Raw genomic sequence first — 72089 nt, 5'->3', positions numbered from 1 at the left:
GCCATGGCTTAATAGTAACTCACTTAGACTATAGCATGCAGGGATGGGGGGTTGGAACCTGGGAGTGCAGATTATTTTGTTAATGGGCATGACGAGATCTGTTGGCAATAGAGTGCCTAAGGCACTGTAGAACAAGTGTAGCCAGATATGCACTGGTTTGCATGAGTCTAAGCATTGCTGACCTCTGGTTATGGCGTCTTACACTGAGTTGGCCTCTACATTGATTAACCTGTGTGGGCATTGCTTACCACCACCCAAACAGGCTTATACCCACTTGCTCCCGCATGCCCCAGTGCTGCTTCATGTATTTAGTTCATATTTGTTGACCAGGACAATCCAACTGGATGCTTCTTCATTGTCAGTGGTGGCCTGGGGATTGGAGCTCCACAGTAAACCCCAGCTACAGATTGCAAGTAATACTGAGGTGTACGCATTCATAGAGAGTAACAGACTTAACATAGCTACATACCACATTCTTTATGCTTAGTTTACGTTAACATGTCAGTATTATACATACTTAGGTCAGGTTTACATGTCAGGTATGACTGTTGACAAAGGTCAGTTTAAGGTGAAGTTAGATTCCAATTTAACAGTTCTGGATAGGTTACATTCAGGCATTCGGGTTAGGTTTAGTTATGCCACACCTGTGTGGTAGAGTAGAAGGGAATAGTGAAGGAGTAGGTAGCTAGGTAGAGGGTGGACATTGTAACTGTATAGTAGGCTGTTGGAATGATTGGTAGGGGAGCAATAGGGAAGGTTAGAAGGATGTTGGGATTTGTATGCAAGGCAGGACAGGAGGTGTCAGTTTCACTAATTGATGTAGGGGTATAGAGTGTAAGTTGGGGGAGTGGATTCACCAGGTGGTGAGCATGTTCTGATCTAAGTGTGCTTGAGGTGTTCCTTCATGTGTTATTTACATGTGTCGTGTGAGACAGCTGAGGTAATACACGTGGGTAGGGACTTCCAGATTCTGCCATTGTAGTTGAGGAAGAGGGTGTCACCTACTTGTAACTGTGAACATTAATAGTAAAGAAAAATGGGTTGATAGGTAAGTGGTATTAATTGGGCACACAGAGGGACAGATAGTAGGGGAAATATCCAGGGATGTGCAGGAAGGCTGATGGGAAGGTCCAGAGCTGGCCATTTCTTCTACACCAACAGCTGTGTATATACACTGCATTTGGAGGTAGGTTTGGACACTCACACCCCTGCATGGGGGTGAGGACAACAATAATACCTTGTGATGCCAATTAGATAGGCACATGCCTACAGTGGGGTGTTGCGACCATGTGTCCTTTGGTGTTATTTAGTGGGATTTGCAACAGCACATCTGATTATACCATACTTTGCCATGTAAAATAGACTGTGCTGTAGTGGGACTCGTACCAGGAGTGGCTGCTCATTAGGAGGCAGCTCTGCCCAATGCACACTATTGCTTACATCCCCGGGGCGGTCCATATAGAACTGCTCCAGCCAACACCTGCACACCTCGACCCATAGTTCCCATCCACACCTCCTCTACAGCACTCATCCTTATTCTGGGTGCAGGTCAGGTCTAAACACACCACTATTGCTTACATCCCCGGGGCGGTCCATATAGAACTGCTCTAGCCAACACCTGCACACCTCGACCCATAGTTCCCCCCCCCCGCACCTCCTCTACAGCACTCATCCTTATTCTGGGTGCAGGTCAGGTCTAAACACACCACTACACACTGCCCACTCTCCACTTCTCGAGACCCATCTCGTACGTTGTCTCGACCCATGGGTCATCAGGCTTTCCCACCCTTGTAGTCCGAGTACATACACGCCCTGCCTTGAAAAGTCATTGCACAGATGGGCCTCCAATCACAAGACAATTGTTGTGGTGTCCCGCAAGGGACACTCCTGTCTCTGTTTCAAGATTAGACTTAGCGGGTCCACAGTGTTCCCCCCCTCTGGTATGTATCCTGCCTGTGGTCTGAGGAGCAGTGGATTGTTTACATTGTTTGTGTGTTTGTCTGTATGGTTACCCTGTCTGGCTAGGGGGGGTAATGGTGTGTGTTACACGTATGTTGACTGGGCCCTCACTCCCATTGGCGTAGCCTGTGATCATATGTCATTCTTATGTGCTGTATCATATCATAGATATATATATATATATATATATATCTGTGTATACACACACACACACACACACACACACATATATATATATATATATATATATATATATATATATGTATATCTATGTAGCTACATATATATATGTTTTATCCGATTAGATAGTAATATATTTACACACACACACACACACACACACACACACACACACACACACACACACACACACACGTACATGTAGATGTCGGTATGCATTCTCTGTACTGTTGGATGACTGGGCTGGGGTTATATTTCTGACAACATACAAATTATGCATATCTGGCATGGCTTAGTTGTAAATCATTTCATGTATGGTGTGCATGGGCCTGGGTTCGAGTCTTGAAGAGGCTGTTTATTTTGTTGCTGGCCAGAACACCGGCCATTGGATACAGAGTGATTAAGGCACTTTAAAGCGGTTGTAAATGGGTTTGCATGGAGGTAAGCACTGCTAACTTCCCGTCACAGTTTCTTACACCCAGTTAGTTTCTCCTTTGCTTAATCTGTGTCGGCAGTGCTTACCCCCATGCAAACGCACTTGCGCATGCTTACTAGTGCTTACATATGCTTACTACTGCTTATCTGTGCTTACACCTGCATACTGCTGCCTTTTTCATTATGATACTGACTCTTCACATGTGCATTTCTTGCAGTACTTCATTTCATAGAAATGTGTGTTATTTAGTGGGTTTTGCAATACAAATATTGCTTATACCATGCTTTGGCATGTAAAATAGACTGTGCTGTACTCGGACTCAAATTGGTAATGCCTGCTCGTTAGGCGAACGCTCTGCCCACTACACTATTGCTGAGATGCTTCATTTGCATATATCATCCTTGTTATCCTCTTCAGCCTTTTAGGCTGCTTTAACCGTAGCTAGGCAATGAGCACACCTGCATACCTACGGTTAGCTGTACTCGGAGTTTTAGACAACAGTACAGGGGTTTCTTCTTTTGATTTTTATGCCCTGTTGCTGTTGTACACACGGGGGACTGTTGGTGGGGATATGTGGACACCTATGAGCAATCTCACTCATTTATTTCCACTTTCTGCTGTTCAACATTGCAGGGGCATGTTTATTCTGAGAGCTCTGCTCTCAGACATGCCCCCTGCAGTTGTACACGCTCTGTGTAAGCTTGGGAGCTTGGGCAGCATGCCTTCATTACTATGCATGGCACACTGCCATCCTACTCGTAAGTGGCTGCTTCCGTGCAGGACTAGACTAGTCCTGCACAGACGATTAGTAAATATGGGGGGTAATGTGGAAAAGAAGATTAGTAAAGCAACAGTTAAAAAAATAGAAGTTGAAGTTATGAAGTGCCTGCGAAGTGAAGGATTTAATGTAGAAGGTCTAACACAGACTACATCACAGCATGATGGAGTGAGTCCCCAGAATAAGGAAAAGAAAGAAGATCAAGAGACATGTGAAGAAGAAATATGGACACGGGACAAGAAAAGCAATTTAATATGGTGTAATATCTATGCAAAGGAGAAAGCAAAACTAACCAATACAAAAAGAGCAGCACCAAAGATATTTGAAGAGAAATACAGGCAAAGAAATCCGGATATGGAAAACTTTACAATGCAAAAAAATAAGAAGACTAAGAGGAAAAGTAAAAAATGAGATTAGTATTGGAGAAGTCAAAGAAATAGAAATTGAGGTTATGGAGCAGCTGCAAAGAGAAGGATTCAGTGTCGAACATCAAATGCAGAAAGCACCACAACAAGATAGAGCAACAGGTATCCAAATTAAGGGGAAACCAGTGGAAGAGGAAGCAATTGGTCAGGTTTCATATCAAGATATTTTGGAGCCTTCCACAGGAAACTAGTATAAACTTTCACTTGAAGCCAGACAGCAAGGAAAGGAACAGGAAATTGTAGAAACTCTGATGCAGTCAATGCTGAGGAGTGATAGGACAGTTAGTTTCCATATGACAGAGCAAGAGATGACACAGGATGAAATTAAAGAGAATTTGCCACAGGAAGATGCTATAGAACTTTCTACAGAATGCCCACAGAAAACAGAAAAACAAGGGATATGGTCTCGGTTTGGAAGAAAATGAGCTAAGAGAAGAGTTGTTTGATTTAATTGACATGGTTAGCTATATTAAGATCAATGAGAGGGAAAAGTCTGCAGAAGGTCAATGACACCCATAAAGTAGGAAGTCTGATAAAACAAATGAATGCAGTAATTAGAACTGTCCATAGAGATCCATGTGATATAACAGAAGTAAACAGGATATACTACTGTGCTGCTAAATTAATAACTGAAAAAGTTCTACCAAAAGATCAGAGGGTAGTGAGGGAAAGGAAAGGGAGAAATCAAATACCATCATGGAAGTATCGAACAGAGAAAGCTATAAAGAAATTAAGACAAGAAGTGTCACTGTTAGAAGATTATAGAAGAGGGAATAGATCGGTAAAAAATAATAAGAAAGATAGATGTGATTAAAGCAATGCACAATATTAGAACAAACTAGGATCTATCATGCACTATCGCAAATAACAAACTAAAAATTTCAGCACAGGTGGAAAAACTTAGAAGATACACAGATAACTATAAGGGGAAGTACAAAATAAGCAATTTACTGATGACCCAAAAAAGTTTTATACTGAATTGGGAAATAAGGTAAAAGGAATTGAAAGATCGCCAAAAAAAGAGGAAGTAGATACATTTTGGAGAAGTATCTATGAAGATCCTGTGGAACATAACAAAGATGCTAAATGGATAGAAGAAGTAAAAGAAAGAATAAGAAGTTTAAAGGTACAAGATATGAAATAGGTTGAAGTATCAGCCAGAGAAACTGAAACAAAGTTGATAAAAGCCTCTAACTGGAAAACCCCAGGACCAGATGCAGTACCTAACCTTTGGTAAAAAGTATTAACATCTTTGCATGAGGATTTAGCCATGAGTAAGAACTATTTATATACACACCCCGAGCAGACACCACACTGGCTAACAACATGCAAAATGATGCTCTTACTTAAGAGTGAACCTGTAAGCTACTTTAAAAATTATTGACCAATAATTTGCCTTCCGACGGCGTATAAACTATACACAGGAATTAATGTTGACAGAGTTTATATTCATTTAGAAGAAAACTCAATTATAGCAGTAGAAGGAAAGGGCAATAAAAGAATGTCATATGGAACAAAGGGTCATTTGTTATTAAATAAAGTTACAATGGAGAACTGTAAAAGGGGGAAGAATCTAAGTATGGTATGGATTGACTACAAAAAAGCATTTGATAGTATTCCACATTCATGGATAAAAGAGTGCTTAATAATGTATAAGATACACCCTACACTGATTGATTACATTACAGTAACCATGAAACAATAGTAGACCACATTGCAATTAAGCCATGATAAAGGACAGATTATTATCCCAGGGATAAAAATTCAAGGGGGATATTCCACGGTGACTCTCTGTCACCTTTGCTATTATGCCTTGCCATTGATCTATTAAGCTGTTTACTTAACAGCTTAGGCCATGGTTACAATTTGGCTCCTAGAATACAACAAAGTCTAATGACTTCTCATCTTCTCTTTGTCGATGATTTAAAACTGTATAGCTCATCAGATGAGGAACTGAAAGCACAGATGCAGGTTGTCAAAACTTTTTCATATGATATTAGAGTGTCATTTGGTCTTGATAAATGTGCAAAAGCAACCTTTAAAGCAGGAAAACTGTAGCACTAGGATAACATCAGTTTGGGACAAGAATGTGATATAAAAGAACTTGAGCAAGAGGGAGTGTATAAATACTTGGAAATTGAAGAAGGATCAGCAATAAAACATGAACAAATGCAAATAAAAATCAGTAAGGAATACATTAGAAGATTTAAATTAATCCTGAGAAAAGCACTGACAAATAGGAACAAGATGCAAACTATAAATCAATTTGCTTTTCCTGTCCTAATGTACAGTTGTGGAGTGATTGACTGGTCCCAAAAAGTGTTGGATAGATTAGATATTAAAACAAGAAGGATGCTTCATGCTCACCAAATGATTTATAAAAAGCAGTGAATACCAAGGTTATATATTGCCCGTTCTGAAGGAGGGATGGGCCTTGTTGAAATTGATTACATGCATACATCTGCAATCGTGGGACTCCACATATATCTACTGACCTCACAAGATCCAAATGTAGTGAAAGTTTTGAAACATGAGGAGAATAAATCAAAGATGACTTCTCTGCTTAATTTAGCAGAAGCATTTTAACTGAATGTGCCGAAAAACAAAAGAAAGTATATAAGGTGAAGGACCAGATGAGAAGGCAAGAAATGTGGAAAAAACATAAATATAGTTGCAAGTATAGAAAACTTCTGGAAGAGCCTCATGTTGATCAAGAATGAAAGCAGGTATGGTTAAGGAGAGGCAAATTCAAACCATGAAATGAAAGGTTAATGTTGGCAGCCTAAGATAGTGAGCTACGTACATGATGGATTACAAAGTCCATTGAACTTGTGGGAGAAAAGACAAATGTAGGTTTTGTAAAACTAAATTGGAAACAGTCACACACCTTGCTGCTGGTTACAACACACTAATGGCAGAAGGACTGTATACTGAAAGGCATAATAATGTGGTGAGACTGTTGCACTTGGGATTGTTCAAACATTATGATATCGAAGTGGCTGAAAAACACTGGAAACATGAGCCACAAAGCATCATAGAAAATGATGAAGTTTATATCACATGGGATCACCCATTACCAACAGTTCAAAAAGATAGATGCTAGAAAACTGGATATAGTGGTCCAAGAAAAGAAGATAAAAGTAGCATATTGATCATTGAAATCGCCACACCCAGTAACTATTTTGTCTTGTGTACAGACAGACACAAAATAATAAAATACCAGGATCTGTAGGTATAAATGAGAGCAATGTGGAAGAAAGATGCCCAGACAGTTCCAATAGTAGTAGGAGCAATAGGTCTTATAAAAAGAATTTACAATCGTATTTGGCTTAAATAGTCATGGAGTACCTGCAACTTGATTTTGACATTTTTTCGTTTGGGGACATAGCAGGTACCTTACCCTGAGAGATCTCTGTTTATTTATCAGTTACATTTGTATGGACAAGCCTCACGAAAGGGTGTGTCTTTGGGATAGAGACATTCCTTGGGACCCAGTCTTGGTTTGTGAGGTTCAACATCTCCAGAAGGGTAAAAGTAATAGGTCACGATGGAATCCTACTCTTTACATTTTGTGGTATTTCAGGACATATCCAGCATTGTTTAGCATTCAAAGTTTCTTGAGTACATGTGCAATGATTTGGTAAAAGTATTGAAGTACACCTTTCCTTGTGTGGAGGAATAAAAACTAGTCAGGATCACAATTAATAGAATTTCATGATTCAATATTTTTCTTGAAATGACCTATAAGAGAAAATAATCATGTTCTTATTAGTTTTATCTGTTATTCTTTCCCTTAATATTAGTTATTACATTCATAACATATTCAATTTTCTCCCCTCCATTTTAATCTTTTAACATGATCTTTATGAATTCAACCATTTTGATGGCTGATTTATATATGGCTGGACTTGTGCAGCCACTAACCTTACTTTGGTAACAATGCATGTTCCTATCCATTTTGAATCTCATTTCCTTGTATTTCCATACTGGTGGACCATGACAAGATCTCTTTGTTCCAATTGTATCTCCCTTGATTCCCAAATCTAATTTTGCTTACAAAGTAATAGTTTATGGGCTTGTCCAGCTTCCCAGACTCTCCCTTTTGCCCAACTGATTTGGTCTTGGAGCTGATCCCACAATTTTGTTTTTTATAATGGTATCCCATAAGGGATTTCTCCTGCTTGTAAATTCATAGGTCGACCCATCATTAATTCATGTGGAGTGAACCCATATCCTTGAGGAGAATTATGCATCTTAATCAAAATGTTGGGTAAATGTTTTATCCAATTATTCCCATACTCAGAAATCATTTTCTTTAATGCTTCCTTCAGGGTTCTGTTAGCTCTTTCTACTTTTCCAGTACTCTGAGGATGATAAGGAGTATGAAACCTTTGCTTGATTCCCCAAGTTTTATACATTTGTTTTGTCACCTTTTCAGTAAAGTGAGTCCCTTGATCACTATGCATTTCTCAGGGTACTCACCATGTTGGAATGATCATTTCACTTTTTATTCTAACTACTGAGTTGGCATCTCCCTTTTTTGTTGAATGAGCTTCTACCCATCCAGTATATTCATCCATTAGGGTAAGCAGGAAACAGAACCCTCCTGGTGCTGTTGGAAAAGGTCCTACAAAGTCCATTTGTACCCTTTCCCAGGGTCCCAATGCTTGTAGGAGTCTATATTGTTTTCTCCTATTTCATTTTCCTACATTGTGCATTTCACATGTAACACATCTATCTATATGATTTTGGATGTCTGTTGTCATTCCTTCCCATTTAAACCTAGAACTAACAATTTGTTTTAGTCTTTCTCTTCCTGGATGACCTAGGAAATTATGATAATAAGTTCAGAACATTTTTCCTTTTTCAGGCTCAATTGTTTGTACTCTATGTAAAGGTCCCTTTTTAATTCTCCTAGTAACGGCTAAAGTTGTGGAAACATAACCCATTTCCATTCACTTCCTTGTATTATTTCAAATTCCTCTATTTTCTTTTTGTTGATGATGTTCAGCTATCTTCTCAAAATGTTTAATAAGCTACCTAACTGCTGACTATCATTTGTTTTTGCATTTAAGGTCATATGAGCACCTTGTTCAATTTCAGGACCCCATAACGGCTTCATCTCATCTGTTCAAATAACTGTTAATCCACATACAGTAAGTGTCTTAACTCGCTTTCCATTCTATGTTCATACTCTCTACACTGGTCTTTACAGAGGTAAGCTGTACAATGTAAAGGATTTAGAAGTAAGTCCATTTGTATTTGGCACTTATTCAAAATATTTTGTACCATTTTCCTTACTTGTTTTTCTTCCATGTTATTTACATTCCATGCCCTGTACTGAGGAACATTTTGTATTGGATAAATTTGTTTGGAGTCAAGGGCTCCTTCTTTTGCTAGCTGGTCTACTATTTTATTAGCCTCACTGTGCACCTCATTTTTGGTGTGAGCTTTGACCTTATTTATACTCAATGTAGAAGGATCATCATCTTTTATCAAACTCCAAATTTCTGCTAGCACTTCCTAATGACTGATTGGTTTACCATCAGCTGTAAGCAAACATCTCATTGCCCAAATGGGAAGAGATGATGTTAAGACTCAGACTACATATTCACTGTCTGTATAAATATTTACAAGTCTGGGCAATAACAAAGCTTGTCTAACTGCTTCTAGTTCCACTATTTGTGCTGAGCATCCCCCTGGGAGACTTTTCTTTTTTTTGTCTCAGCATTGCATACTGCCCATCCTATTGCAAAACACCCTGTTTCAGAGCTCCAGTATCTTGATCCATCCATATGCAATTCTGGCATTCCTTCAATAGTTCGGGTGCCCACCCTTAAGTGTTCCTTCTCATATTCCAAGTCAGGACATTCATGAGATTCCCCTGGGAAATTAAACAGTTCTGTAAGAACTTAATCCAAGGGATTTCCACTCTGATTCCTCCTTCCTGACTTGCAAAACTTGCAGTGATTCTACCAAATCAAGCATTATTCATGCCCTTTGGATTTCCTTCTAAAATGTATTTCACAGGGGTATGTTTAGGCTGTAGCACAATTGTAGAGCCCTGAATCATAAGGTGTGTCACTTCAGTAGACCATTCTGCTATGATAGCTTGCTTTTCACATTCTCTCATTCCTTTCTCAACTGGACCCATAGTTCTGGAATAATAATCCAAAACATGATACTGAGATCTTTTTTGCAACACTATGGCCATCATAGTTAGACCATTGTGTCCAAACTGTATGATGAACTCTTTATTTCTTTCTGAGACATCAAAAGCAGGCACAAAAATTAGTTCTTCTTTGACCTTAGAGAAAGCTGCTAGTGACTCTTCATTCCAATTGAGAGGCTTGTCACCCTTTTTGTTTCCTTTAAGCATATCAGTCGAGTTTTGTTTTTCCTGTATAATCTGGTATCCATTCCCTTGAGAATCTGAAGATTCCCAGGGCTTGCCTTAACCCTGTGACAGTAATTGGAATTGGTAACTAACTGATCAGTTGCTTTTTGCCTTCACTAATGCTTCTTTCTCTTGCTAATACTGTGACACCCAAGAAGGTAACAGAATCCTTTATAAACTGACTTTTTTAGGGTTGAATTTTATTCCTGCTTGTCTTATTGCTTGGAAATTTGCTGCCAGTACATTTAAATGCTGCTTTTCAGCTCTGTTCCTACAAGTATGTCATCTACATATTGAATAACAGAAGGTCTGTATTCTAGTGGTTTCAGTATTTCCTGCATTACATGATGAAAAACTGTTTGGGCATTATGAAAGCCTTGAGGTATTCTTGTTCAAGTATATTGTCGACCTTCTACAGTAAAAGCAATTTTCCATTGTGAGTCTTTATCCAGAGTAATACTCCAGAAACCATTATTCAGATCTGATGTGGAGAAAACTTTTATTTTTTCCTGAATCTGATCAATAAGATCAGGCATGCTTTCTACTATTGGTAAAGAGCAAGGTATCACCTTATTAAGTTCTCGGAAATCAACAGTAAGATGATAACTTCCATCTGGTTTCTGTGCAGGCCAATATGGACTGTTAGCTGAAGAACTGATTTTTTTCCACCACCCCTTGAGCTTCTAAAGCTTTTACAATATTTAGTATTGCCTGTTTTGCCTTTCTTTACTGGATATTGTTTTATAGGTTTCTTGGGACTGTCTCTTACGTTAAGAATAAAGTTAGGGGCTTCTCCACAATTATTCCTATATTTGGCAAAAATATCCTGATAGCAATAGATTAGCTGAGCCAACTCTTGCTTTAGTGTTTTTAAAAACTCAATTAAATCATACTGTCCTGGACCTTTAATACTGTTTTTGCATAAAGCTTCAGTAATGACTAATACTACATTTAATGCTCCCTTAATCAATTCTGTTACACAGATCTATAATGTAACCTCTTTGTTTCAAGATGTCATTACCAATGATGTTGTGTAGATGAGGACCTGATACTCCTGTATTCTGGAAAGTAGCTCCCCCTATCTTTGCTTCTACAGGGAGACTTACTTAAGCTTGAGAGATTTCTCATCCCAATGCTTGCAAGTTTATAGTTCTTGTTTCTGGGAATGTTCTTGTAGTAATGCTAACTGTGGCTTCTGTGTATATTAAATACATATCGAGGTGGTCTCCTACCCAAATCTGAGCATGTTAACTCGGTGTTATTTTTCTTTAATTTCATTATGTGAAGCTTTTAGTTAATCTGCTGTCTCTTTTACCTGTCTGTCTTATTCTTCTACACTTTCCTGTAAGTGGGAACATCTTTTTGACAAAGCTTCTATAGTCTTGTGTTGTTCTAATGTACACAAACAACCTGTTGTTAGAGAAGTGGAATAAATGTTTTCTTAACAAAATCTCTTTTATTCTGATTTGGTTTTCTGCACTCTGTAAATTCATAAATCAAAGAAGGCAGTTTATGAATAGGACTTCTCTTTTTCCATCCTTCAGGTATCTCTTTTTCCCTTAACCTTTGTTGCTTCTGACTGACCCACACATGAATAATATCTAATAAAAATTGTGAATCCCCTCTCTTTGAATTATTACCACCTTCACTATCTGCTTGGTTTATAACTTCTTTAAATCTGAGAAAATTAGGAGATAAAATTAACCTTGATGTCTTAGCTTTATCTGGGGTATTCTTTTTAAAATTTGACATCTCTATTCCTTCAGAGAATGGAAAAAACTTTAGATTTTTCTTGAGAACTTTCCTTTTGAGATAATTCAGTAACACTTTTAGATTTCTCTTGAGACTTTTTCTTGAAATGGTTTAGCAAATCTTAATAAATATCTATTTCTAGATCTGGTTGTAGGTACTTTTTTTGGTATAATATCTTGGTTTAAGTCTCCAATACTGTTACTTTTATAATTTAGCTTCTCAGGTCTAGTTTCTGGTTGCAATAACTGTGGTGCCCTGCTTCCCCACATTTAAAAATCTTATTACTATGCAAATTCCTTTAACTGCATGCCTCATAAATTACAGATTACACAGTTAACTGTATGAGAACAAAGTCTTTTGTGCTTTCTACATTAACAAGCAAAAGGTATGACCTCACCCTATCATCAGTGTGGAAGACCCTTCTTGGGAATTCACTGAACAGCCTTTTCTTCCACCTCCCTTTCTATGGATGGGTCCCATGGAGGAAATCTGATCCAGCCACTGGATTCTTGTTTCCTTCACTCAACCTTTCCAGTATATTTCAACTTTTTCAACTTTTCAACTGATGCACTTTCTGCTTTGTTTATTCTTGGATTTTGGCACCAAAAACTGTAAAAGTATCTACAAGTACTGCATCTATGAGGAAAAATACAGGCAGTTAGAAGAACAAGAAAAATTAATGATAAGCAAAGCAAGGCATCTCATGATCAGTACAGTTAATTTCTTATGTATCTGATAAATATTGCAAGAGAGTACAGCACTTTATTTACTGTTTTGACAGATGCAGTCCTGCCTCCTAAGACATACATTGTGTTCTAAATTGGGCATGCAGTTATTTTAAAAGTGCTTCTATGACAGGTTTTTTTTTTTTGTAACAAGTACAGACACAAGCATTTCTTGCTTCAGCTTTAACATCATATGTTCTTACTTATTGATTATTTCACCTTTCTAATGTTGTTGTTGTTGTGTCGTTGTTGTGTCTTTCGGCTTTTACTGGTTAGGGGTCGCCACAGCGGAACTCCGGTCCGCTAATGATTGGCAGTTGATTTTTACATGCTGAGTTGCCAGCCCTAACGCACAACCTTCAATGAAGGTACACCCATTCACGTATGTCTCCACGCAGAAGACGCTCTAGCTGAGAGTCGAACTGGTCAGCGTCTTACTGTGAGGTGACAACACTACCGCAGCCACACCACTGCGGATTATTTCACCTTTCTAATAAGAAAGACTATTTATTGTTGTTACAGCTGCAGTTAATATTTATATTATTATTACTGTTGAATAATTTAGAATTAATGAAAGTTTTCAACTTACAAAGTAATATAAAAGCTTAATAAAAACTTCATATAAACTCTCCATCATGTATATGCAAGGCACAACTGCTCATGTCATTCATTCTATAGACAATGTATGAAATAGAATAATATATATTTTCTGATTCTTTGATGTTTATAGCATGTATGTACATTTTACAAATCATGTATTTTACATTCTTTTTATTCTTTGCACATATGGTTTAAGAATGTTTTGAGAGAAATAGAAAATTATTGATTAATACTCGTTTTATACAACTTCTAATAGAAGAGCCATTCCCTGCTGTTACAATACATCAGTGTGCATGAGTGTGTGATCCTTGTTCCAGACTGCTGCAACCTTTTCATTCTATTTTTTTCTCTAACAGCAAGCTGAGCTGACAATTCTAAAAAAAGCACTGCAAAGTCTTATAGCTGGTTTACATCTGTCATCTGACATCTGAATATTAGAGGAATTATTTTCAACATATTTATTTATATTGATAATTATGCCTTGATAAAGAGAGGAATTATTTATAAAGACTATCTTATTTTGGCTGATGCCCTTTAGACAGGAATTGTATTTCCACGCAGCTTTGTATTCATGCTTTCAGTAATTGGCATTCACATAAAAGATTGTTCACATATTTTGCTCAAGGAAGATTTTGTAATGTTGGTGTTTCAAGAATGTTTGAGATCCCAGTGCTATAACACTATCAGTTTCTTTAATTTTAAAATGCTGAACTAATATGCAAGAGCTTAATGTATAAAACTTTTAAAGACAAGTACATTAATAGTAGTTAGATAATGAGCATACCTCACATGGAAAAAAAATAAATACAAAAATAAGACAATGAGTACTTGAGTGGTAAGGATAATAATATGAAGGATGCACACAGTGATTTTGCTATACTTCTTTATTTTAGGAAATTTAGTGAGAAATTGACTGCTGTCAAAATTTGGTTCATGGTACACAGTAAAAAAAAACTAACTATACTACTTTTTTAGAATTGTCTCTAAAACCTTTATGGGTTGGATTCATGAGTGGCTCCACTGAGTGCAGCTATTGTGTACATCTCGCAGTGCACCACATACACAATAGCCAACAATTTGGTATTCATTAAACAACTCTACACTTAGTGCAGAGCTGCAAAATAATGGTAAATGGCAGAATATGCTAATCAGAGTATAAGTAGATGAATTGCATGCTAATTAGCCAATCCAACATGGCGGAGACATTCAGGAACCTATAAAGCAATTGTGCACAGTTAGTGTAGCCATTTACCATGAAATCCAACACTATTTGGATTACTGTCATAATTATTCTTTGGAAAAAATGTTTGGAGTTGTTTGTTGCCATCACTAACCTTTATATACAACAGCCTTTAAATCAAGGTGCTGCTTCTGCAAGACCTCTGCCAAGAAGAAAAATTGTTTTTGTACTCCTTTTGACTTTGTATAGACTGCATGATAAAAGTATTGTAAAGCAAAACTGGGAAGACAGAGAAACAGTATAGGAAATATGTGACCTCTTCCACCTTCAGCTTAGACCCAAGTTAAGTGTGGATCCTGTTTAAAAAAAAAGGTAGATAACTGCTTAGTCCAATTGTAAAGTAATGTCAGTAATACTGTATGACTGATGTCTGCAATATACAGCCATGGACTTTGCACAATAATGCGCATAAAGCATTTCACTTTCACACACATATATGCAATTGCAAGAAAATGAAAAATGTGCAAAGGACAGGATACAGTCATCAGCATTGGCACAGGGTGGTTGGGGGGGTATAAATGGATGGTGCAGTGGTGCAGTGGTAACATTGTTGCATCACAATAAGAGGTTCTCCGGTTTGATTCTTGGCTGGGGTGCCTTCTATGTAAAGTCTGCGTGTCTTCCCTGCATTTGTGTGGGTTTCCTCTGGGTTCTCCAGTTTCCTCCCATGTTCAAAGACATGCATCTGGAATGTTTCACCCTAGGCTTACACTGAAAATTGGCTTTGTTCCAAGTCAGACTTTCCCAGCTAACAAATGTTAAATAAATGAGGGCAAGCCTAACACCAAAGAAGTGAGTATGAATTCTATTGTGTAATTGAAAGTTATGCATTATGCCCACTGATGTTGTCCTCCATATCAGAACCAACCTTAATAATTCTGTACAACCCCTCTGCAGAGTTGTAAGGGATCTTTGAGAATGGACAAGAACTCCTCAGTTTCAGTCACTGCTGGTTTGTTTGCAACCCCCCCAGCAGCTATAGTCCCAGCCAGTTTCACATGCCCTAAATATCGTGTACGTCATTATGTCACTGGTCCTGTGTCAGATTTTTTGATAAGTATGGCCATGGCCTCCTACAACATTTACATTGTTGGCCATCTGCCCCCAGATATGGTTATGGGAGTACTTGTCACCTCTGCCTCTTTCTAAGTGGATGGAGCTGTGTCATTTTAGTGCCAGATGATATCCTTGTTTTCTGTATCACTGTATGGTGTGTACAGTGTGCAGCCATCTTGGACACCATAGCCCCCCTTTATGAGTAGAAACACAAAAGAAATGTGTAACACACAATTAAAATACAAGCAAGTATTAGGAAAACAAATATGCATGTATGAATGAATGAATGCATCTGTCATGTATAAAATCATTTAAAAATTAAAGCTGCATATTAGTACAGACATGTAAATACAGAACTTCACCCCCACACACACACACACACACACACACACACACACACATATACAAAAAAAAAAACAAAGTAAAGGAAATGAAAAGCAGATGTACAACTTTATATGGAGGACAACATGTGTACAACTCTGTAGTAAATTGTAGCATTAACCAAAACAATGTACAATTTTACAGTGCAATTGGCTAAAACTATTCTTGGATGTCGACTTGTGTGGACAGCATCCAGTCATATATCACAGGCTTAACACATTTTGTGAGCTACAAACATCAAATCCCTGACCTTACTATTAAGTGATACAACAGTTTTCTGCAATAACTGATCAGATGGGTATATAAAACTTTCCATAATTTCATGTTACATTCTTTACAACATTTGTAATGGAAAAAATAACTAGTACATGTGCATATGTCACCAGCAAAAGACAAACTATGCAGTCAGTAAACCTATGGGTGTATTATAAAATGCATTCCATCATATGGTTAAAATATAGCATGTTGTGAAAAACAACAATATATCTTTGCATCGTCAGTTGTGAAACTAGAAACAGATTTCACAAGCAAATAGCAGCATGGAGCTCTCTGGATCCAAACAGTCTCCCCTGCCATGATACAATTTCTTTACTTACATGTTTATCTTCATGTACTGCAGATTCAGGCCGCTGAGCTCTGTGGATATGCAAATGAAGTGTGAGTTCATTAGCATTGATGAATTCCAAAATCTCCATCAAGTGCAGGGAATGTAGACATGTATTTATTTATTTATTTATTTATTTATTTGACATTTGTTAACCAGGTTAGTGTGACTGGGCAGATGCCCTTTTTCAGCAGAAACCCGAGGGAAAAGCTCCAGTAAAAATGTTAAAATACAGTAAGTATTAGACATATTAACATAGGCAAAACGGACTGTCTTATATATAGTTAAAACAAAAAACATTATACAAACTTTTATTGAAATGCATTGAAGAGAGTTATGTCACACAAAATCTGGTTATAAATCAGAACAATATTAAAGGGGCAATCCCAGTGTTTAAAATCAGGGTCCAAGTTAAGCTGACAGAAGTCACGCCCATTTCAACACGTTGCTTTCATTCCCACCCACAGTGTCATTTTACTTTTAAGTATCTTGTAAATCCACAATTCCAGTCTTGTTTCAGCTCCCAGGATAAACTAATCTTTGGATTTGTGTTTCTCTCCAACTTACATTGGATTGGGGAACTATGGCCCCAGCTCCTGGCTTATATTTAAAATAAAGAAAGCTGTGCCAGGGGAAAAGGGACATCATTGCATACTAATTTTTAAATTTTGCATCACCCATACTTCTACAGATATACAATCAGCCTGCTCATAAAAAATGGTGTATTTATCTAGTAGTATTCAGAAATCAGCACATATCAAACTAGAAGATGAAAAGAAGAGTGTGTCTACTAATGCTCAAACCATCTGTCACACACTTGCTTTCTATGGAAAGCAGGTCAGAAAGTCACTACACCAGGGTAGTATTAAAAATCTGAATACAGTAAAACATGAAAGAAAGAGAAATATGGTTTCCATTACTGTTTGCCTGACTCAGATGTTTTATATAGGTAGAAGCCATGCCATAAAATTGTTGTAGATGGCCAGGATTCACAATCAGCACATAATAAAATATGAAATGAAATGAAAGAAACAAAAAACTTTGTTTACTAATGTTTTAAAAGCCTTGCATTACTGATGTGCTTTCAAGAGTAGCAGCAGCAGACAGGTCATAAAATGCCTGAAAGGATGCATTTCTCAATGGGTAAAATGCACAGATCAAACTAATGAATGACTCACAGGGAGAGCTATTGTCAGTACAACTGCAATTTGACATGGAATTTGGCCAACACCTTTGAAACTTACTCATTTATTGTTTATTTATTTATTTATTGCATTTGTTTACTAGGAAAGTCCACTGGGCCTAAAAGAGCCCATTTTTGGTGGAGACCCAGGAAGAAAAGCTCCGACAAGAACATAGATGCAGAAAAAAATTAAACATTGATTGATACAGAAGTAGAAACAATGTTACACATAGTGGTTACAATAAAATATATAGAATATATACATAAGTCAGGAATTTAGTTGGTTTGAATGCAGTAACATATACAGAATATATACATAAAAGCAGGAATTTAGTTGGTTGCCAGATGAATTCAGAGTGGTAAAAATGGAGATAAATTAATCTGCATTTTTGTACCAGTATCAACAAGTGATGAAAGAAAAAAATAAATAAATATGGAGAAATTATCATCAGTCACTAATAGTAAAAAGTATAGGAATTTAGTTATAATATAAGGAGAAGGAAGAGGTTAGGATATAGAGCAGGTACGTAACCAAGAAGAGTTGACATGATTTTTCAGTATTTGTTTGAAGATGGTGGTGTTGCCTGTGTTTCTTATAGAAGGAGGAAGTGAGTTCCATAGTCTGGCGACGGTGAAGGAGTAGAGCAGTTGACCAACCGGTAAGGTGGGCTTTTCTACTTTTAGAAGTCGATGATTTTCAGATCTTTATTGCCTGCTGGGTTGGTATTTGGAAAATAGAGTTGAGAGAGTAGGACAGTCTGTGGGTCTGTAGATTATTTTGTGTGCTGTAGTTAGCTGGGTGGGTAACTTCCTTCAGGCACTCTTCCCCCACCCCCATCAGCCAAAGGTGAGCGTGGTGTGAAACAGGGGTGTAGCCAGGATTTTCAGATTTGTACTCACAGCTCCTAGACTGCTGCCCCCAACAAGCCACACCCACAAGCCATGCCCACACACCACACCCACATCTACACATTGCTGTCTGTACACTTCCTTAAACTGCTGACCAGGCCACGTCCCTTTAACAATGCTGCTCCCTGAATGATCATTGTGAGCCATATGCCAGGATGGTAATTACTTGCATGATGAAGCAGCTTGAGCATTTCATATCTTCATGGGTCAAAAAACAAAATACCTTCTGATTTAAAATTTTGCAGAGGTTAGTAGTGGAAAAGGGCAAAAGTCAAGTGGGATAAACTGATCCTTTGAAAAGGACAGGGTGGTTTAGGATTACCCGATTTGAAGAGATACTTTAGAGCTACACGGTTAAGGCTCATATACTTAATGTAAGCAGAAAGCTATAATTCAAAGTGGAAAGGGATGATGAAGCAGGGGGAAATTCAAGAAATAAAGAGACTGGGATTTTGAATCCAAATTCTTATGGAAAATCACCACCACACAGAATATTATATTCATGAAGTAGGAGAAAATATTGTAAGAACTAAGCCAACATGAAAATGGTGAAAGATTTTGCAGGCAGGGATCACTGCAATTAGGGCTATAGATAATAGGCAAGAGGTTGCTGGGATTTACTGGAGAAAACTGACAAATGAACCAAGTTATTAGGAACAAACAACAAGAGAGGGAAAGGTAACAGAGAGGAAAGAGGCCAAGAAGACATTTGGACTACATGCTAAAGACTGCCTTCTCTATTAGGAATTCATACAGAGTACAGGCAAACAAAGGGATAAAGACATCTTAAGTGAAAGACCTGTTCTGACAGAGTTTTGAGTTGAATCTAGAACACAAGCTGCTGCTAAAAAAATAAAAGTGATAATTAGTAGAGCATATAAAATATTTGCACGACGACAGGTCCCCCTCCATGTCCCTGGAGACTCATACTGCCTATCTGTATGCACTACAGTCCCTCACCATTCAATCCAATACAATATTCATGGGGGATTTCAACTATCCTTCTATAGACTGGGAATCCTACACCACTTCTAATACACAAACCCAGTGATTCCTTAACGTTGTTAATACTAACATCCTGAGCAGCTGGTCCATTCTCTTACCAGGGTACAAAAATCCTTGACCTTGTACTCATGAACATGGGGGGGTTGGCAATGTTCCTCACCCAATATAATGTCTTCATTCATCAGATCTGATCATAAGGCAGTATTACTTGAAATAAAAATTAAATCTGGGGATCCAGCATAAGTAAAAACCTTTAGGAACTATTCCAAGGCTAACCTCTCTCTACTAAGCAATACCTTGGCTAAATTGTACCCCCAAACTCAGTAAACATCATAGCATATGCTGAGCTAGTTACGAAATCTCTGTACAGTCATACTGACAGCTGTATAGAGTGAGTTCTGCCCAATCGTATTAAAAATAAGAAACTCAAAATGCAAGCCACCCTGGTGGAATCATAGTACCAACTGGTTACACAACAAAAGAAAAAAAATCTTGGCCAAGCATAGGAGGAACAAAGCCATACATACTAAAAGACCCCGACCAATCTAAACAAGCAGCTAAGAGGGTTAATTAATACTTCAAAGGCTAAATTTGAAGAAAAATAGCTTCTCAGAAAAGGACAACTACAAGGCCTTCTACAGCTATGTCCATAACCTCAGGGAAATATATAACAATATGCAGAACTTACAGTAAATGTCATCATTCCAAATGAACCAAGGGCTATTGCCAACCTTTTGGCAGACAGTTAAAGCTCAAATTTCTGCCCCAAGTAGTCCCGGCCACTGACAGCACAGAAGAAATTCCACATACCACAATCCCCCCAACCATTACTAGGGAACAGGTCATCAATGCAATTTTCAAGGACAAAAACAAAGCATCAATAGGCCCGATAACATCCCAGGGTGTTTAATAAATAGCATGAAGCAGGATCTTTCTGATCCACTTGAAACACTTTTCAACTGGAACCTTCAGTCAGGTTTTGTGCCCAAAGAATGGAAGACTGCTACAATCATTCTCCTTGCAAAAACTGGGTCCAACTACTGATCCATGTAACTACAGGCCAGAAGTCTTACCAGCCTCATATGAAAGACCATGGAAAGAATCATCATGGACATGATAAAGGAAAACATAGGTAATCTGCAAATGATGGACCCATCTCAGTTTGGGTTTGTTAAGGGAAGGTCATGCCTATTAAATCTGGTGGGCTTTATAAAGTCACCAAAGCATTATGACAGTAAGACTGTCCACACAACTTACCTTGACCTGCCCAAGGCATCTGCTACAATACCCCACTCAGGCATTAAAGACAAGCTCACTAATTTTGGTATAAACCCTTTTAACTGCCCACTGGTTAGCAAACTGGGTTGCTGATAGGACTCAGAAGGTCAAAATAGTTGAAGCCACCTCCATCAAGAGGCCAGTCACTAGCGGAGTCCCCAGGGCATCTATTTTTCTGAAATAGAAGCAAATGCTAAAGGTTTATGTCTGACTAAGTTAACAGATGACTGCAAGCTGGGGGTTATCAATGACTCCCCCTGCAGACAATAGTATTCTTCAAGAAGGTCCATCTCTGACTAACAAATGATGCCAAAGCCATGGTCTTAAACTCAATGCTAAGAAATGCATAATTGTACCCTATGGGAAAGTTAGCCATTCCAGTTAATTACTATGATAATACACCCCAAGAGTCGACCCAGTGGTCAGAGACACGGGTACATAAGTAGACAATAGCCTCAACTTTGACCACTACATGGCTACAGTGATGAATAAATCCTTTTAGGTTGTGCAACTTATCAGTTAGGTTATGGAATCAAGGCCAAAAAAGGTAATCACCACACTGTACTCTGCCCTATTAAGACCAATCAGAGTACATTGCTCCCTTTGGTATGTACCAGACCAGGAATATGCAGCAACTACAGCCACCTCAGAGATTCCGTACAAAAAGAATACAAGGTGAAACAAACCCACCTTATGCAGAGCACCTTAAAACAGTTTCACTCTACTTAGTATCTTACAGATTGCTGAGGGGTGATTTAGTAACTTGGGTAGAGAGTCACAGGATGGAAGTAAGAAGATAGTCACTCAATGAATTTAGTAAGGTAGTTGGACTGTGGCAAAGGCTAGAAGAGTTTGTGAGGATCCAGTTAATGGCAGAGATGGAAGAAGAGCTATTGTGCATGCGGATGGGGATCCCTGAAGGTTGATACTAAGTTGGAGAGTCAGTAGAAAGTTTGGTCCAATCGATGTTAACATCACCTAGGATGAGGGTTTCATAAGGTATACTCTGTGAGAACCAGGCTAGGACAGATTCCAGGATTGGAATATTCTTTCCAGGAGAGATGTATATGGAGGCAATGGCAAATTTCTTGTGAGGGTTTAGATTACAATTTAGAATGATATGTTCAGCTGGGTGGAAGTCTGGAGTATGGATAGTGATAGTTGATAGGGTAAAGCTATCAGAATAGAGGACGGCAACACCACCACCCTTTTTTGAATTTCTATCAGAGCAGTAGATGTTATAACCAGGTGGAAGTACTTCTTTGTTTATGTGGGGTTCTAGCCAAATTTCGGATAAGGTTAGGATGTGAGGGGTGGTTTGGGCAATCCAGGAATGCAGCTCAGTGAATTTTGTTAGTGAGGCTTTGTACATTTAACGAGTAGATAGAGAAATGTTTGTGTAGTGAGGTTTGGTAAGAGGGAGGATGAGTAGGGTGTGACAGGTGGTTGGATGGGGTGGAGGAGGGAATGCAGGTGTAGGGTTATGAGAAGGGGAGGCCAGGATTGGGGTGGATGTCACCAACAAGAAGTATGTTACTAGGAAGTGAAGTAAAATTGGCTAGTAGCAAGAGATGGTGGTGTAGTTTTGGTTTGGATTTATAGGAGTGAGGGTAGTGCTCTAATATAACAAGTTTATGAAGGCAGTTAATGGAGAAGTTGGAGAGATGGTGAGATTAGGAAGGACTGAGATGGAGGAGAAGATTTGGGGATACATGTGGTAGAGTGTATAAAAGGCTGGGAAAGGTTGGTATGATAGGAGGTTAGAACACAGAGCAATGTTAGAATTGGCAAGGCAAAGTCTGAAAGTAGCATGTTAGGTTATGAGGGGACTAAAGGTGAGAGATGTGTGAATGAACACTTAGAGAATAGGAGGTGATGTGGTAAATAGTGATGGATTATGGGTTGGGCGCTAACAGGCTGGAAGTGGAGTATGAGTGGTTGAAGGGGAGGGAGTGGATAGGATAAAATTATTTGATGTGGGTATGGGGGTAGGGTAGGGGAACGGACCTGGTTAGCACAAGACGCAGAATGCTGAGAAAAAGGATGCTGAGAGAAAAAAAAAATTTTTCCAAGAATGAGTAACACTGCTTGGACAGCGCCTGCAAGCAGGTAATGTGAGAATAGGTTAGAGCAGACAATGGAGGGAGATTACAAAAAGAAATGACAGGAAAGCAACTGTATCAGTTTGTGAGAAAAATTTTGGTAGCTATGACTTTGTGGGGTATAAAGACAGAGAAAACAAACAGTAGGGCTATGCACCAGGAAGGGATATGATAAAATGGCAAGGAACCCAGATGGGGTGCCGTAAGACTGAAGGAGTTTTAAATAAAATAAAGCTGTTTCGTTTGGGGGGCTATATGGTGCAGCTGTTGATCCTGATAACGTGCTCCCTTACAACCAGAAATTAAGCTACTGGAGCATATAACAAACAAATATGATTAAAACATACTTTGTGCAAATACAAGTCAGTGGGAAATTGTAGTACATCAGCCAGATAGCCGTTCTTTGCAGGGGCCTTGAACTTCAGTGCTGTAGGAAACAGGGTTTCATCTAGAAAGTAATGATTTGGTAGCACTATGGGAAAAAAGAAAGAGGTAGGAGAAAAGTTAGGAGAGTAGTAGGAACAAAAAACAAGTCTGGAAAAGATCAGTTTGTAGAAAAAATAAACCAGCAAGTATTGAAAATGTAAGGAAGAAACAGTAAGATAAATCAGGTGACAACTTCCCAATACAATGGCATTTCTGCTGAAACAAGTGCGAGCACAGCAAATTCACTGTGTGTGACTTATACAGTGCACTTGTTCTTCTAGTAAAACCTCTACACATTGTGCTCTGTTACATTTTCTGTAAATGTGACTAAAAGTTTAGCATTGAAAAATACAAAGTCACTTGCAGTATTAGGTAGATATTAGTTTGTTTTGCTTTTTGCGCCAACACAGGGGAGCAATTTACAACAGTAAATACAATAAAGTGCGAAAAATGAAATGGATGAGAGCATTACACAAAACCTTAATGTATAAACTACAAATCTCAGCACATTTAGAGAAACCAACAACAATATAATGCGACACAGCCCTAGAATCACATGTCCCTGTACTCAAGAAATACTACTTCACCAAAAAAAAAAAAAGAGAAATACTACTAGAAAAAAATGCAATGTGCATGTGCTAGAAATAAACACCACCCTGACTCTATGCTGACAGAGGAAAAACATATAAACCACATGTTAATACTTAGTTACACCACAAGCAGTCACAGGGCGAAATAAAATACTCTTAATTTTGCAGCTACAGATAAAAACAGCAGCGGTAACAGAAAAAGTATTGCATTTTGTAGGGATGGCAGTGCAAAAAAAAAAAAAAGACTTACATGAGGAGCATGCTACACCAGCGGAGGAGGCACTGATAAGGTGTGTAGAGTGGACAGTAGGGGGGGGCCTCAAAAAGCCAGGGATAATTAATTAATTAATTAATTAATTAATTAATTAATTAATTAATTAACCTAAGGACAGTGTAAGCAAAGGTTAGCATTACTGCACAAATATTCCATAATACTGCCCTGCAAATTTACAGTACTTTGCTAAATTTCATAACTACATTAACGCACATCTGGAATTATTTACCACAATGCATTACCTCCCTTACCATTCATTGCACACCTGGGCAGTACTTCATTTGAGTGGGTTTTAAAGTTTGCAAAGCTTTGTATTAGTTTTACTGCATCCCTCAGCGATGTCAGCAAAAGGATAGTATGAAATGTGCCCCTGAAATATCCCAACCCAAGAATACTTTTATGTTCCATTAAAGTCTGTGTGTGCACCCCAATGTTAATGCTACACTGATTTATTTCACAAAGGGTAGGGTTCACTGACATATGTGTAAGGAAACACAATTTTTATGAAGAATTTTAAACAAAAGGAAGCTATTTACATCAATCAATAAAGGAGCCAATGCATTCTACATCAGTACAGCTACCATAAGCCACGAAGCAAAAAGGTTTGAAATAAATTTTGGCAAAAGACATAGGAAATAGCCTTTCACATGCAGCAGCAGCTATTGTACTACCGAGAGTTCCACTCCTGTGTAGCTATGGTCAGTTTTTTTTCAGTAAGTCAACTGAATCACCTAACTTTAAAATAAAGTACACAAGTCATGTTCAAACAAAGCAGGATGGATGTTTCTAAATTGTACTCATCCAAAACCTTTACCCAAAATTAAGTCCAAGTCTAGCACAGTAGTAACCAATAAGACTCATTCGACACACCATGGATAATTCTTTAGACCACTCTTTTTCTGTAGTGGTCATCAAGAACTAGAAATCTAACATAGATGAAAATTGTACAGTACTTTCTTATCAAAGTGAAAGCACCATGACAATGAATAGACATGACAAAACAGATATTCATTACACAAAGCCTCCCCCAACAACTTAAAAAAATGATGTAAAAAATAAAGTGTCAACCTTTCCATTCTCACTACAATTTAACTGTGATGCCCTTGCGCCTCTTAGACTGCTGTGTTTCCACTGAAAGCAGCTGAAAGGGCAAGCCTAAATATTCTTAACACATGTCTTATACATCCTAAAAAATCTGTATCACCTATTCCTGGCTAATCTTCCTACATCAGAAGGGAATACAATTTGACAATGCTGCTACAGTGGGTGATGTATGGATCTTGCATCTGGACCCATCTTGTCACAGGAAGCTATACTGATATCTCCTACCACATACCCATAGCCAACCTTAGGCATAGGCCAACTAGGCAGCTGCCTAGGTCACCGCTCTAGTAGGGGCACTTTACAGTGTTTATTTGGTGTAAGTAGACCAGGATGGGGGCACCAGGTGGTGTGGTGGGGGGCACCATGGAGCCCTTTTGCCTAGGGCACCAGTTGACCTAAGGCCGCTCCTGCACATACCCTCCTCTAGGTTACAGCCTCAGTACTTTGTGTCCCCATACTTTACTTAGCTAGTTTATGTCTTAAGTAAATCTGCCCTAACACCGCAAGTGCTTCCAGCATAACCAAACTACATCCTCTTCCTGTTTAGAGTCACACTCCCAGTAGTCCTCTCGTACATCAATAGAGAATAATCCCTTCCTTGACTACACACGGTGTACTCCTGAGGGATAATTCAGGTGAACTGCCTCAAGGATCATAACTTTAATAAAAGATGACCAGGAAGGTGACAGAAAGCCTCTACAACATCCATTAAGCTAAGAAAAGTAAAGTTAATCACAACAACCAACAGGTACTATGATGGAAATGTCACTATATGGCAGTCTGACAAGGTTTCCTAACAACTCTCTTGACACAGCCTCACCAGTACAATGAGCTTTTAAGGCTGTATGTCTGTTTTAGTGGTTCTGCTTATGACATCTGAAATACATTTTACAAGGCCGTCCTCTTCACAGTAAGCCACGGGAACTACCAAAACTGTTTTTGTAAGCTTAAATTCAAAAAGATGCACGTGAGCGGTGGCACTCGAGTCTACTATCTTCTTGAAAACATAAGCAGATGTTTCCTACCTTAATTGTATTACACTATTCACATCGTTATTTTTTTAGCTTTAATATCTTAACTAAACAGTCACAATGTGTCCACGTAGTATTTTTATGTAACCTGCAGCGTTGAAAATTGTTAAAAAATTCAATTCTTTCTTCGCCCATTCACATTTCATTCAAGATTGTACTATATTGATGCAAACCAGACCTTGGGCTGAGGGATCTTCTCTTGTCCAGTAAGGACAGCTACAAATTCATCTCAACTGCACGTCATTAAGCTCCACTCGCAAATACACATCTTTGTGTCTCTGAGCCCAATAAACGCAAGGTGTCAGGGTCACAGACTGCATCTTTTCATTGGAGTAGATAACAACAAATGAATGAATGAAAAGTGAGATACCGGAAGAAGGAAGGAAGGAGTTACATTAAATTCGGACCACTTTGTACTGTAGACAGTTGTGTAGCAGTGCTCACATACTTAATAATTTTATACTGTAACCAGGAAAAGCCGAAAGACACAACAACAACTGAAATTAACTGAATAATGAATACTAGCAGCACAGCTGCAATAGCATAATGCATGCCATCATTGCCATGTGGCTTTGTGGCATGTAATCTAAAAAAAAAAAAAAAAAAAACCAAAAAAAACAAATGCTCTTTTTTTGCGAGGAGTCCGGAGGAAAGTGAATTTAAGTAACAGCTGCTGGGTCCTACAGCCAGCCAGATTCTATCCCCCACTCCAGATAAACTGTACTGAAATGCGTACAGTCAGTATGCCTCCCGACGTCCCTGGTGTGAAAGGCAAATCTGAAATGTAAACAAAGACTGAATCAAAACAAAAAACGCTGGGACTGTCCCTTTAAGGTAACAAACTTAGTAATAATAAAACAAGAGACATATTTACTTAAGGAGTGAACTAAGATAATAGATGTAAATAATTTACAATTGAAAGGAGGTCTATTAGTGATATAGGAAAAGTCTGAGAAGTAGATTGTAGAGACAGAAATGAAAAATAAAAAAGCAGTGAGAAGAACCTATGATGGTTCTGCACTGAAGCTAGATGCTTTAATATATTACATATAGCTCAGATATATGATCAGTGAAAAACTAAGGACAGAGGAGAACAGAGGCAGAGGGGGTAGAATTTAAGTAAGATCATTATAGAAGCAGGTCCAGGTGTTTAGCAGATATTCTTTTAATGCTAGTTTGAAACTGTTTAAGTTATTAACTGATAGGATATGGAGAGGAAGTTTGTTCTAAGCAGAGGTGACTGAGTGACTATAAAGTAGTTTGCCAATGGATTTATTGGGTTTGTAAATTTGAAGGATGTGTTGTTAGAGCTACATAGTTCATGGTTAAGAACATAAGGGGAGATGAGAGTTGCAAGAGTACACCAGGCTAGGGGTTGGTAAGGATAGAGTGAGTAAGTTGAAGCTGAGGCAGGAGGAGTTGATGATTCTAGCCAATGCAGTCTTTTAAAAGAAAGGCAGTGGTGTGAACGATATGGGCGATTACTGGCAAATCTTGCTATTTTATTCTAAGTTCAAGTTTACCTGACAGATTCTTTTGGAGGTTAATTAGGATTGGGGTGGTATATAATAGGGTAGGGAGTAGGTAGGCATGAGTTAAGGGCAATTTAGATTCTTGAGTTAGGAATTTTTTGTTTCTGTAAAGTAGTCCAAGTTTTTGGTGTGTCTTTTTAATGCAATTATTGATGTGGATGCCAACTTTAAGTTCATGATCTATGAAAACCCCGAGAAGTTTAGTGTGAGATTCAACTTTAATAGTAATGTTATTTACTGAGGAAACATATAAGGTGGATTTCAGATGTTAGAGACACTTGGGGAGGAAGAAAAGGAATTTAGTTTTATTAGGGTTAAATAGAAGTTGGTTTGTTGCGATCCATTTTTTCAACAGACTGTAGAGATTCTTGGGTGAGGGTGAGTATGTGAGGTAGATTGTCAGAAGTAGAGATGATAGTGGAGTTGTCAGTATATTGGATCAGTGTGGAGTGTAGGCAGAGTTGGTAGAGATTATTAGTAAAGATACTGAATAACAGGAACCCCAGGATGGAGTCTTGAGGGACCTCGGTTTGAACGGAGAGGAGTGGGGAAGTTGAAGAGAGCCAATTAACAGATTGCAGTCTATTAGATAGGCACCTAGAAAACCAGCTGAGATTAGAGTTAGAAAGATTAAGGTAAGCTAGTTTGGAGAGAAGGAGACTGTGGGACACAGTGTCAAAGGCTTTAGAGAGGTTTAGGAACAGGCATGAGACTATTTTGTTATTGTCAAGAGATGTAGAGATAGAATGAGTGAAAGATAATTCAGTAGTTGTGCTGTGATGAGGATGGAAACCATGTTGTGTGGGGGTGAGGAGGTTTTCTTGAATGAGATGTGTAATGAGCTGTTTATGTATGCACTTTTCAAGAATTTTAGAAGGGGAGATAAAGTAGCAATAGGCCTGAAATTAGAGTGGTCAGTGGAGTTTTCTCCTTTGTGTAGGGGAATAACATAGAATTTCTTCCAGATGTTAGGGACAAGATTTTCCTGAATTGGCCAATTGATTAATGTGCAGATTGGATAAGCAATGGAGGAAACTGCTAGCTTGAGGTAGAGTGGTGGAAAGTTATCGTCAGAAGGGGAGCAGGGTTTAAGCTTATTGAGGAGTGATCTGATATAAGAAGTGGGGCTAAGCTTAATGAAGAAAGAAGTTGAATATGAGGGTGGGGGTGTGTGTCAGGGTATGTGTCTGTGCTTGATTTTGTTAAGTTCTTTATGGAGTCTATGAAAAAGGAGCTCAGAAGAGTGGCAGTTTCAATAGAAGAGGTGTTAGGGGAGGGATTAAGAGGAGATGGGTTCCTTGGGTGTTAGAGCTTGTTGATAGTACTCCTGAACTTTTTGGGTTAGAATAGTTTTTTTTCTGTGGACTAAGGTACATTTTTTTATTGCTAGGTTGATTTGTTTTTTAGTTAAATTTTGAAGTTCCCTATAGAGCTGGAGATTGAAGGAGTTTTGAATTTACATCAGGTTTTCCAAACACTGTCTCTCCTCTGCATGAGAGAGTGTCTTTACTTATCAAGAGGACAAAGATTTTTTTAACTCTTATTTTCCTGATGGGGGCCAAAGAGTTAACAGTGTTAAGGAAGATGCTGTTAAATTTTAGAATAGCTTCTTCAAGAGAGAGAGGTCAAATAGAAAAGACCAGTTGATGATAGAGAGAATTTGATTAAATACATCAGAGTTGAAGTTAGATAGGTTGTGATAGTCTCTATATATTTAGATGTTTAGAAGGAGTGGCACTGGATGTAAGCAGAGAGATGATCACTAAGTAAGTCAGAGAGAATAGAGGGGTTATGATAGCGGTCAGAGTGGGAGGTGAGAATCCAGTCAAGGGTAGTATTGGTATTGGATTGCTGATTAATATGAGTAGGGGAAGTGAAGAGTTGGGGAAAAGCCATATAGGTTAATGCCAGCATTGGGGGAGTTAGAGGACAGAGTATTCCAGTCAGTGTTAACATCACCTAATATGATGGTTTCATTAGAGATGGTTTGAGAGATCCATGTGAGAAAGAGTTCAAGGATAGGGATGTTGCTGCCAGGAGGAATATAAATGGTAGCAAAGGCAATTTTGTTTTGATTGTTTAAATTACAGTTGACTATGAGTATTTCAGCTGGGTGAAAACTAAGAAGGGTGTAAGGTAGTGGATGGAGGGAGAGATGTTCTAAGTATAGTATAGCTACCCCTCCACCATTTTTCAGGTCTGACTTGACAGAAAATATTATAGCCAGGGGTAAGATTTCATAATCAAATATGTGGGAGTTTAGCCATGTTTCAGAGATGGAGAAACTATCTGGAGTGTGAAGTGATACCCAGGAATGTAACTTGGTGACTTTGTTTAGAGTACTATGGATACTGAGAGTTAGGATTTTGAAGTTTCTGGTAATTGTGGTAGTGTATGATTGGTATCTGATCTGTGGAGAAGAAGACCTGACAGGATTGGCGAGATGAGTAGAGTTGGTGATAGGGCCTGGATTGGGGTGTATATCCCCCGAGAGAAGCAAGTTAAATATTAAGGTTGTGGAGTAGAGAGAAGAGAGTTGAGATAAAAAGATTTGGCTTTAAGTTCAGAGGGGAAAATGTGCTTCAGAGAGAATTCAATTTTGTGAAGATAGGTAATGTGATGAGAGAAAAGAGAAGGTGTAATGGGGAATGAGTAGAATATTTTGGGTATGGCAATGTGAGTATGGAAGGGTAGGTCTCTGGTAAAGGTCAGGTAGGCAATGATGGTAGGATGTGGAAACTGAGAGCAGAGTATACAATGTTATGGATAAAAGTAGATGTAGCATTTTGTCAAGAAGGATGTAAGTTTGTGGAGAGGTTAGCTAGTGTGTAGAATACAAAGGATGGGCTTTATAAAGTACAAAGTTAAGTAGAGTAGTAGTTAGATTTGTAATCTATAAAGGTAGGTAGGGTACTACGATTTAAGGAAGGTAGTAGTTGGTAAAGCAGTGAGGTAGTGGGTAGGATTAGGAGGATACAGTGTAGGTAAAGGTGAATGGAGGAATTGCAGGGAGTGTGGGTGGGGTAAGGGGGAATGGCTTTAATGGTAGAATATAACTGTAATTGATTTGGGGTGTGTGGAATTGGGGGTAGGGTAGAGGAGTGGAGTGAGCCCAAGCATGACAAGGGTGAATGGAGCAGGGTTACACCAGAAGGAATCCAGTGGAGAGTAAGCAAAGAAGAACAATCAGTAAGTTCTGTGTTTTGTATTGCAGCAAGTCAAATCTATAGTGGCTACTTTTCAGCAACTCTCTGTGGAGAAGTTGTTTTTACTTAAATTACTTTTGGTTGAATCTTATACTTTTTCAGAAGTTTTTTACTTTATTTTTAGGCTTACAGTTACATGAATGCAATGCACTTACTAAACATGTGATAGGGTGGAGAGTGGAGAGATGAATGTGGGTAGAGAGGGAGGAGGGACCATTGGGAGTTATAGACAATTTAGAGGGACAGCTCAAAGCTAAATTAGTGATATCAAGCTGAACTGCTAGAGAGACTGCTTTTGCAAGAGATAAAAGAGGGACAAGGGAGTGTTATGGTGATGTGCTACAGCCAAACCCGGTCTTAATAACTGGCAAGCTAAACAGAATTAAAAGGTCATAAACACATACAAATAATGATGCTTTAGATAACCGGGACTGTCCGCTGCCAGAGCAATCACTTGAGAGATGTATATTTTTCCAGGTGGGTGAGTGACAGTACATCCATGTGTTTAAGAAGGGGACCTAGATAAAGGAAGAAAAAGAGGACAAAGCTTGATTGCAGGAAATATCAGGAGAGGGTCTAAGTAGAGTAGAAAAGAGGATAGGTAGGAAGAGAAAGGTGGTAGGGGAAGCAAGTATAAGGTCAGGTGGAAATAATTAGTAAAGAGAGAGGGAAGGAGGAGAAGTCAATGGTAATGAAATGTGAGTATGTAGGATGAATAAAAGAAAAAAGCAGTCAAGAGAAAGACTATCAGAGAGAGATGAGAACATGGGGTGCTAACAAAAAAGGCAGTTAGTATAGCAGCAGTATGAATGCAGAGTTCAGAACATTGCAGTTTTCTAAGATTAAGCAGAAAAGCTAATCAAACTCAGTACAAAAACATCAGCAAAGAAAATATTGGCTAAATTAAGTTCTATAAGCAAAAGGTACAATGTAAGATAATTTATATAAATCTAGGGGTCTAGGTTAGAAGATCGACAGCCAACATCACCGACAACGCATTAGCGGGCGTCAGATGATCGACATTCAGAAGACCGACGCTACGGATGAAAACGCCGACGCCAGGGATAGTGACTTGGAAAGAAGGCTGTGTGAGTATGCGGTGGTGACGGACGTTAGGGTGCGAGTAAGGTAAGTGTGGATAGTGACAGTCTGTGGGGATAGGGGTGGGTTAAGTGAGTTAGGGTTAGGGCGCGGGTTAGGTAAGTGTGCGGTAGTGGTATGTTTTGGGTTAGGGGTGGGTTAAGTGAGTTAGGGTTAGGGCACGGGTTAGGTAAGTGTGCGGTAGTACTATTTTTTGGGTTAGGGGCAGGTTAAGTGAGTTAGGGTTAGGGCGCAGGTTAGCTGAGTGTGCGATAGTGACGGACCTTAGGGTAAGGGTTTGGGTTAGGGTTGTACATAGTTGTGTGTGTGAGGTTTAGTGTGGGTTTGTGAGGATTTTGGTGTGCTTGTGTTCTGTGTGTGGTTTTTGGATAGGGGATGTGTTTTGTTAGTTGATTGTTGTTATTGTGGTGTGTGCAGTGTATGGGGTTTCGTGTTTGTGGACTGTCGGTTACTTGTTTGTCGGGCATGTGAGGTGTCGTGGGTATGGTTTGTCGATTATGTGGTGTCGATGTTTCTGTTGTCAGTGAAAGTAGCTGTCAATGTTATAACCTAGAACCAAATCTAGCCATAAACAGGATCTCAATCCCACCAAATATGGGCTAAAAAGAAGCTCTACACTCAAGTAGTACAATGCGAGACAGGTTTAATAAATAAAGCAGTAATCATGATCTAAATCTAAACAAACACCAATGGGAAATCAACAGAATAAAGTCAATTAAACAAAGTAGTTGGAGTAGGACATAAATATTATATGGTGTTTAGGGTCATAGATAATTGTATGGCAGACAGAGTTTCATTAGAGTATACAGAATTACTATATTATTATCGCTAAGAACCTCTGTAGTCATACAAAAGGTATTTGCAGTGTCACGCAATCCCCACTATGGTATCAAACATGTGAAACACTAAAATGTAGACAGTACAAAAAAACAAGATGTAAGTATATATGTATAATAACACAGACAGCAGAAGAACAAAGACATGAAAGCAGAAATATAACTAAAAATGTAACACTGAAAATGTCACCCAGGTGCTGATACAGTCTAAAAATTATAAACCTCCAGATCTGTATATATGCATAGAGGTGGGTTACAGGTAATTCCTGACTAAAAGAAACATTACAGAAAAATTAGAAAAGACAACAAATATCAACAGCATTTATTACCTGGTCAGCCTGCACACATCACCGAAGCGAGGGGATAGAAGATGGCACAAAACACCAAACAGTGAGTTTAAATGGCTGCAAGGCATCATTGGAGGTGGGAGTCAGTCTAAAACATATAACCTATGCATAGAAAACCTAAGTGCAAGTTAACAGTGTTTCACCGGCAGGGATCCAGTGGAGAGTAAGCAAAGAAAAACAATCAGTAAGTTCTGTGTTTTGTATTGCAGCCAGTCAAATCTATAGCAGCTACTCTTTGGCAGCTCTCTGTGGAGAAGTAGTTTTACTTAAATTGCATTTGGTTGAGTCTTATACTTTTTCAGAAGTTATTTACTTTGTTTATAGGCTTACAGTTGCATGAATGCAGTGCAGATAGTTAACATACGATAGGGTAGGGAGTGTAGAGAATAATAGGTTCATAGGTTCATAGGTTCATACTAGGCTATCTGCCCTAGGGCATTTATAAGCCTAGCCAGAGTGTGTTTGGCTTTCGCCACCCATTTTAAATTAATTTTGCTATGCCTTTTTTTGAGGTTAGTATACTGTGCCTCTGTCTAACAGTGACACAGAAGTTATAGCTGGGGTAAACCTATGATCTCCCATCCACTCATCAAGATTCCTCTTGAAGAGAGTCAATGTGGGACTCTGCCTAACCTGGACTGGGATTCTATTCCAGAGTGAAGGGAGCCTCTGGGTTATGAATCTGTCCCTCCAGCATGTCCTATTTATTTCAGTGCTGAGGTTCAAGTCTCTCGAGCGCATAGCTCGATGGGATTTGGATTTTCTGAGGTGCAGCATGTCCATTAATTCTGGGTTGGACATGGCTTTATACATCAGGCACAGATCGCCTCTGAGCAGACGGTATGCCACTGAGTAAAGCTGGAGTTTCTTTAACCGGGCAGCATATGGCATCTGTTTGAGCCCTTTGATCCTCTTAGTGAGGTACTTTTGGGGTCTTTCCAGTTGCTGCAGGTGTCTGGTAAGGTACATCCCAAAAGGGGCATTGTACTCAATTATGGGCCTGATGAGGGATGAGTAAAGAGGCACGATGACCTCCCCTGATCTAGATGTGAATCCCTTCATGATTATGTGGGCTATATAAAATGTTTTTCTAACCACTTTGGCCACGTGGTTGTCAAATGAGAGATTGCTATCAACTTGGGTCCCCAGGTCCCTAATGACTTCTTCTGTACTTAATGGATTACCACCTATGAGGTAATTTGTGGGCACTTCGTTTTTGCCAAAGGGGATCACTATACACTTTTTGGCGTTTAGCTTGAGGCCATGGCTCTGGCACCAGTTGTCTGTTTCTATGAGGCCCTTTTGGTGGATGCTTGTGTCGGCTGAAGAGTTGATTATGGCACCCAGTTTGCAGTCATCTGCGAACTTGGTCAGCCACAGTCCTTCCGTGTTGGCCAGTACCGCCAAGAAATATATACCGAACAAGTGAGGTCCCAGGACTGAGCCTTGTGGGACGCCACTTGTAACTGGTTTGGAGTCTGACATGGCTCCAGCAATTCTAACCATGTGGGTTCTGTCCTTGAGCCAGTTTGCAACCCATCTAGTGACATAGGGGTTTATATTTAAGCTGGTGAGCTTATCTATAATGCCCGAGTGGGGTATTGTATCGAAGGCTTTTGTGAGGTCCAGGTAGGCTGTGTGGACCACCTTCCCCTCGTCAATGGCCTTGGTGACTGTTTCAAAGAAATCGACCAGGTTTAAGAGGCAGGATCTGCCCTTAACAAAGCCAAACTGGGTAGGATCCAGTGTCTGTAGGTCTCCAATATCTTTATTTATGAGGTCCATGATGATCCTTTCCATAGCTTTGCAGACCAAGCTAGTCAGGCTTATCCATTGCCCCTATTTTAAAAATGAGAGCTGCAAAACTATAAAATAAGTATATATATTGTTTTGCAAGTTCCTTTTGTTGGTTTTTGATTCAAGTTTATTTATCTGTCCAACACATTGTGATGGTTTTAGTATTTATATATTTATTTTAAAGTTCTTTTAAAAAATGTGCATGTTTTTATCTACTTTCATCTGTATTTGTGGCAAGTTGGTAGGTTGTCACAAATATTTTAGTTACAGGATTTTATTGGTGTCAATTAAACAATTGTTTTAATTACTAATTAGATTGGGAGGGGTATATAAGCAGGCACAGCCTTCATTCTTTCATTTTACATCTGAGGAAGTCTGGTGGATGAAAACGCTTTGTATTGTGTGGCGTTTATGTGATTAAACCTGCTGCTGCTTACACCTACAGGCTCGTGTTTTTTTATTATTACCTTCTGCCTCTTTGGGTGCCTGTTGTGGTTTTACATTAACAAAGGTTCAGAGATTAAAAATTAATTACAATCAAGTAGCCTACAAGAAATTAACAATAATTAACATTCAAGACTGAGGAAGAACATAGTATGCAAAGACCAGATGTATGTAGTAGTAACTCATAGTTACGAGTAAGCAGAGAAAATAGTTTAAATTGGAGCAGGGAAAGGGCTCGATCACGATATAATCAGGTGGTCTTTTAGAAGTTTTTTGAAGCTGTAAGTGTTAGAGATTGTTCTTAAGCCCAGGGGAAGTCTATTCCAAACATTGGCAACTAAGTAGTTGTATAGAAGTTTACCTATGTTTTTATTAGGTTTGTGAATTTCTAAGTGGTGTTGATCAGTGCTACAGAGAACACATTTTTATGTGTGCAGGAAGAGATGAGGTTAGGGAGAACAGGACAGAAATAGGATTTGTTTAAGAGAGAGTGAGTGAGTGAGGTGGAGCTGAGGAAAGAGGAGTTTTGCTGGAATTCAAGCAACTGCAAGTTCTTTAATGCCAAACAGTGGTGGGAGCAGTAGGTGAGATTGGCAGCCAGTCTAGCAATTTTATTATAAGTGGTTTCAAGTTTAGCTGATAGATTGGATTGTATGTTAGTTAGGATAGGTGCTGCGTACACTAGGGTGGGAAGTAGAAATGCCTGAGCTAGAGAATGCTTAGCTTAATTAATGAGGTATTTTTGTGCCTACATAACATCCCTAGTTTTTGGTGGGTCTTTTTGACAGCCTGTTGAATGTGAATATCAAATTTTAGTTGTTCATCAATAATTATGCCACCAGTTTAGTATGCTGTTCGACAGAGATAATTGTGTTATTAAGGGAAGTGTCAGTGAAGGTGTTTTTGTGCTGTTGTAGAGATTTTAGGAGGAAGAGGAGAAGTCTGGCTTTCTTCAAGTTGAGTAGGAGTTATTACTGGTTAGCCATTTTTCCACTGAGCGGAATGGTTCTTTGGTAAGGGTAAGAAGGTGGGAGAGATTGTCAGAACAGGATAGAATTGTAGAGTCATGGGTATATTGAATTAAAGAGGTGTGAGGACAGGATGTGTACAGGTTATGAGTGAAATGTTAAAAAGCAAGAGTCCAAAAATGGAACCATGTGGAACCCCAGTTTGAAACAGGAGGAAAGGGGAGGAGGCAGAGAGACATCTGACAGATTGGAATCTATTGGAAAGGCAGCTGGAGAATCACTGAAGTGTGAAGTTGGACTGATTAAGGTTACTAAGTTTAGATAGAGGAAGTTGGGAGGCAGTATCAAAGGCTTTAGAGAGGTCACAGAAAAGACAAGAGACTAGCTTTTTATTGTTGTGAGAGTTTACAATGGTCTGTGTGAAAGAAATGAGTGCAATAGATGTTCTGTGATGGGGACAAAAACCATGTTTGGCAGAGGTTAAGAGTTTTTCCTGTATAATATGATTGAGTAGCTGCTTATAAATGCTTATAAATGCATGTTTCCCATATTTTTGATAGGGGGTTAGTATTGCAATAGGTCTGAAATTAGCAGGGTCAGAAGAGTTACTGCCTTTGTGAAGGGGTATGACATAGAATTTTTTCCAGATTGCAGGAACTGTGCATTCTTGGCTAGATCCATTGATTAAAATGGAGATGGGATAAGCAATAGATTTAGCAGCACGTTTAAGGAAAAGTAGTTGTAAGTTGTCAGCAGAAGGTGAACATGGCTGAGAAGTGATCTAATATATGCTGTAGGGGAGGGTTTAATAAAGATAACGCGAATGTGGGTAGAATAAGTGGGATCTATAGAGGGGTGAGTGGTATTGTATGTTTTAGTTAGATTTTGTATAGCGTCAATGAAGAAGAAATTTAGAATGGTGGCTGTTTCCAGGGCAGAGCTATTGGGACAGGAGTTAGGAGTAGAAGGATTGCCTGGATGTAGGAGCTTGCTGATATTATACCACAATTGGGCAGGGGGGGGGGTTGGAGTGGGACTGGATAGTGTTTTTTGATAGAAACGTTTTTTATCAAGGTCAACCTGCTTCTTGGTAAGATTTTGGAGTTCCCTATATATTTGGAGATGTGTAAGAGATTTAGTTTTTTTTTCCAGTTTTTCCAGGCATTGTTTCTCTTGAACATTAAGATATGAGTGGATTGTGTTAACCAAAGTGCAAAGTTAGATTTAATTCTGATTTTTATGGTGAGGGCCAGGGAGTTTAGAGTTTTAAGGAAGCTGTTGTTAAAGCTGCTGACAGCCTCTTCAAGTGGGACAGCATGGAGGAAGAACCAATTTATCGCGGAGAGAAGATTATCAAAGTATTTCGGTTAATGTTATTAAGTTTGCAACAGTCTTTGTATTGGTGGGCTTTATTAAAGTGGGGGAAGCGTCTTTGAACATAGGTGAGACGAAGGTCACTAAGGATATCAGACAGAGTGGTAGCATTGTGATATAGGTTTGGTCCGAGGTGAGGATCCAATCAAGTGAGGTCCAGTATTTGCGTATTTATTTAGATGTGTGGAGGAAGAGATTAGTTGGGAGAAGCCATAGAGGTTAATGCTAGAATTTGGAGAGTAAGAAGTTAAAGCATCCCAATCTATGTTAATGTCACCAAGGATAACAGTCTCATAAGTGATAGTTTCTAAGATCCAGGAGATAATGTGTTCACGAGTAGGGATGTTGTCACCAGGTGGAATGTAGATGGCTGTGATGGCCAGGTTTTGGTGTTTATTCAGTTTACAGTTAACAATGAGGATTTCTGCTGGGTGGAAATTATGAGGAGTAGTATGTAAAGGGTAGAGGGGAAGTTGTTCAGACTATAAAATAACACTTCCTCCCTTTTTTATTATATCTGTTATGGCAGATAATATTGTAGCTGGGGGGCAAGGATTTCAGACTCAGTTATATGAGGTTGTAGCCAGGTTTCAGAGAGGGTGAACATGCCAGGAATTTGGAGAGAGAGATCAAAGAATGAAAAGAAGTGACATTACTCTTAATACTGTGTATATTCAGTGAGAGTAGTGGTAGGTTTTGGAAGAAGTGTTGAAGAAAGTTTGTGTGGGGTTTGCAGGGAAGGAGATGGGAGTTTGTTTAGGGATAACCAAAGAGATGTGGGAGGGATTGACATGGTTATGGTGGAAGAACTTGGCAATGGACCTGGGTTGGGATGAATTTCACCAAAGCAGAGTAAGTTTACTAGGGATGGTCTATTCATCTTAGTAGGGGGACAGGGGAGTTGCAGTATTTACATTTCTGGAGGGTAGTCTCATGGAAATTGAAAATTGGACTTGCAATGATGAAGTTCACTGAGATTTGTTCATCAGTATGAGTGTAGGAAAGTGTTAGTGAAAGGTAAATGTTAGCTAAGAGGTACTGATAGGAAGTGGTGATGGTGAGAATAAGAAGGAAGATGGTGTTTTAGAGGAGAAATAGCATGACGTATTGTCAATGCAGAAGAAGGAATTGTTAGGGTGGAAAATAAGGTTAGAAAAAGTGTAATTATTTAAGGAAGGGAAGAGAGAGACAGAAGTTGTAGGAAGGTGTGAAAGTGCTAAAGAGATAGGTGGAATGAGTGATTATAATCAAAAAGAAAGTGGAGAAGTAGGGAGAGTGGGTTAGGTTGAGCGGAAGGGGTGGAAAGAAATAGAGGAAGTGAGCTAAGATTGGTGGCAAGGAAGAAGGTGGGACCTGGGGGGGTGTGGTAAGTTAGGCTAGACAGACATTTAAGGAAAGTGGGGGGTGGGTGAGAATGGGGATAGGTTTGGGGAGTTGAGTGAGTCCGAGTGAAGCAAGGGCAAATGGAGCGGTTTGAGCCACAAAGCAGATTAGTCAAGTGAAATTGTACTGCACTGCATTATCCAGACAGTATGCACACCACAAATGCTAGTACAACTCAACAAACTGTTTAAATAGAAAAATGAAAACTGTCAGTGCCTGAATGCAGTATAGTACGCTTGGGATTAACTCTAACCTGTGGAACTTGTTTAACTTGCTTACTTATGTAATCACTGTAAATAGTCTGTTTGTAATATGTAATGCTGGTATTATGTAATGCTGTATCTTCTTGCCCTTGGAGCTTTTCTCCCCGGGCCTCCACTGAAAATGGACATGCATCCAGTCAGACTATCCCAGTCAACAAATGTAAAATAAAATAAAATAAAATTGTAGTTGAGACATATATTCAGTCATGAGACAAGGATCTTTCAATTTCCAATGTTAGTGAACTCTTTTAACTGTACTGAGTAGTGATCCTGCATGGCAAATAAGAGTGGTGCAGAGGGAGGACCATCCAGGAACAGCCAGGATGATGGGATGAAATAAAAGCTCACTCAGGGCACTGGGGCTGTAAAATAAAGAAAAACACATATAAATGGGATATAAAAGAGGGGAAAATGCTATTAAAGGTACATTATACATTCAAAAGAGAAACAGAAGTAGAAGGAATGTAAGTGGAGGCCAGGAGATGAAAAGTGTGAATTTCACAAGTAGAAAGTTATATAAAAAAGTAAATACAGTAATAGGAGGAAGTTGGAATACTATGGGTGACAAAAGAAAGGGTATTGGGTAACAAGCAAGTGAATTAAAGAGTAGGAAATATTAAAAAAAAAACATTTAAGTGTCAATCTTAATGCAGTTAATACCAACTGTTTAAGAAGATACAGAAAGAAAGTACATAGCTGAGAAAAACTACAGTTGCTGTGCAAAAATGGTTACAGAATGGAAACCATGTGCTGCAGAAATTGCTTGTCTAATAACTAGATGTCCCTAGGCACAAAGAACTTAAAGTTTACAGCATTTGGAAGTAAAGGCACATATAACAAGTCAGAGTTAATGACATCTCAATTACACTGGCAGGTAACAAAAAAATAAAGAATAAGGAGCTTAAACACATCTAGTGTGACAAATCGTAAACTCCGATCTCATACTGGGGTGACAGTCAAGATAATAACTAGATAGAATAAGAAATAATTAGGTAGGTACGATTAAGTAAAAGAGAACTATTTCATTTAGCACAGGATAGACTGAGCATTTTAAACAGATAATGCAAGTAGTACCCTAACAGTCATTAAGTGGCTAATCCAATATCTCCTCTAATTGGTCAATTGCAACAGCTCAGATGGGCAAAGAAGGCATAGCTGATGCACCTTAAAAGTTTTTTACAAATTTACAACCTGTGTTGCTAACAGTGTATGCAGAGTAATAAAACTTACTTAACATGCACACTATAGCTGGGGACCCAATGTACAAATCAGCCCTGTGAAATATGGAAAAGAAATGGTGCCCAAATTTAGATAGGAATTAGTAACCTTGGTTTGGATGCTAAGACAGTCCTGATTAGCAGAACTGCAAGGTGAATTAGCCAGGTGAAACTGCAATGCAGAGGTGATCAGCCACTATGAGAAGCACAGCTCGGTAAAAACTGTAAGCTAAGTTATTAAAGCTGAGGAGAGAAACACCATAGCATTTGAGTAATAATTATTGTTTAATATTTGGATTAAGCAGCAGTTTAAATAAAAGCATAAGGCACTAGTGGGGAAACAAAAAAACCCGACTGTTGAGGCGTGGAAGAGGGGACCCTAAAAGGTCATCACCCAGACAGTATGCATGCCACAAACCTCAGTATAACTCAACAAACTTTTAGAACCATATGAGAGTCTTTTTCCCATGTTGTTTTAATTTCTGCTTCTATTGACTGATATTGTATGACTTTGTGTCCCTCAGCATATAAGGTACTTTAATTGCTAGGTGCAGCTATTTTAATGATTAATGTTACCTTTGCCCTTTTTTTCTTTGACTACTCTATCTGGTTTTCTTGATTCTACTTTCTTAACTGTTGGTGTTGGATGAACTCATGTGATCACAACATGTTCATTTTCAGCAATTATTTGTGGTTCATGTAAAAATGCATGTTTTAGTGTTTACATGATCCCTAGTGCCACAGCCTTGCCACATTGTTGTGCTCTTCAGTATACATACCATCAGCCATGAATATATCACATGCAGCAACAAGATATACAACTTTTCAAGGTCTTTTTTATAACACCAGCATTTCCATTAGTTCTCTCTTTTTCTATAAACTATGTAAACCAAAGTGTATGTAGTCTTTAGTCATGAGCTATCATTACTTCATTTGTGTGCTGTTATTTCACTGGTTTGCTGGTTCAAATCCAGACAGGCTGCTGTTAATGTGAATGCACTGATGTTTAAGTACCATGTGTTCATGTTAAAAGATAAAGTGGAGGTAACATCAGAAATGTTTCATAATGTTTCCTTTACTTTTTACATATTTTTTGCATCCTTTATGTGTAGTTTGGCCTCATGCATTCTTGACTGGCATTGTTCCCTATCATGAGAAACAGTTCACTTCCTAAGGTAAAAATGGAAAATTTTAATTTGGAATGCTATAGTAGCACAATTGAGACTGGTGCTGGTGCACTTATGTCATCACTGTACAGAACTGACTGAATAAATTTCACCTGCCCACTAACCATGTTTATGCCAAAAGGTGTAAGTGAAGTGAGCTGAGATAAAGTGCCCCCATAATTCAGGGTTCAAATCAAGTTAATGATATTAATGATATGCTCATCACTGGATTAAAAATAAATATTGACAATGTTGTATATGAAATGAATAGGTTAAATTATGGGATAAATGATAAAACTCTTACTTATAGTCCCCATGAATCGATGTTACAAATGTGTTATTGATGTTGTAAGCTCACCTCTTCATATTATTAATAACAATATGTGCTATGGATGCTGTGGCATATGACATCTTACAGAGTGTGCTAACACAAAACCAGTAACATGAGTTATGTGAGCATATACATCATATTTGCTGGATAACTTATTCATATCTCACATGTATTCATCATGACAGTTATGCAACACATTATAAACTTTGACATATTCAGTAATTGCATGTACTGGGGCAAGAATGACCTCCTGTCATTTTCTGTGTGTCCACTTTCAGATCAATTACCGTTACATGAAATCCTGATGATATGTAACCTAAATACTATCTGTAATGTTACAAGTAGATGTGAAAAGTGTAACTGTTATGGTAATGCTACAACACACTTTGTTCCTTGCTACATATATCAATTGTATGTGTTACTTTACAATACAATCTGTTTTGTTTTACTTTTTTCTTTTTTCTAATGCCTTTTGCATGCTTGTTCCATTCATCGGTATGTAAACAGGTTTCTCTCGTATTTTGCAATACAGTCTAATTTTTTTTTTCTTTTACTGCTTTTCTTTCTATAATGCCTTCTGCATTTCCTCTCCACTCACCAGTGTGCAAACAGGGTTTACTCCCTAAGGAAAAAAAAATAAAACTTTTATTTGGGTTCCCATCTGTAGTGCAACTATGCCTGGCACTGATCTACAACTATCAGCACTTTGGCTAGTACTCAATGAAGAAAATACACCTCAGGTAACTTTCACTGTGGCACAAGTCGTGTGTGCACTGAGCTTACAGAAAGTGAACAGCTGATGCAGAGTTCGAATCCAGTCTCCTAATACTTTTTCAGTGGGGGGCAGAATGCCATCTGTCACAATATTTTGATTAGGGATGTAATAATAAATGCAAGTGAGCATCACAATTATGATTGCTGCAACAAATATCATTACTGTTTGCTATAGAAGCCCAGTATAACGTGTAAATTATGCTAAATATGACAATCCTGACATTGAATTTAGAGTACACATGCAGCAGTATGATGCGCTCCATATTTTTGTTATAATTATTATGCAATATTACTTATCATAAGCATGTGTTTAGGACAGTATGTATGTAATCTAATCCACCATATATTACTCAGGTTATGCAACTGCATGCATCTGAAATTTATTTACAAACACAAATACCATATTTCCTTAGAAATGCAATCCCATGACTAAGTAAAGTCACAACAAAGTTTAACATTTTATCCATTTTATCCCCTTGGTTCATAGGTTCATAGGTTCATAGGTTCATAGGTTCATACTAGGCTATCTGCCCTGGGGCAATTATAAGCCTAGCCCGATTCTGTATGGCTTACGCCACCCCTTGATTTGAGTATACTGTGCCCTTTTTAAGGTTTAGTTTACTGTGCCTCTGTCTAATAGTGACACGGGAGTAATCCCTGGGACACACCTACGATCCCCCATCCACCTATCGAGATTCTTCTTGAAGAGATTCAGTGAGGTGCTCTGCCTCACATGAACTGGAATTCTATTCCAGAGCGAAGGGAGCCTCTGGGTTATGAACCTGTCCCTCCAGCAAGTTCTATTTATTTCTGTGCTGAGGTTCAAGTCCCTCGAGTGTGTGGCTCTAAGGGATTTAGATTTACTGAGGTGGAGCATGTCCATTAATTCTGGATTTGACATAGCTTTGTATGTCAGGCATAGATCGCCTCGATGTAGGCGGTAGGTTTGATTTCCAGGAGGTACTACTTATACTTACCAGTCTGTAACTCATTACAGGCCAATATGTCATAAGTCATACCATTTTTCCTCTAATCAGTCATGGCAAACACCATAACGCATGTCATTGTTTAACACTGGAACACATGTCAATAGCTTGAGCACCACACACTGAAAAATCTCACTGTCAGATTACACTCCTTCTTTGCTTTTGGATGTAATCAGTGCCAATGTGTTTGACAAGCTATTGCTGTCCTTCCAATTGTGCAAATGCAGTTGGTAAGACTGTGCATCTTTGTGCACAGGCTGCTACACATGAAATCTGAACTGAGCACCATTTCAGACCAATATTTCTAGCTTGACTGTTGCAGATATGGTTAGCAAAGGTAAGGATAATGCTCCATTGAGAGCAGAAAGGTGGAGTGTTGAGGAGTCCAGGATTTTTTTAGAGGCTGCTGCATGGGGATTATACCAGGTGACAGTAGAATACTGAGGTCTGAAATGGGATGGCCAAGGCTGCCCTGCACTGGCATCCTATACACTGAGGAGAAATGTTGTCACTAACTACGACATGAAGAACTACAAGCAGGACCTCCTGAGCCAGTGAGATGATTAATTCAGGACTGCAAACATACCTCATTTGTGTAAGTATACTGACCAATCACCAGTGTATGAGATGGCATTAATTAGAAAACAAATGCAATTGCTCAGTATGCATATATATGTATATGTATATATTTATGTATATCTATATCTATACCAATATCTATCGGTGTGTGTGTGTGTGTGTGTGTGTGTGTGTGTGTGTGTGTGTGTGTGTGTGTGTGTGTGTGTGTGTGTGTGTGTATTCTTTTCTCAACTGTACAGCTGCAGCAGAGATAGAAAACAACCACAAGGTGCATCAGGACATCAAGAGAGACTATCTCACCTCAGAGAGACACGTGGTAAGTATGCATCAGGTCTGAATGCAAGGCAGAGAAGTATTGTCAGTCTGTCACTACATATCATCTTGAACAGGCCTACTTTAACTCTGATATCAAACATACATGCTTGTTCTAATAGCTCTTGGTGATTGTATCAGGCAGCAAGTACATCATCTTAATTATGTGTGGATCAATACCCAAAAACACACATTAGTTTTTTCAGGATATTATTTAGAAGATATTAACTGCAGTACTGCATGACATTAACAATTACATTTTGGATAATGCAAGTATTACCTTTGAAAGCAGATATTTGCTGTGGACCAGTGAAATACATGATTCTATTACTCTTATCATACCATTGTGAGTGATTGATTTAATGTCACATTAATCCCTTCCTACAATATCTGACTGTAATTTCTTGTGAGCATGCCCCTATAATCATGTAGTAGTTACAAATGGACACCTTGAATTAATGCAATACCATCAGATTTGTGTTGTTGTTTGCCACTTGTGAATTTTGAGTGCTATTATCTTACTGTTTATGATGTACATGAATAGAAAACACATGCCTGTATAGTACGTGTCAAGGTAATATACCCCTTGTCTATGGTTGTCCAAGGACAAAAAAATGGTAACACATGTCGCTTTCTGATGTGCATGCTATAACAGCTGTAGGGCTCATTTCTTCTTGTTTATCCATGAGAAAGTGGAGAATAAGCATTCCAGTCAGTTATCACACATAAATTCCCTGTATATACATGTCATATTCAATAACTGCAGTGTACGAGAGTAGCCCCAAATGTATCCACTGTCCTTGCTAACTGTTATCTTAACTCAGCAAGTTGTCAACATTAATAGCACATTTCCTCCCCTTTCTTACAATTTTTAATTGTGTCCCTCTCACATCCGTTAACATGTCCATTTTTAATTATATGCATGTGTCAAGAGCTGTGAACAGGATGAATTATTATTACATAAATATGGAAGTATTTCTATTTAAAATGTTCGTTTTTTTTGTGACATACTCACATTTGACTGCATTAACAGAGTATGTTTTCCCATTTACTCTCCATCTCATACTTATCCCTGCATTATTACCATTGTATTCGATGTGCATTCTCACCATGTAACATCCCCTGCATCTTAAGTCTTATACTGAACTTACCCTCACTGCATATAAGCTGTTCACGTAGGCTCGCATAATAGGTTTGCCTACAAGCAAGCAGTTTTGTTTACACTGCATACTCATGCTCTCTAGCACCATTTCATGACCACCAAGTCTGCTACTGTCCACAAAACGATGCTTGGAAACATGTAAGCACAATGAGAAGCATGCATATTCAATGAGCTTCACTGCTCATCACACTGATGTGCTGTAATCATGTCGGATTTGCATGGACTGCAAGTAGGTGTATAGAAAACAGGCAAGAGTGGGCTGGAATTTACTGGAGGAAATAAGCAAAGGAACCATGGTATTTGGGAGCAAATAACTGAAGATAGAAATGTAGTAGAATGGAATGAAACCAAGTGTAGGTTAGAGACTGACTTCCCTATAAGTAACTAATTACAGAGTATTGTAAAAGAGAAAGGGATTGGGGGAACAAAGTGAAAGATCAGCTCTGGTTGAGTTTTTAGATGAGTCTTGAATGCCATTAAAAGGGTATAATTAGTAAGGTTATACGCCAACTCCACCTACCTGGACTTACTTGAATCTACCAACATTCTACCCTCTATACTGATCCTGGGTGACTTTAACTACCCAACCATAGACTGGAAGACCTATTCTAGCCCAAACATGAATGCCCAGAGATTCCTCAACTTTGTCAATGCTAATGCATTGGATCAGCCGATTGACACCCCCTACAAGAAGTGAAAATATCCTGAACCTGGTTCTAACCAACATCAATAGCCACTGTTGCACCCCTAAAGTGTCATCCTCCTTGGTACAATCAGACCATAAAGTGATCACTTTTGAAGTCACCATCTCTCCTAACCCCTCTCCTTGCCAGGGTCAAATGAAAAAACTTTTCCAAACCTGACTGCAATCTCCTCACAGCAGGTATAAGCAGCTTCACAGCCACTGTCCCTTCAGTTGGAACAAGCACTACTGTCCAAGCCTAAACACCTACATAGCTGTATGCACTCAGCAATACCTGGCAGAACCAAAGCATCTTCCTCAAAGGAGAGTAAACCTGTCTGGTGGACAGCAGCAATAAACAAACTCTATAATAAAAGGAAAAAAAAATTGCTGCCCAGGACCAAGAAGGAGCAGGTGCCAATTTGGAAGCAATCTCTCCTTTGTCTGAACAAGCAAATAAGGCCACAGATGAAATCCTCTAAGGCTAAATTAGAGTTCAAATTGGCCACATCCACTAAGGTCAATCACAAGGCCTTCTTCACATATGTCCGCAGTCTCAAAGGCAACACCCAAATCTGCTCTGAACTGGTGGTCAATAACACCATATACACAGGTTCAGTAAAAACTTCACCCCCCGTCCCCCCATCAGTAAACTAGATATCCCCATCACCTGCCCCCCTCCACTCATCACCAGGAAGCTGGTCCTTAATGCCTTCTCAAGGGCAAAAAATACAGTCTCCATGGGGCCTGATAACATCTCTGGCTGTATCGTATATGAAGTCAGGCATTTACTCTCAGCTCCATTAGACACCCTATTCAACCAAAGCCTGAGCACCAGCTTTGTCCTAGCTGAATGGAGGACAGCCACTGTCATTCCTCTACACAAAGGTGGAGTGTCCACTGACCCAGGAAATTATAGGCCCATCAGCCTAACTAGCCTGATCTGCAAGGCCATGGAATGCATTATCATGGACCTTATAAACAAGGACATTGGCAACCACCAAACGCTTGACCAGACACAGTTTGGTTTTGTCAAAGGGGGATCATGCCTGTTAAACTTGGTCAACTCCTTCGAAACAATCACTAAAGCCATGGATGAGGGGAAGACAGTGCACACTGCCTACCTTGACCTAGCCAAAGCCTTTGACACTATTTCCCAGTGAGGCATAATAGATAAACTCTCTCAGCTAGATATCAAGCCATACATTAACAGATGGGTAGCTAATTGACTCACTGATAGAACCCACTCAGTCAAAGTAGGGGAAGCCACCTCTAGAAGTAAACTCGTAATGAGCAGTGTACTCAAGGATTGGTCTTGGGGCATCTATTGTTTGGGATACACTTTTCTGAGGTGCAAGCCAAAACCAGTGCTCTGTGGTTAACCAAGTTTGCAAATGACTGCAAGTTGGGCACTGTCTTAAATTCCCCAGGTGATATGAACATCCTCCAAGAGGGCCTTACCCAAACTAATGACTGGTACCAGAAGCATGGCCTCAAAGTGACTGCCAAGAAATGCATCATTATCCCCTTTGGGGAAAATGGCATCCCACTAATTATCACATTACTAACAATGTACTATGCATGCAATCTGTTATGAGGGACTTGAGCACCCAGGTTGATAGCAACCTGACATTTGACCACCCTGTGGTCTCAATTGTATGGAAGGCTTTCTACATGGCCCACCTCATAAATAAGGGTATTTCTTCCAGGAACAAGGAGGTCATAACATCCCTGTACTCCTCCCTTATCAGACCCATTATCGAGTACAGTGCCCCCTTCGGCATGTACCTTGGCAAGCACATGCAGTAGTTGGAGAGACCACAGAGGTTCCTGACCAGAAAACTCCAGGGTCTCAAACACCTATATACAGATAGGCTAAAAGCCCTATCCCTCTACTCAGTCTTATACAGACTGCTCAGAGGTGACCTGTGTCTGGCATACAAGCCTATCTCAGACCCAGCCTTGATGGAGTTGCTGCATATCCATAAGACAACTTCCATTCATGCAACTCACATGCAAGGCTTTAACCTGGTCTGCAACATTAATAGAACTTGTTGGTAGGATAGATTTGTGTCCCAAAGACTCCCCCATCTGTGGAATAGACTCCCTCTCCATGTCAAGCAGAGTACGTCTCTAGCCCTCTTTAAGAGGAACCTGGATGGCTGGATGGGAGGGATCTCACCTGTGTCCCTGCTGGACAGGGGAAACAGGTGCTGAGTTTGAATTCTTGGTTAGACTTATAAGGGCCTCCAGGCCAGTAGCCTAGTATATCCTATGAACCTATGAACCTATAGCAAGAAAAGTATAAGAATCAATCAGAAGAGGTTTGAAAAGATTGGGAAGAAGGACGGGATAGGCAATTTACAAAGGAACAATGGAAAGACATCTGTATTTCTTCCAGGTGTGCAACAGAGTCCAGAAGGTTTAGGAATGCTGTATGGATGTTTGAATAGATATTTTTGTACCCCAAACAGACTTCAGAAATTTTTTCCTCAAGTAGATAGCAATGGCTATTGACAGGAAAGAGGTAACTGGCAACATGTTTTTGGGAATGCAATGAGTTGGCAGATTTTAAAGTTTCCCTACAGTACTTTGTCAGAAATGATTGTAAATAAGGAAATGAATTTCTGAGCTTGGATGTATGATCTAAATTGCATAGACATAGTAACAGCTTGCTAACTTTAATTTTATTAGCTGCCAAAATAAGGAATTACTAGAAAAGAGAAATCAAAATCAAAACCAACTCTAAATAATTGAATACTGTAAACAAGACAGGAGCTTTAGAAAAAGGAAAGAGAAAAGTATATAGAAATATCTGGAATCTGTTGGAATAATACATGCAGAATAATGTTCAGGAGGAAAAGTAAAGTTTAAGGGGAAGACAGGACTTTAATATGAATGTTAATTGTTAAAATGAAAGCATAGTATCTGAAAAGCAGTGCATGTCATAATTATATATCTCTCAGTCTGAAGGAATATGGGCTTCCATGAAAATGACTATATGTATAGGTCTGCACTTGTGGGACTGCATACATGGTTGTTGACATAAATACATGAATCCATAGTGAAATTCTAAACCATGAAGAAAAGAGGTTTAAAATGGCATCTTTTCCCAGATTAGTAGAAGCATTTCAAAAAGAATTGTGAATATAAATCAAGCTAGCAATATATAAAAATGAAGTGCAACAGAAAGTACCAATAAAAAAAAAAAAACATATATAATGCAGGACCAGAAAAAAATTGGGAAGCACACAATTACAGTAGAAAGTATAGGGAAATCCTGAAAAAACTCATGTCAATCAAGGTTTGACAGATAAATCACTAAGGAGAGGTGAATTTAAAGCAACATATGAACAGTTAATAATGGTAGCTTATGAAAAAGGACTGCATACACTTTGGTTTATATAGTCAATAGAAAAAGAGGGAAATACAGAAAAATCCTAGTACTGTAAAAAGAACCTTGGAAAGTTGTACATCTTGCTACTGGGTGTGATATATTCGTGGCTGAGGTCTGTATCTTAAAGGGCACAACAATGTGGCAAGGCTGTTGCACTGGGGATTATGTAAACACTCCATATATTTCAAACATGAACCACAAATAATTACTGAAAATGAAGAAGTTGTGATCATATGGCATCATACAATACCAACAGTTAAAAAGGTAAAAGAAAAAAAAACAGATAAAGTAGTCAAAGAAAAATGGCAAAGGTAACATTAATCATTAAAATAGTTGTGCCTAGCAATTAAAGTACCCTTTATGATGGGCACAAAGCCATACAATACCAGGATATGCAAGCAGAAATTAAAGCAATATGGGAGAAAGACTCTCATGTGGTTCTAATATTAGTAGGAGTAACTTGGCTAATACAAAGAATTTTCAAGCTTAATTAAACATGCTGCCAACATATTTAATTCTGTAAAAAAGGAGACAAATCTTTGTACATCTTTGAAAACATCAAAGACTGGAGCATTGCTAATTTCATGAAGTCTACTTGTACCAAGTATAGCATCCATCCCTCTCACTTTAGAAATCCAAAATATTTTTAGAAATTAAAAGATAGATATAGCTAATGTCAAAAATTCTTTTTATACTAGATTCCAAAAGTGCATCAAGGTATTTTCTCCTCTTAAGCTCGAACTGTTTTCAGAACATATACAGCATGTGTGTGTGTGTGTGTGTGTGTGTGTGTGTGTGTGTGTGCGTGTGTGTTTGTGTTTATACACATATATACATATTTACTCCTCCTTTTTTCCTATTATGAAATAAGTGCATATTAAAATAGATTTATATCATGTGACTGTACCAGAAATCTACTTTTGCAGTACTATAATTGCACAAAAATCAGATTATATTAGATCTCTTTTTTCTTTACCTCATTCTTACTCATTTTTATAACTTTTGACTATCTCTCTGGTTTTCTCTTCATTTAGTAGCACTTCCTCTGTTGTTTTCTTTCCCAAGTGGCTTATACCACATCTGGAGATTTCAGTGTTAGAATGGATAATTCCACCAAAGGCATAAGCTCAATTACTTTATTAGACATATTGTCTGTTCAGTTAAGTTATACTAGAACATCTGAAAGTTCATTTAGGCAAAAAGAAATTGCAATGAGGTCATAGAAGTAACCTACTCTCCTTGGCTTGCTATCTTTTCCAATATGGTGTAGAGAAATATGCAATCATCATATCATAAATTATGCTATCTTTTATTATTTTGCGGGCTGATTTTAATTTTATAGTTTTCAATAAAGTATGGGTATTGAGGAGACAAAACAGTATAATTTTCAGCTGACTAAAATTATTTCAGTATTATATGAAATTGTGTCCAATTCAGAATTCTAAACAGGAAACAGCAAATAGACAAATCTCTTCTTGAAAAGAAGAAAAGATATATATTATTGATTTATATTGATAAGCTGTATTGAACTACAAGGAGTTACCAAAGGTACTCCAAACATATGCATCGATGTTCACTGCAAACAACCTGTTGTTTGGATCATTGATGTATAAATGTGAATTCATGAAACACCATAATTTAGAAACAGATGCCACATATACTAAAGTAATGATTTAAAGCCAGAGGGGGAAAAAAAACTGTGACATAAAAATAACAATCAACAGTTTGAAAGGTTAGTCACATTATGCGCTTAGCTACTGTATTCTGCTTTCTGAAAAATGGAAAAAAGCATGTCAGAATCTGAGATTTAAAATAAAAAATGTCACTAAAATGCTAGGTAATTTTGATCATATGTGTAAGAGACTAATGATTCAAATGATTTTAATGATATAGAATAATATTTTAACTGGCAATAAATTTCAGGCAGAATACTTAGAATGTTGGCTGGTAACTTCTCATTGAATCTCCTGAATCAGTTTATTAATTGTTAAGAGGACTCTTAAAGGTACCAGTTTCCATCCCCAGATTACAGCTAAGGGAATACTGTAACATGTATAATAGGGGTGTATATCATAACCGTGAAAAAGTAAAATTTCGAACGGCATTACATTGAACTTGAAACTGTGAACACTGATAATATTGAAGCAAAGGAACAGCGAATTCTAACCCAGGGCAAGAATTTGGTGTGCCGTTCCACAGCTTCGCTATTTCGTCCACTGTGGTGTGATGTCGGAGTTGGTATATTTAAGTAGGGTGGTGTGGGGGGCACAGCCCCCTACATTAGACATACGTTTGAGGTGTGCTTGTGCTGTGTGTGTGTTTTTTGGAACAGCATTTTTTTCCCTGGGAAAAAAATTCGCTGTTCTGAGCTTTCAATGATATCATATTTCAAACTTCCAAGTACGAGCTTACGGTGTTCGATATTTTTGAAGTTCGATAATGTGATATAGACCCATATAATAGATGCATGTGTCTTATCCTGCTGGTTTCAGATGCATTGCATATCTATTATGAATGTGTTAAATAAGTTAATGGCTGAAAGGAGTTATGAGTATCAGAAATGGTAGAATCACTGGTACCCAGGAGATGATTTAAAAAGACTTCTTCAGATATGTAATGCAATACTCAAGAAACTAGCGCAAAGAAAGAGGCTTGCTTTTGCACAAAGTCTAACACCCCCATATAGAAAAAAATGTAAATATCTTTTGGATAAAAAAGGAAAAAAATTGAGATCTCATGCAGAAGTTACTGTTTGCTTTTTTTGTGTGTGTGAGTCAATTGATGCAGTCTAATTATTCTGAATACATGCATGCACTTAGAATAAACTAAGATCAGAGGTTATGAACTATACTTCTGAAATATATTTTCAAAATATTATAATAAGTAAATTGTTCAAAGTATAATTTATCCCTCAATGTATTTGTTGGAGGAACAGTATCTAAGCCTCTCTCTTATTATCATGGAATGCTCTTTTTATGAGTTAGAGAAAGCAATTATTTAGCAATATCTTTAGATCAGAATGCATGAATGCACTTGTTACTCTAGAGCATTCTGAGCTTTAAAGTTTAATATTAATGATCCCATTGTTGTCAATGAAATTGCCAAAACTGTATGTGAAATAGAAATAGCTTACATAAGAAGAAAGCAAGCTGTGTGAAATTAAGCATTATAATATTTGAGTAGCAATGTTTAAAATTAGAGAATTTTTTTATTGCTATATAAAATGATTTATCTATAGTTATATCTGTAAAATTACTATGTAATATTCTGAGTTGTAAGAATGCAGCAACTGTGTTCATTGTTAGTTTTATGGAATTTATCTTTGTAACAGCCTATGGTCCATAGAATAAAAAAGATAGAAAACTAGATACTCGATTCATTTCTCATATATACAGGTTTTATGCAATATGTTTATTAATCAGATCACTGCCTGTCAGTTGTCAACTCTATATTTTCTTTTTTTCTGTTATTTAGCAAATGCAGTCTAGGGCCTATACAATTAATTCATGCTTGAAAGATTGTATTCACAAAATGTATGTGTCTCAGTTTAAGACTTAGTAAATAAAATATATCAAGCAGAATGTTATGAAAATCTAGAAGATATTTCTGTAACATGCAGTTTATATTTCTTCATTTCTGTCTCTAAGTTAATCAGTCATATTCACCATGCTGCATTCGCGTTACCCCATAATTAAATATGTTATAGTGTAAGCTCTTGTGGTTTGACAAACCTTGTCTGAAGAATATAACAGAACCCATTCAACAAACAAAAAGGATATAAAGAACAAGCAAAAAATCAAGGATTACAATTATTGTCATAGTCACAATGCTTCAACGCATTCATACATTAAAAATACAATATGTTCTTGTTAACAGAATATTTAACCAAAGCTTTGAATGACTGTCTAACAGGTAATCTGCAAAAACTAACAGCCAAGAAGAATGACATGAATTATGACTATCTAGTGATAATTTAAAACTTGATGGCGGTTGCATGCTGTTTTAAAACAGCACTGTACTTTATTGAACTGAACTGTTTGTTAATGATTTGTAGGAAACAAATTAATACAAGAAGAAGCTTCAGTAAATATTCTTCCTGATACAACTGTTTTAAATGCTGCCCTAAACCAAGGGTAAAAAAATCCATATATTATGGGATTACACGCAGAATTAAAATATGCTAGCCAACCAAGGGTTTCATAAATAAATGAAGATACTGAAATATTGAAAAAGGATTGAAGTACTACTACAACATAAAAAGGTAACCAGCAAAATAAAAATACACCTGTTATCAATCCTAAAGTTTTAGCTGCTTTTGATTCCACTTGTTTTAACCCTCTGCTGTGCATTTCTTTTCTAGAAGTGGTCTTTGCTGCTGTGTTATTAATAGCTGCAAAATGATTTCTGGCAACAATAAATATCTTACCGTATATACCAAGCATTATCACAAATGGTGTAAAGAAGAACACTAATGGTGTAAATAAAGCCAATATTGTATTAAAAGTTACATTACATATACCTTCACAGTTAAAATAAGCTGGATTAGAGTCATCTTCATTCCTACCTGTGAAAACTAAACCAAAACTGAAACAAATAGGTACTGCCCAACATACTGACAAAAACATTGCTGTTACCTGAAATGTGATTTTTGATGCATAGTGTAAAGGGTCACATATGGCATAGTAACGATCAATAGCAATAAAGCAAAGATGTAAAACAGAAATTACTGTAAAAGCTGAATCTAATATTGAGTGAATTTTACAAAAAGTGTCACTGAAATACCAACATGCTTCAATGGATCGTATCATGCTAAAAGGTAAGATAAGTAACCCTACAAAAAAATCTGCAATGGCCAGTGAAAGTGTTAAAAAGTTGGTAGGAGAATGAAGCTGTCTGAAGTGGGAGACAGATATAATCACCACAAGATTTCCGCAAATAGTAGTTATTATAATTCCAGTCAGCAATGTGTACATGGTAACAGAAACTGAAGGCAGAAGGTTATTTTTTATACACGATCCTTCTATAGATGGGAAGCAGAATTGTAGTTCATCCAGACTTTCAGAAGCTGATTCATTCATTTGGATTCAATGCATGTTTGATTGTTTCCTTACTACAATTTTAGTTGTACGTACCTGTAAATAATAAAACAACATGTTGGTGAAAATGCAGTAATCATTTTAAACATAAAACTATGGCTTATGTACCATCATTAAAAAATATTTAATATCTCCATTCAGGAATTCTGGAATCCTTCTTGAGTCAACTTAAATTTATATCTAACTTGCAAATCTGAATCTTTATATGACCACTTGAATTTTAAACTTTAAGTATCTGAAATATAGTGTACATTCTTCAGACAATGAGAATGCTTACTGTGATTTCTAGACAGCAGAAGAGAAGTAATGTAAGTGGAGGGACTGCTGTATTTAAAAAGCTGTTATCTCTCATGATGCATATTTATTTTTTTATGTAACATTTTTTACTGGGAAAGTCCGACTTAGAACAAGGCCAATTTTCAGCAGAAGCCTTTGGAGAAATGCTCCAGATGCATGTCTTTGTAATGTGGGGGGAAACCGGACCACCCAGAGGAAACCCACACAAATGCAGGGAGGACATACAAACTCCACACAGAAGGTACCCCAGCTGAGAACTGAACCAGATAACCTCTTGCTGTGAGGCAACAAAGCTCCCACTGCACCACTGCGCTGTCCATATGTTTCTTATTTGACAAAAAAAAAAGGTTTTATAGAAGTGGCCTAGAATAAGATTCATGAACCACTTATACTTACCAAAATTCCTTTATTCCAGGTTTCTAATATCTGTGTTGTGTCATGAAGAATCTTGATCCAGAGAAACCTTCTGCTGCCAGTAGATTAGGATCATGAATAACACATTTACAGATGTGCAGCATGGGGAGATGTGTGGCTCCACAACTCCTCTGCTGCTACAACTGGGTTGACTGGAGCCAGCAAGGAAAAAAATAATGCATAATGATTCTGCAACCCCACTGCCTTCAGAGAAATCCCACCAGGATGCAGGTACACAGTGCATCCTTGCCATTTAATGACCCATGCATTGTATGATGTGGTAACCACTCACATTCTTCTTCCTGTCCCAGAATTAAATGGGGTTGTGAACCCTCCTCCAAATATACAGTATTTCACCTGTGATCAGTATCTCCTCTACACATGGTAGCCTACCATGAAAATGTCCTCCATGGAGCTACTCATCAGCATTAGACTTATCCTCACTATATCTACCAGTAAATGTTATCCTACCAACCAAACAATGATTACAAACTGTATCTTCAGCTGGCCTCAGCATTCTCTCCTGTCAGTGACATGAGCTTTCATCAGCCCACCTCCATACGTTTCTGTGTGATATATATGTCACTTGGCTCTCAGCCCCCTGTCAGTTAATAGTATCCCATGGTGCCTTCCCCCATCCACTCATCCTGTCCAAAACTAGCATTCACATCTCCTCCACATACATGGTCAGAAATCAGAGACATTGGCCTCTTCCTGAAGCACACTATGAGTGTCTGTAACTCCTGCCTACCCTATGTAGCCCAATGTCAATGACTGCAACTACCCCAAGCTCCAACCAAAGCCTGTCAAGTGATCACAGATCTCAATACTGCAAAGAAACCCACTGTTAGTAAATGGAGCAGCCTCCTAACCTGGTATGCCAGCTGGCAGTGATCAAAGAAGGACCTCGTGGAGTTCATCGATATTGACTGGAGTGCCAGCCACACTGACAAGCTTCTCACTTTTCTATGATATTGATACAAAACAATACCCTCACTTTCACCCAACATCAACTTTGACAGACAAGAATGATGCACACTTTTAATACTAACTTTTCATACTAACAAGGCAATGATTTTGTCAGAGAAGCCAATTTCATTGCATAGTATGTAGAAAATGGACCAATGAACAGTGCTAGACTCCTGCAGCTATGTCACCTCAGCTTTAATCAGATTTTCTAAAATGCATTCACCACACACCCCCAGCTGGCTGCTACTGCCATTTTAAAAAGGGCATTAACAGCTTATAGATGCAGAACTCTAAGAACTTGTGTACAGAAAACAAAGTTCTAACTTAGACTTTTCCAGTCAGAAAACACACTAATGCTACATCTATGGAAAAATAACCTGCTTCCAAAACATAACTAAATGTTAAATTAGAGAAGAAAATTGTATCTGGGTATCAGTTATGTGCATTTTTGTTTTGAAGCAGGATGATTAACACCTTTTTTTTAGCATATCCCTTTTGTAGACATCCATTCATGTCATGAACCATCCTGACATTAGGTCCAGTGTGTTTTTTATTTATATATTTTTTGTCTTTTGTTTACCAAGAAAGTCCAGCTGGAAATAAGCCCCATTTTAAACAGTGGCTGGGCGAGAAAGGCACCACATAAAAATACATATTTACAATGAACAATAAGCATTAAACATTACTTTGCAGATAGTATTGAGACAAACAGTAAAGACATGTATTGCATACTTTAGAAGTTATATTGTTTTACTTAAGTCAAAGACATATTAACATGTAATAGCTGTAGATATAAGAGCAATGATGATGCAGATAGGTTCAAGTACGAATATTGACATTAACGAGGTCGGATGTCACTAGAGCAGGAGCAGAAAACAGAGGAGCAAGAAGGATATAAGCAGAAATAATCAAGAAAACAACAAGCAGAAAAACTTCTGATAGTGGAGAGGTTGAGATAACAGTAGACAGGTAAGATGATGATGTGGGTAAGGAGGGGGTATTAGTAGGAGAGGGTCAATGATATAGGGTAGTTGTAGGAGCAGTAGGGGGGAGGAAAGTAAAAGAGACAGGGATAAGAAAGGTGAAAGAATCAGAGGGACTGATAGAGATTCTTAAGACTTAAACCTTTCCAGTGATACATATAGGACCCACTGGAGAGACAGGTATGTATCCCAGAGACTACCCATCTGTGGAACAAGGTCTCCATCCATGTGAAGCAGAATTCCTACCTAACCCAATTCAAATCTAACTTGGACAATTGGAAGGGGAACAGGAAATTCATCTCTGGCTTGTCACCTGTGTCTGTAATGGACACAGACAACCTGTAAATGATTCATCTCCCAGGCCCCTGCTTATAAGTGTTTCATCTTCCAAGCCCTTGCATACACGTATCATGGACACCAGAACTTGTCAGAGATTTGGGATGCATGGCTAAGGTTAAAAAGGCCCTTGTGGTCATTAGCCTAGTGAACAGCTATGAGCCTATGAGAGATTAACAATTGAAGAGGAATGGAAAGACTTGCAGTTCTTGAATCACAGAATAACTTTCCTGCACTAAATGCCATTTCCACAGGCTAACACAAATGGTTAGCGACAGTCCTGCTCATGAGCATATTAGTTAATTAGTGCAGAAATACCATGAAACTTTCACTGACTACTACAAATACAGGTCATATCACTGAGAGATAAAACAATAATATCCTGTTCCCTTCACAGCAACCAACACATTTAAACTGTAATTATGATGTATAAAGGTAGCTTATTCAATTCTACACTAGACTGGCCTTGAGAATGCACCTTTATATGTTAATTTATTATTTATTGTAATGTTTTAATAGATAGTTAAAAAATTGGGACCTATTTACTCATGTCCTCCAGCTACAATGAAAATGTAGTTTGTGTTTCAGGATAAATCATTCTTCCTAAGTGCTGCCTGTTTTGCTCCAAGCACCTGTCAGATTCAAAACAACTGCACTGAAGGCTATAGCCTAAAATCAGATAATTTCTTTATTGCATACAACTGGTTTAAATCTAAAAATCAAGCATAGTGATGGATAAGTCCCATAGCTGTAAAATATAAATATCAGTTGAATGTATTTGGTTCAATCTGCAGGTCTTATAGTATCTTGCAAAGAAATAAATCTCCAGAAGAGTCAAGTAAAAAGGAGTGCTGAAGTTTTACTGCACAGTTTCAATAAAATGGGAATCATTGTCTGTTTTAAACAAATGTGTGTATTTTTCAAAAAACAATTTCCACTAAACAGATCATAATCAGTGTTTCTCATGACCCCACTGTTGTGCAATCTCAGATAATATTTAGAGATACAGGTGTGGGAGGCATGGAGAGGTATTTGCAAAAATACTACTGTGTTTTTTCATCACAATCAATGATTTGTGATATTCACTTTTTTCTTTTCTGCTTTATTTTTGTTTGTTCGTTTCTTTTTCAGATCACTTTCAGATAAAGTTCAGCACACTGTGTAGCCATAGATGCAGTAGGAATACGCATATTCAGTTACAGCATAATTGCTGTAATTCCATGATTACTGTAATTTGATATTCTATAGTCTTGGACTCATTTACTGGTGATTCACATACTATTCCCTCATGCTCCCAAAAATGTAATCATTTTATTATACTGGGCTTTTTAGGCTATCAAGTTAGGGTACAAAACAAATTTTATCTAACAACTAGGCTAATGCTGTCAGGAAAGGAAACACGTTTGTTTTTAGCAATTTTGTATGTGCTCTAAATCTTTTTTGTTTGTTTTCTTTTAATTAATTACTGCATTCATTTATTCTTTGGTTACCAGCTTAATCCATGTCAGGGTTTCAGGTGATCCAGAGATTACCATTGTATTAATGGGTGCAAAAAATGATTCTTTAGAGGGTGTCAGACCATTTTAGGATGCATATACACTCACTCACTCTCACACAACTTGCACAACTACAGACAATATGGAAGATCACCAGTTCAATGACAGAATACCATTGGAATGTGGAGAATAATCTATACTGCCAAGATAAGTAGATATGGACCCAGGGAAGTGATATGGACTATCTTAACATGATCTGATGGATAAATCGCAGGTAAGAAGAATGACACTGATCATGTGTTTGCTATTTTCTGTGATGGTAATACTTCATCATTCCTCTGAAATTTCTCTCCCAGTGCTCCAGTATGATAGCTATCTTCATGTGTTTCAAGTTACTTCTTTTTTATAATGCATCTATTATAATACAGCAATGAAACAATACAAGTATTTATGCATTTTTTTTTTTGTTCACCACGCTAAGTCTCTAAGTCTCTGATCACAGTGGATCATTTTAAACTTCAGCCCAGGACACACAACCAAAAGTGAAAACATCCAACCAAATTATACAGTCAGTTAAAGAGAGATAGATACAGGCACATGTGTGCCAGTAGATACAGTTTATGGTTTTCAATGTAATGTTATGGTATTCATTATATTATATTTTTTCAAAGTGAGATTTGGAAACTGTCAGAAAGCATGTATAGCCAGAAACAATATTTTTTTCATACTTTTCTAGAAACAAATTTTGATTCATCATCACACACAGATATTTTAACCTTTCTTATTTCTCAGCATTAGTGTGTGTATGAGTGTGTGTGTATGTGTGTGTGTGTGTGTGTGTGTGTGTGTGTGTGTGTGTGTGTGTGTGTGTGTGTGTGTGTGTGCTATCACACAACTGGATACTTCTGTCAACAGAATGTGATGTATTTGCCTCTTGACAGAAGGATTCAGTAAACTCAAATGACGTCCTGTTTTCTTTCTTTCAAACTGGAACACATATTGTTCTACTATAGAAGAGCTGAAAATACTGAATGTACTGCTAAATGACAGATAAAAGTACAACTTGTAGGAGAAAAAGGGTGCTCATTGTGCATAGCCTGCATGTCATCCCTGTATCTGCAGGTGTTTTTAGCAGGTACTCGAAGGAGAACAACCAACTGTAAACACACAGGAACAAGCAAACCACCAAGAATGTTGAAGCCAATGGATCTCCTTTATTAAACAGTTGGTTAAGCACTTTCGATCACTAAAATCAAAACTTTATCAGAACAACTAATCCCACCGATGCATTCATAATATATTCTACTACAGTGCAATGGCAGATCAGGTTAAATGCAAAAATGTTCCCTGGATTGAATGATAGTTGTTCCTTAATTCCTATTTTAAAAATTAAGACATTATATCATTTAATATTTATAATTTGTTTCATAAGGTGAACTTATTGCATTGTTATATTCTAAATTTATTCAGTATTTTTTACAGTATTACTTTCATGTTTTTACATAGAGTTTTTAAATAAATGGTCACGTGACATTAAATGAGAGTATATTATGAATGAATGGGTGGGCTTAGTTGTTCTGATGAGGTTCTGATTTTAGTGAATGAAAGTGCTTAAGCAATGGTTTAATAAAGGAGATCAATTGGCTTTAACATTCTCGGTGGTTTGGTTTTTCCTGTGTGTTTTTAGTAGGTGTGCTTCTTTCCTCCTACAGCCCAACAACACAATCTAGATGAGCTGTCACTCCTCTAAGTTGGCCACTGGAGAAAGAGTGTGTGTGTGTGTGTGTGTGTGTGTGTGTGTGTGTGTGTGTGTGTGTGTGTGTGTGTGTGTGTGTGTGTGCGCGTGTGTGTTCATTTTACTGACATACAATCGAGGATTAGGTTTTTCAGCATTGTGCCTTATCAGTGCTGGCACAGACTGCAGCTCCCATGACCCTGAAATGGAAACTGAAATGCAGAAAGAACTGGGTAATCTAGATATGAGCAAATGCACACCCACACACACACACACACACACACACACACACACATACATACATGAACACACAAACATGCATGTGCACACACACACACACACACACACACACACACACACATGCTCGTGTGCAGACACACACACACACACACACACACACACATATACATGCACACACAAACATGCATGTGCACACACACACACACACACACACACACACACACACACACACACACACACACACGCGCACACACACACACACACACACACACACACTGAAACACAGAATTTATGTAGCATTCCTTGTTTTTTTACATTCTCTGCAATACTCAGATTTAGATAACAGATCCAAAGTTTTTAATTTTTATTTTGTTCTACTTTAAAGATCAAGAGCATTTTTTATTTCATCTTTATATGCAAAAATTGTTTGACAAAATTGATATGATAAATCTTATTTACTGTACAAATGCATATGCTGTGCATTCACTCCTCAGTCTTAGCAAATAAATGATTTTATCTATCTATTGTATTAATACTATAATAGAAATGGCATAATTTCTCTGTCTGCACAACAGATACATGTTGTTTTGTTAGACTATATATTTAGTATAATGCAACTTACCTGCCTCACATAGAAAGGATAGACAATGTGCAGCATGTGACCATGTAGGTTGTGTGTCATAAAATTATTATAGTCAAAATGCAGAAAATTATTCCATTACACATTTGACTAAATCATGAAATAATGCCTGCAGGAAAATTGCAGTACTGTGTATGTAACTGAAAAGTGATATACGCACCACTTCTTTTGTGTATCATGTGTAAAATATTTATTTAGTAGGTTAAGACTACTGTTAAGTTTCTCACAGACAGCAAACTTTGGCATGACTACAATATAACTCTTCAGGAAATGTATAATAAAATATAGTATTAAACATGAAAAAAACACCTCTGTGGCTTAAAATAGTATACTTTTTTGTTAGTGGTACCAACTGTTAGGTCACTTATAACTATATATCTATAGCTATATATATATATATATATATATATATATATATATATATATATATACATATACCAGAGATAAATGTGGTGCTCTGCAATGTATAGCACTCTTCCAGCCACTGTTATATTCCTGCTGATGCCAATTCTGTAACAACAAACATTCAAAAGTAATTTATACTTTGATTATAAAGTATTCCTAGTACAACTCTCAATGGGTCAACAGTTCAGTGGGTTGCAGTGTTACTGGTTATGAGCTCTGTTCCTACAGCAGGCACTGATGCTTGTTTTCAAAATCTAAAACTACATGGCAAGAGGAATGGAAACAGAAATTCTAATGTGCTTTCCATTAGATGAGAAGTTAAAATGATGTCTTGATGACCCAAGGTAATGCTATTCTGTGTAGATGCTTTTATTACAATTGCTCTGTGAAGAATGAGGCCTATCTATGATGTTCTTGCCAACTCTCTTCAATTTACAATAAATCTCTCCACAGACTTTGAGACAGGAGGTGTAATCTGGATAACTATGCTTATCTAAATTACTAAAACCATCACAAGGTCCTGTATATGGAAATAGATGACAGTAGAAAGAAATTAAGGAACATTCTAGGGATCACAGAGTATAAATGTGGGAAGTGACAGGATTCAAATCCAGGTTTTTAGATTAACAAATGACAACCTTGAGTAACCGAATTATTATACTATACTATACTGCCTCCTTTAAGGAAAAGGATTTTGGAATAAAATTTATCAGTGCTAAGCCATTCTAAATCTTAAACTGTGATGGTAAATGACAATTGAAACACAATATGTAGTCTAATGCACTTAATATGTTAGACTTTGCTTTTGGAGTCAGCCTGTGTTCTATTTCTTCCTAGACCCATTTTACCTAAAATATAACGTTCTGAGTTCATTTTGTCATGAGTTTTTAATATTTTTATACCATTCTGACTTAAATTAACATAACAGCAGTTCAAACACAAGACCTTTAAAAGCATCACAATTTTCCTTTCCTACTGGCATCAGCATCTGCAGTATTACAGAAATTAAGTGTATCCAGGAGGTACTAGGTCAATGCTCTCAGAATGTATGTCCTGTGATGAGCAGTGTACAGTCTTTAATGCTAAGGGCATATAGTTAAATGAATCTGGTCATAGCTACTGCAGTAACAGCTCTAAGTTTCATATGTTTTGTTACGCAAGGAAAGAGAGGTGCCATATCAGTCACTGCTACAAATGACAGTATCACCAAAAAGACACACCTACCAACAGACACAACTGTGTCTAACTGTATAACTGCTCTGATTTATTTTTTTGTGGCTGTATACTGCTACTTTGTTGTGAGAGTCAGGAGTATATTCTATAATGTGTGAACTAACATATTTTTAGACATGCACAACCTTATTTATAGAAATGTGTAAAGGTGATTTGGCGTTCGCAAATACAACAGAACTGGAAAAACCAAACAAAAACATCAGAAGCTATGCTGTCTTGAGACGCCTGAACATATCCAAAAGGCAATTCTTGTCTGGATTAATGATTAGCTGAAAACCAAGTTGCCCATAAAATCCAACATTTATTGAGTGCCGACAGGTTACAAGTTAAGCGCTTTCACCCATTAAAAACACGGGCTTCATCAAAACAAAATTTTTAAAAAAACAATTACAGTTTAAATAAACATTTTGGCGCCAAAAAGGTGGCTGTTTAAAGATACAGATCCTTATGCAAGAACCTACATGTTCAGATATAAAGATGTCAAAGCCAACCATTATTTGACATATAATTGCACCCTAGTATGTGTAGAGATAATGTCTTGTTTATTGTGATTATAACCTAACAATGGGGTATATTTTTCCCCATTCCTCTGTAACCTGCTTACTCACTTTAGACATCATATTTATGTCATACCCTCTGTCCCTGAATAGAGACGTGATGTAAGCTACTTTCTTCAACATATCAGAATGATGTTAACTCATCCGAACAGCTCTTGTAAGCTGTCCTTTGTATATATTTGTTAACAATTTTTTAGGATGGCTACTGGAATATTCCAAATAACTGTTTGAGAATATATTTTTCCTGTGTATTCTAGACAGAAGATCTTTATCACCTTTAAAAACAAAAGTATCTAAATAAGCTATACCTTCCTGACTATTGGAAAAAGTAAATTTCAAATAGTCACTGCTAAGATTGATGTAGTCCAAGAATTTTTCCAACATATGCTCACTACCATCCCACAAGATGTAAATAACACAATAAACAAGACATTATCTCTACACATACTGAAAGACATACTGGTATAGAAACTAAATTCAGTAGAGCTTGTGTTTTGGAATATGGTCCATATGTATTTAAGATTAAGGAAATTTTGACCACCAACTGGAATATTATTTTAGCAGATTATGACGTAGCACACATTATAGGATCCCAACCTATTTTTGTTAACAAAATGGGACCTAATATAAAGAAATATCTGGAAAGAGGTCCTGCTTGTAAGAATCCTTCCAAACATACCAACAAATATGGTAGTTGTAATTTGTGTTATACTATATATGAAGGAGAGGGAATAATATCGGATAACATCAATAGGTCCCATATTAGGTTTAGACAGGGAAACTGTAAGTCCAAACTAATTATATATTTAGCTAAATGTTCTGTTTGCTCAGGTTTTTACATAGATAAGACTGAAAGGCGTTTCATAAGCGTATTTATGCTCATATGTATAGTATAAAAAAGGACAAAAAAATGCGCTATACAGGCATATAAAAAAGTGGGGGGACAAACACAATTTTAAGTTTGCAATTTTGGACACCATTAAAATTGACCCAAGGGGGGGAGATTACAAAGGTTTGCTATCTTATAAGGAAATGTGGTAGCAACTTTATACAGATGCTTCTTCACCCCCAGGGCTCAATGATTTTATCTCCATAAGACCGTTGTTGAACAAGTTAAATCAGCATTAGCAACATTTGGACAGTTTGCAATAGATCAAAAGGAACATACTTTTATTGATTGATTTTATAAATTGTCCTTTTAATTGTATAACTTACACAGTCTAGGGTGCAATTATATATCAAATAATGGTTGGCTTTGACATCTTTATATCTGGACATGTAGGTTCTTGTATAAGGATCTGTATCTTTAAACAGCCACCTTTTTGGTGCCAAAATGTTTATCTAAACTGTAATTGTTTTTTTAAAAAATTAGTTTTGATGAAGCCCGTGTTTGTAACGGGTGAAAGCACTTAACTTGTAACCTGTCGGCACTCAATAAATGTTGGATTTTATGGGCAACTTGGTTTTCAGCTAATCGTTAATCCAGACAAGAATTGCCTTTTGGATATGTTCATGCGTCTCAAGACAGCATAGCTTTTGGCATTTTTGTTTGGTTTTTCCAGTTCTGTTATTTATAGAAATAAAACACCTTACTGCCTTGTTGCTTACGTTCTTTCAGACCCAAACCCATGTTGTCTTTCTCTGTCTTCTTTGGCAACCTCACTTCCTTCATTTGCAGTCACAGTAATAATATTAGCATTACCACTTACCTCCCTTCAGGTGTACCATGGTCCCAAGGAATCATTTGTGGTTTAACAGTGGCTTTTCTAACCTCCTTGTCTTGTTGTCTTCAGCATATAGAACCTCACAGTGGTTTAAGCATGCTGACAATTCTTGCACAAGGAAGCAAATAAGGCTGCTGATGCATAAAGTGGTGGACAAACTCCTGGGTCTGAATCTTCTTGTCTCTTCCAGTCTGGAAATAAAATAAAGTCCTGCAGATTAAGGCAAGCTGTACTGTATATATAAGCCAATCATATTACAAACCAACAAAAGGATAAAGTTCACTGAATATACAATTAAATCATTATAATACATAGACTGATACATGTTTTCCATTAATCTGTCTTTTGAATATCTTACAGGGTCCAGCCTTGCTGTGGATCAACCACAACCCTTTCCATAACTGGGCTTCCATTGCTGTGTTTTCAGCTGTCAAGCCATGAATGACTGCATCATGGTCAGATGTCCATCTCCTGCACCAGCAGGATGGCCAAATCTGACACCACAGACTTTTATTATGTAGTAAATATATAACAGCAGTTGTGACCTGAAGTCCTACATCTGTACTCTACTCTGTCGTAATTCAAGGTTAGCCACATTTAGATATAAAAATAAGCCTGTATCGTACCTTTCTTCATGGCATCCAGACTTTTTCCCATCTTCTGAAAAAGAACATTAAAATTCAGTTCTGCTCAGTTTCATCAAACACTATTGCAGTGCTAAAACTTGTTTGTGGGATGCCCTGTATACTACATTTGTACAGATGGTCACTTCCCATAAGTATGTACATGTTTGTAAAATTAAAGTGTTTCCATTTATATTTAGTGATCATTTAAATAACTTAAAAGTATATTCAGCTAAGTGCAATTTAATTTCATTTTTGCCTATCTGACTATCTGATGTATTGTAATCCCACATCTCATTACCTGCTCTTAGTTCCTTGTTTTCTCTTACTGTATCTTCACAGGTGAATGCAGTATTTGACTTTTCCTCTGAAGCACTGAACAGAACCAACAGTCTGCAGTTATATATAATCCTGTGATCATATTCCCAGATGTACTTCACCAGGCACCAGCCATAAGCACAATATGAGGTTTTGTGGGCATTCTATTGCTCAGGTTTGTGTTTTGTGTTTATATGCATACTAGGACAAGCAAATAAAAAATATCTTCTTAAATGTCAGGCATTATTTAATTTGGCTCACTTTTTCTCAAAATTAACTTTGTTTACAAGAAAAAAATAAATGTTTTAAGGTTTTCATCACGTATACTAAACTTACAATCAACAGATGTAAGAGGTGCAGAGATGCGGAGAAGAGATGTATAACAACAGTGAATATAGGAATCAGGTTCTCTAATAAGGTCAATATGAAGAAGGACAATTTGAGTAAAGCAGTGTTTCTTTTTTTGATGTCACACTTCCATGCACAAAGCTGTACTGAGTAATTTTAAGCAGGATATTAATAAAGTACAGTTTCAATTAAGTGGTGCTTCTTTTCTCTTTTCTGACAGATTAATGCATAACCGTATAATGAATGATTTATCTTCTACTGATAAGTGAGGAAGTGATGCCGATACTCTGTACCATTTGCATAGGCTTAGTACTCTACAAAATTCATGAATAAAACTTCAATGTGACTTACAAAAAAAAAAGAAAACAAGGGTTGGTACCATCCTTTGTTACTGTATGATAGCATGTCCTGGTTTGCAGGATGAATGTAAATAAGGAGTGGTGCCTTAAAATCACAGTTTATGAAGTTCACATTCGGCTGTACTAAGTGCCATGCCTGCTGCCTAACATGCTTCTGAAATACAGACACACCTTCTTTCAGTAGCATCACAGCCCCCAGTCCCAGGACACAGAAAAGTTTATTAGTGCTTCCAGCGTTATTATAAAGTTATCCAAATAATAAACCATTTCAGGCAAATGTAAAGCCCTACAGAAAGATGACAATATATAGAGCAAAGCATAAATATTTCTGTAAAACTTAGAGGTCAGCCAAAAATGCATATGCATCTTAAACTTCTTTGTGCCTGCTTATAAAGATACATTGGCATATAGGTAGATAGACAGATAGAAAGACAGAGAGGAAGACAGACATGCAAATGGTTATGAAGACAGATTTTTTAAGCATTTCACACTAGTGAATTGTCAGTTCATCAAAAGATTAAAGTGCTTGTAAAATTCATCAAGAACAGTCATCACCGAATGTTGGAGATGTCAACAGAAGGAAGATCAAGTGCACGTGGGCAAGGTAAGTGTAGGTTTTGGAGTTTAATGCCAAATCTTTCCGGTGAAGAGAAAGATTTGGCATTAGGTGGTGTGTGTGTGTGTGTGTGTGTGTGTGTGTGTGTGTGTGTGTGTGTGTGTGTGTGTGTGTGTGTGTGTGTGTATGTGTGTGTCTGTGTATATATGTGTGCGTCTATGTATAAATATTTGCAGGTTACAGTTAAAATAAGGTCTAGAGAATGGGGCTACATTTAGTTTTGTGCGTGTATGTTACTTTATGTGATGTTTGGCTGAGTATCTTGTGTAGTGATAGTGTTATGGAAAGGGTTCTTCTAAGCCAAGGTGTAGGTCTGTGGTTAGGGTAAAAGGCAGAATTAAGGTTTGTATGCATTAGTAAAGTGGTGCAGGGGGATGAAATTTCAAAACTGAAATTGGAAATTCAATGTTACAGCTAGGCAGCAAGTACTAACTCACTTGTCAGACGTGCAGGATTTATATTACCCCTCATTTCCAGGGTTCAAGGACTTGTGAATGCGTGGTAAAGGATTATCTTCCCATGCAAAGCTAAGGCTGACACTTGTTTTCTGGGTCTGCATGGTTAACTTTCAATGTTATTGAGTCATCGACTTTAAAAGTTGATATAGATCCTAAATACAAACACACACAAATATTTGTGCAATTTGTATAATTATCTATATCACTGTATCTATCTATATATATATATATATATACATACACACACACACACACACACACACACACACACACACACACACACATATATGTTAATATTCCTTTTTATCACTGATAAAGTTTCATCAACATGAAATATGTTGTGAAATTTCACTGGAGATCTCTATCCTCAACAGATAAAAACAACAAAATAAGGTGATTACAAATGAAACAAATAAGTTTCATTTCTAATGACTTAAGAGAACCAGAAACTTTAATTTTTTCATGAGGGGGTGGCATTGCCACACACCACCTGAGATTAAATATACTAACTCCATGATTGTGCAACTGCAAAGAAAAAGGATAATGCCAAAAATTTAATTACAATTGAACTAATGTAGTTCAACTGTAATATAATTCGACCACTGCGTAATCAACCAGAAATCTTGGCATAAAATAAATGTGCGTCATGATCAAATCAACTGCACTCATAGATATACATATATATATATATATATATATATATATATATATATATATATATGTGTGTGTGTGTGTGTGTGTGTGTGTATATATATATATATATGGTTCCCATTCAGAAGCCTGAAACATCATAAGCCTGAAAATCAAAATCCTGAAACCAAAAGCCTGAAAATTCAGAATCCTGAAAACTCAAAATCCTGAAAGCCCATAATCCTGAAAGACCAAAATCCTGAAACTCAAAATCCTGAAAACACAAAATAGACATACTGATGTCATTGTGGCTTTGCTATTGTTAGCCCTGTGGTATTAGGTCATGTTTTATTTTAGGTTAGGTGGAGTTAGGGTTAGGCGCAGGTTAGGCATGTATGCAATAGTGACAAATATTGGGGTTAGGGATGGTTTAAGTGAGTTAGGTTAGGGCGGGTCAGGTGAGTGTGCGATAGTGACGGACCTTAGGGTTAGGGTCAGGGTCAGTTGGTAGATATTAGTGTCTTTATAGTGACATATTAGCATTATTATTTGTGTTTTCAGGATTTTGAGTTTCAGGATTTTGGTCTTTCAGGATTTTGGGCTTTCAGGATTTTGAGTTTTCAGGATTCTGAATTTTCAGGCTTTTGGTTTCAGGATTTTGATTTTCAGGCTTATGATGTTTCAGGCTTCTGAATGGGAACCATATATATATATATATATATATATATATATATATGTGTGTGTGTGTGTGTGTGTGTGTGTGTGTGTGTGTGTGTGTGTGTGTCTGTGGATTTCTATCACTTCATTGAATGACCATTTCACTGAGACTAAAAACACCTAAAGTTCATTTCTCTGAAAGTTCATTTCACCTAAAACTCATTTCACTGACAAGTAGTACTCTAAGACAAGTCAAAGGTATATGTCCTTTTCCCGACTGTAGTGCAAGCCTGGTGTTAGTATATATAGTTGGGGAGGTGCACAGGTCTGCTGTTGGAGGTGGGTTCTCCTATTTTGACTATATTGGTTCTATCAGTGAGCCAGTTAGTGACCCATCTAATGATATAAGGATTGATACCTAGCTGGGTGAGTTTGTCACTGATGCCTGAGTGGGGGATAGTGTCAAAAGCCTTGGCTAAGTCTAGGTAGGCTATATGCACAGATTTCCTCTCATCCAGGGCCTTGGAGACTACCTTGAAGAAGCCCACCATGTTTAGCAGGCATGATCTCCCTTTGACAAATCCAAACTGAGTAGAGTCAAGTGTTTGAAAATTACCTATACCTTTGTTAACAAGGCCCATGATAATTTGCTCCCTTGCCTTGCAGATAAGGCTAATCAGGCTAATGATTAAAGAGTTTTGGATTTAATTTAAAATTTTTATTTCAAATGTTATAACACAAACACTGATGACCATTTGCTAAACAAAACAAGACAGCCTCACATTGAAGACACATTGAAGACAGACTTACTATGAGCAACAGTAAACATCTCTTCCATTGAAACTCACATACTTTGAAAATTAATCTGAACAGTGGTGGATTAAGTGGACCTTGGACCCAAGGCCATATTCAAACAATGTGGCCCTTACACACATTTTAGGATCATGCATAAATGTGTGTGTTCTTTGATTCACTTTCCTGATTGTTTTATGTATACATCTTGTTTGCTTTAAATTATATTTCTTGCATAATACAGCAATATTCACTAGAGTGATTTTTCTTTTGTAGGATTTGAACATTTTTTTCCATCAAGCAGTGAACCGATAATAACAAAAGTACCCAATTCAGAACATTTCAACCATAAAAAGCCGCGCATACAGCTGTCATTATAATCCACCATCCTTTTACACTTTATAGATACAGGTCTGCAGCATGCTCTTGGTGTCCCCGGTTTATAGTTCATACTTTACATTGCAATATTTATGTCAATTTAAAAAAGTACTGTATACTTTGGACATGTGGTTGTCTAAATTTCAACCCCTGTTTACGTTGTAATACTGGACTGTTGTTTTAACTAGCATACTAATGCATGCATGCTTATGCATAATCAATGTGATACAAGTGTTTACCACAATAAGCTGTATTTACTCCTAATGCTAAAATAATAGTACTGTTTAGAAGCACACATACCAATTGCATCTCACATCCTTCTCATTCTTTCTTCATAGGTTTGCACACTTAGTGATCATTCCACATTAGCTGTGGGAAAAACAGACACAACATACCATTAAAAACACCAATAATGAACATATGCAGCTGTTACCTGCTACAAGCAATGCATGTAAGTGATGCTTACACATCTGTGGAGTGACATCAGTCCTGC

At 37.8% G+C, this 72089-nt stretch overlaps 1 protein-coding gene across 1 annotated transcript; it reads right to left on the bottom strand.

The window, feature by feature from the left end:
• Positions 1 to 54332: 54332 nt before the first annotated feature.
• LOC122797670 (trace amine-associated receptor 3-like) lies at positions 54333 to 55331 on the bottom strand. Its single transcript, XM_044066241.1, has one exon. The coding sequence runs from the start codon at positions 55263 to 55265 to the stop codon at positions 54333 to 54335; it is 933 nt and encodes a 310-aa protein (XP_043922176.1). The 5' UTR covers positions 55266 to 55331.
• Between the last annotated feature and the right edge of the window lie 16758 nt (positions 55332 to 72089).

The sequence above is a fragment of the Protopterus annectens genome, chromosome 1.part0 (genome assembly GCF_019279795.1).
Source record: "Protopterus annectens isolate FY-2018-M chromosome 1.part0, PAN1.0, whole genome shotgun sequence".
NCBI lineage: Eukaryota > Metazoa > Chordata > Ceratodontiformes > Protopteridae > Protopterus > Protopterus annectens.
The sequence above is the reverse complement of the archived record's forward strand: the minus strand, read 5'-3'. Positions and strand labels throughout refer to the sequence as shown.

Coding starts and splice junctions, on each gene's coding strand:
- LOC122797670 (XM_044066241.1), bottom strand. CDS start 55,265: ATGTACACATTGCTGACTGGAATTATAATAACTACTATTTGCGGAAAT.